Source organism: Pollicipes pollicipes, unplaced genomic scaffold (assembly GCF_011947565.3).
Source record: "Pollicipes pollicipes isolate AB1234 unplaced genomic scaffold, Ppol_2.1 Scaffold_3087;HRSCAF=3621_pilon_pilon_pilon, whole genome shotgun sequence".
NCBI classification, from domain to species: domain Eukaryota; kingdom Metazoa; phylum Arthropoda; class Thecostraca; order Pollicipedomorpha; family Pollicipedidae; genus Pollicipes; species Pollicipes pollicipes.
Genome location: NW_023596225.1, coordinates 9977091 through 10043785, shown reverse-complemented (window position 1 = coordinate 10043785; position 66695 = coordinate 9977091). Strand labels below are relative to the sequence as shown.

The 66695-nt window shown below is 49.9% G+C and overlaps 3 protein-coding genes across 5 annotated transcripts; 1 reads left to right on the top strand and 2 right to left on the bottom strand.

The window, feature by feature from the left end:
- Positions 1 to 6254: 6254 nt before the first annotated feature.
- On the bottom strand, positions 6255 to 14437 carry LOC119090689 (carbonic anhydrase 2-like). The gene is made up of 3 exons (XM_037213541.1): positions 14344 to 14437; positions 7639 to 7797; positions 6255 to 6538 (listed from the first exon to the last, which is right to left on the bottom strand). Exons 1-3 carry the CDS (start codon positions 14372 to 14374, stop codon positions 6270 to 6272), a joined length of 459 nt encoding a protein of 152 aa, XP_037069436.1. The 5' UTR covers positions 14375 to 14437; the 3' UTR covers positions 6255 to 6269.
- A 10306-nt stretch (positions 14438 to 24743) lies between these two features.
- On the bottom strand, positions 24744 to 28323 carry LOC119090624 (histone acetyltransferase type B catalytic subunit-like). 3 transcript variants are annotated; one of them, XM_037213464.1, is made up of 2 exons: positions 28202 to 28323; positions 24744 to 26185 (listed from the first exon to the last, which is right to left on the bottom strand). In XM_037213464.1, the coding sequence occupies exon 2, from the start codon at positions 26069 to 26071 to the stop codon at positions 24830 to 24832; it is 1242 nt and encodes a 413-aa protein (XP_037069359.1). In that variant the 5' UTR covers positions 26072 to 26185; positions 28202 to 28323; the 3' UTR covers positions 24744 to 24829. The 3 variants fall into 3 exon arrangements, with proteins under 3 accessions (XP_037069359.1, XP_037069358.1, XP_037069360.1); XM_037213463.1 differs by lacking the exon at positions 28202 to 28323 and adding an exon at positions 28116 to 28199; XM_037213465.1 differs by lacking the exon at positions 28202 to 28323 and adding an exon at positions 28123 to 28172.
- A 491-nt stretch (positions 28324 to 28814) lies between these two features.
- Positions 28815 to 39246, top strand: LOC119090501 (palmitoyl-protein thioesterase 1). Its single transcript, XM_037213319.1, has 8 exons — positions 28815 to 28924; positions 31867 to 32058; positions 32870 to 32979; positions 33417 to 33544; positions 34590 to 34745; positions 35394 to 35499; positions 36017 to 36190; positions 38078 to 39246. The coding sequence occupies exons 2-8, from the start codon at positions 31971 to 31973 to the stop codon at positions 38201 to 38203; spliced, it is 888 nt and encodes a 295-aa protein (XP_037069214.1). The 5' UTR covers positions 28815 to 28924; positions 31867 to 31970; the 3' UTR covers positions 38204 to 39246.
- Positions 39247 to 66695: the final 27449 nt, after the last annotated feature.

The following is a 66695-nucleotide window of genomic DNA, read 5'->3' as shown; positions in this document are numbered from 1 at the left end:
CCCCCCCCCCCCCCCCCCCCACCTACTTATCGATATTCCACTTTCCATTCTCTGCTGGCTGTGAGCCAATCACATGCTCTCCCGCAGCTGGGTCAATGAGCACTCCCCGCGGAGACCTCTGACGTCACCAGCGCAGCTCTGACGTCACTGGCGACCTCAGGCATCGCCAACCACGCGAAAGGTATGCTATCCGAACAGGCGGAGGAGCGGCGTCTATCAGATCCGGTCACTGAGATGATACAGATACATGCGATTTACATTTTTTAACAGCACATGTTCACAGACCAGACGTTGTGATAAATGAGATGTCCATCCACTGTGGCGTCCGAGAAGGGCGCCATGAGACGAGAAACCGGACAAATCTGAAGAGCAAGTGCGTTCTAATAGCGTTCCATAGAGCAGGGCATTATCGTGTGTCGTCTTATGCATTAAAATTTTAATGGACTTAAAATCAAGTCCATCTAGCATACAAAGTAACACTTATTCAAATACGGCACCACCCAGCGCGCGAGGGTCTTGTATCTGGATTCGTGTTCCCAACAGATAAGCATATTTTTCCTTTCTGAAGGTCATTTCTGCCTTTGCCGTAGTCAGGTCCTTCGAAACCGACGCGCACACGAAGAGAAATACTGCGCTTACTATCATATGATAATAGATTAGTCCTATATTTGTCCGGCAATATACCACTAGAGTACTATCTCGATCTCGCTAACGCTTTGTGTGATGGCCGACCTCACCCATGCCACAGATCTCACAGCGCTTTTCAGTGGTCTTCAGAAGCTGTATTTCGTCGACATTATCATGAGGCATGTCGATATTGCCGACGCGGGCATGAGACATGTCGATATTTTTGACATACCTCAAGTTCATATTTCCCTTCATCCGCCGGTAGTGTTCCTTTACAACTGCCGTGCCAGATGGTCATTGCGTATCTGCTTGGCAGCGCCTGCTGCTTGCTCTGCTTGCCTATGTGTTGCCTGTGGCTTCTCTTTGGATCGTCCTGCTTCGGAGGTGTGCGGGGGATCGGGCCGGGCAAGAGCGTTTGGTTGTAATGCCTCCGATGGACACGCGCGAGATCTCTGTTCGATACTTTGAACAAACTTGTACACAAATGTAAGCGTTTACTCTGAAGAGACCTCGAAAATATAACCCCGTCGCCAGTTTATTTACGGATCTCAAGATCCAAGGCGTGCAAAATGCAAGCCATGCGCGAAGCTGGTGCTGATTCGGCCAGCTCTAGAAACCTGAACGCCGCCACGTGGCGTGTCGCAACTCCACGCGAAGCGAGAGCCAGTCAGGATGCGTCCACAGCACCACCATATCTCCCCGTCAGGACGCGTCCACAGCACCACCGTATCTCCCCGTCAGGACGCGTCCAAAGCACCACCGTATCCCCCGTCAGGACGCGTCCCAAGCACCACCGTATCCCCCCTCAGGACGCGTCCACAGCATCACCATATTCCCTCGTAAGCGCAGTGCCTGCTTGATCGAAGCACTTAGTTTGGTCGTAGGTCAGGTGGGACCCAAGCGCACAACGGTCGGGAACGGTGCGTATTCGGGTGCGGTTGTGTTTCGGTGCCAGTTGTGCGGTCCAGCCCGATCAGAGTGCGGTGTGTTCCGGTGCCAGTTTGTACGGTCCATTCCGATCAGAGTGCGGTGTGTTCCAGTGCCAGCTGTGCGGTCCAGTCCGAGTAGGGTGTGGTGTGTTTCAGTGCCAGTTGTGCGGTCCGGTCCTGATCAGAGTGCGGTGTGTTCCGGTGCCAGTTGTGCAGGTCCATTCCGATCAGGTCGTAAGCAGCGCTTATCATGTTCTTTAACATAGTTGGCTAGGAGCTTGCATGTTGCGAGGGGATTGCCGGGCCTGCTAGCCAGCGCACTGGCATGGGCAGCTAACTTAGTCCATTTGAAATTATCGTACCGGGCATTCAACCCGAAATGTTTGCGCCCCTCATATGTCATTACGTAAAGCTTTTAGCATGTGTTATGCAATGCATCTGCTGCAAAATTGCAACAAATGACTTCATCAGTTAAGCTCTCCGACATATGGGATGATTCTGCCCAGCATACTATCAAATAACACGAGGAATTGAAGCACAGCTATGCCTGCCCTAGAAAATACCCTATACACGAAACTATGACTACCCTACGAAGACATCTTATGATGCATCTGAAGATCCCAACCAAAATAGCTAGTCATGCTATCAAGCACATTTCCCTCCCCAAACCACGATCTTAACAATCACTCGGTTACCTGACCTCCAACAGGAGAAACGAAGAGCTCATCCGTAAATAATGAAGCAGATCATGGTACGCTGACCAGACTTGTGTTCGACTCGAGCTGAATCCCTAATCGGTCGTTTTTAGATCAGAATCACGAGTCAACCGTTTTGGAGTGAGTCGTGAGCTGAGTCGACTCACCAGGAAAATGCTGCTTTGAGCAATAAGCTCAACCACATTATTCGTAAATTTCATGAGCTGAATCGTGAGCCGATCATTTCTAACAATGTCGCGTCAGTAAGTGGAATGGTTGAACTGAAAATGTCAACATGAGGAAGCACAGCAAGCCCCAGACAACTTAACATATTATTTTTTAGAGTATCAAAATGAACATCATGCAGTATTAATTATCGACCTTTTTTGCAATATCAGCACACATTTGGTTATTATAATTTCTGAACAGCAAGCGTAATACTGATGACTTTAACTAAAAATTATCAAGGCTCAGCCAGGAACCAGAAGAGAGAGAGAGAGAGAGAGAGAGAGAGAGAGAGAGAGAGATATATATATATATATATATATATATATATATATATATATATATATATATATATATGGCACAGCAAAAATCCTGCACTACTCTATGCTGTGCTAAAATCAGTGAAATAATTTCTGCTTTTTAGAAAATCCAAGAGCTGGTCATATTTGTATTTTCAGTTGTCACAGCAATGAATTAATCCATACCTGGCCGCTCATTTACTGCTACTTGAATGCCGTTAACATGTTATTGCTGAAGCTATATGAAATAAACAGCAGGAATGGGAAGCTCGTCTCGTCTCATGAGTGGATTGTATGTCACAGAATGTGACGTCCCAGGGATTACATCAATAACTATTTCCATTCAACACATAACCTGCAAGTGAGAATTCGGCTAAAAAATTAGAAGTCTTGGAATGCCGGTAAGGTGGCACACAGCACTCTAATCTCCGAGCAGCGTGGAACCTGTTTTAACTCATCTTAGAGTGACCTGATAAGATGAGTGTAAGGTATCCTGATGAAAAACGACATTACGCGCCTACGTTAGCCTATCTCCGATTCAGTTGTTCGGAATTCGGTTCATTATAAGTGATGCGAATTTTTGCTGGAATTATTTGTGAGAGATACAACCGTAATTTGTAATAATTGATAAGTCCAAGTAAGTAGGTAAGCTCATACTATGTCTGTAACTTATGCCAGCTGATTGCCATTGCAAGAACTGCAATCCGATGTTGAATTGTTAGCGTGCTATGGCCGACAATATGGCTATAACTGGCTAGTGGAAATGTGATTACCTGCGCGTGAATGCGCTTGGCGAGCACATGGCAGGTTCAGACTGCCAACTGTCAGCTTCACTGTTGTCTGCTCCACATTGCATGCCACATAAATAATGGGTCTGGGTCAAAGGCGCCAGGTCGAATACGCTAACCTAGAGCTGAGACTTAAGAGAGCTGATTGGCAACAAGTCACAGGACAGGTATTGTTTGCTGCACTGCATTTTCTAGGTTCGAACGATAAACATGCTACTAGGCTGTTTGTATCTAGCTCCATTCCCGTATATATATATATATATATATATATAGATATATATATATATATATACATATAAATATATATATATATATATATATATATATATATAAAAGAAACACCGTATTGCTGATCCTGAACTTAAGTTTGTTAAGTCTAGGAACCGGAGTATATGTGCATGAATCATAAATATAATATGCATATAAGAGCCAGGACTTTATCGGACCTATGATTTTGCAAGCTGTGTGAGTCATGAGTCAAATTGTTCAATGCAAGTAATGAGCATGAGGTGAGTCGAATAAAAAAATGAGATGGACATGACTCATAAGCTGAATCGGATCCCAAAAGCTGTGAGCCAGTCTCCAGCCGACTCAAAAAGTTGAGTCGATCACAAATTTGGTGTTGGTCCCTTACGGGTGTGGTCGCTGCTGACATGATGGTTTGCAGGCGACGGTGCGCTGGCTACTTTGGTTACTCGTTGCTTTGGTTACTTGTTATACATTGGCTACTCGGTGCTCTGTTTACCTGTTGCACTTTGGTGACTTATCTTGCAAACAGAGCTGCGCGGCCAGACGTTGAGTATACGGCCCGTGGCCCTGCCGTCATGGGGCAGCAGTGCCCGGCTCCGAACAGAGCCGCACGGCCGGACGTTGAGTATACGGCCCGTGGCCCTGCCGTCATGGGGCAGCAGTGCCCGGCTCCGAACAGAGCCGCACGGCCGGACGTTGAGTATACGGCCCGTGACTCTGCCGTCATGGGACAGCAGTGCCCGGCTCCGAACAGAGCCGCACGGCCGGACGTTGAGTATACGGCCCGTGACTCTGCCGTCATGGGACAGCAGTGCTCGGCTCCGAACAGAGCCGCACGGCCGGACGTTGAGTATACGGCCCGTGGCCCTGCCGTCATGGGGCAGCAGTGCTCGGCTCCGAACAGAGCCGCACGGCCGGACGTTGAGTATACGGCCCGTGACCCTGCCGTCATGGGACAGCAGTGCTCGGAGGAACTGACCCAGCTTACCGTGACTGTCTGCATTAATCAAGGGCTATGTCGCCTGCCCTGGAGTTAATATGCGCAGTCACCCTGAATTACATCGCTGAGTACAAAGTTTCCAAACGAGACCATCGCAGCAACGTTTGAAATGCGGTTGCTAATAAGGACGCAGCGGTGCGGTTTTCCGCTAAAATCAGGAATTTAGCAATAACAAAAGCATGACCTTTCCCTGTTTGTCAAGCTTGAATGGAACAAGGGCCGTAAGACTTCGATCCGTTGGTTAAAATCCGTGCTTGAATGTGGTTGCAAAGCCAAGTGTTGGCAAAAAAAGGAGCGAGTTGAATTTGAACGTCACTCAAGGTGCCACACTAATCCACCCGAACAGGCGCTATCTGCACAAATGCATCAGCGGTACCAGCCTAGCCTCCTGCGTTTATTAGCACCGCATGCACAGTAAAACAAGAACGACTCTTGTGAGGAGTTGAACGTCCAGAAGAGTCTTCCCACGAAAATTCCCGCAGGCCATTCGCGTTAAACCCCTAAGTCACCTGCGCGTTAGAGCCGTGTCGTAAACTGAGCGCATCATGGAAACCATCACTCCGGCAATGACCTAGAGATCCTCACCTAACGACGCACTGCTTCGGTAGTCCCCGTGGCCCTGAGCTATGTCGAAATCCTACACCAAGGTGACGCAGCGCGATGTCCAAGGTCAGCATGACCGATCATCCTGCCTGTTTTTGGCGCGGTACTCGGCCATTCGTCGGCCGCGCGGGCTCGGCCGCGGGCGCGGCGGGCGGCCATTAGAGGCGGCCTTGGCCTCGGCGCTGGCGCAGCTAGGCACCTCGTGGTGTTGCTGTGGGAGCAGTGCTCACCGCGCTGTCCCGTGCGGAGGTCCACACGCACTTCCCCCACAGAGTGGCCAATGGAAACCGGCTCAACGCTCCGGCACGCGCAGCGAACAAGATAAGACGTACGGTCACACTAAAACGGCTCAACACTGGCACGCACAGCGAACAAGATAAGACGCACGGTCGCACCATAACTGGCTCAACGCTCCAGCACGCACAGCGAACAAGATAAGACGCACGGTCGCACTATAACCGGCCCAACGCTCCAGCACGCACAGCGAACAAGATAAGACGCACGGTCGCACTATAACTGGCTCAACGCTCCAGCACGCACAGCGAACAAGATAAGACGCACGGTCGCACTATAACCGGCTCAACGCTCTGGGGCGCACAGCGAACAAGATAAGACTCACGATCACACTATTACCGGCCCACACCGGGCCGGATGACAGGGATCTCATCTCAGTGATTTGTACGTGACCAGGTGGGCAGTTGTCATCTCAGCTGTGACGTCGAAGACAGTTCTCAATTCCGCTGCTCCCCTGTGACTCGATTCAGTGGACAGTTCTCCCCTCAGTTTTTCCCCTGTATCTGGTAGACAGTTTCCACCTCAGCCCTTCCCCCTGTGACCCGGAGACAGTTGCCACCTCAGCTTTTCCCCTGTGCCTGGTGGACAGTTTCCATCTCAACCCCTCCCCTGTGACCAGGAGACAGTTGCCACCTCAGCTGTTCCGCCATGGCCCTGCAGCCAGCTCTTACCTCAGCGGCGTACTTGTGGCCGTCGACGGTATGCTCCGAGCCCCGCTCGTCCTCGCGGCCCCAGTGGCAGTGGTACTGAGCCAGCGCGTACGTGCCCTCCAGGGGGCCGCCGCGGATGGAGGACTGGCCGCCCATGTAGTCCACCTTCCAGCCGTGACCTGACAGCGGCGTGTACGGTCACGTCAGGTCAGGCCACAGCGGGTCACACCAGGTCAGGTCACAGCGGGCCACACCAGGTCAGGTTACAGCGGGCCACGCCAGGTCAGGTTACAGCGGGACACGTCAAGTCAGGCCCAGCGGGCCACGACAGGTCAGGTTACAGCAGGTCACGTCAGGTCAGGCCACAGCGGACCACACCAGGTCAGGTTACAGCGGGCCACGCCAGGTCAGGTTACAGCGGGCCAGGTCAGGTCAGGTTACAGCGGGCCACAACAGGTCAGGCCACAGCGGGTCACGCCAGGTCAGGTTACAGCGGGCCACGCCAGGTCAGGTCTACAGCGGGACACGTCAAGTCAGGCCCCAGCGGGCCACGAAAGGTCAGGTTACAGCAGGTCACGTCAGGTCAGGCCACAGTGGACCACACCAGGTCAGGTTACAGCGGGCCACGCCAGGTCAGGTTACAGCGGGCCAGGTCAGGTCAGGTTACAGCGGGCCACAACAGGTCACGCCACAGCAGGTCACGCCAGGTCAGGTTACAGCGGGCCACGACAGGTCAGGTTACAGCGGGCCACACCAGATCAGGTTGCAGTGAGGCTACTACATGTCAGCTTTGATCAGAGCAAGGTAAAACCAGGTCAGATCAGATTATGACAAGATCACTGCAGGTCATCTCAGGCCACAGCAGGATCACGTCAGGTCATGTCAGGTCAAAACTAGGTCACATCATGTCAGATCATGGCCTGGGTACGTCAGACCAGAGTGAGATCACGTCAGGTCAGATCAAAACGAGGTCGTTTCATATCAGTGACGTGCTCAGAATTAAGGCGTGTTATTTATGCTCATGTTTTTATATCACGACGCAGGAACGCTTGCGAACGCAGTTAGCAGGGCAGTGGCGCGTACGCCGAATGCTGGAGCGGCCACCAAAAGCTCGAAACCATCGCCTCGTCGTCTCCACCATAGTCGGCGTGAATCATGACGGTGCTCATGGCGACAGCCGCCGCATCAACAGTAAAAAAAGAAAAGCTATCTCCGTTGGTGTGCTGGCACTGGCAGACATAAAGCCGTTGGCGGGATGCCAGCTGCCGGCTGGACTGACCTGTGTTGCCGATGCTCTGCTGGTCGCTGGGGTCGTAGCTGATCTCCAGAGGGCTAGTCTCCAGCACCGGGTCAGGCCGCGTCTTCTCGGTGACAATGTCGATCGGAGACTGGCGCTTCCCCTCGCCCACAGGGAACTGTCTCGACCATGTCTGAGGACCTGAAACGGCGGGCCGCGCTCAAACACAGCGACTGCGACTCCTCTGTCGATCGGAGACTGGCACTTCCCTCGCCCACAGGGAACTGTCTCGACCATGTCTGAGGACCTGAAACGGTGGGCCGCGCTCAAACACAGCGGCTCCGCCTCCTGTGTCCAGGGGTGGCTGGGCCTCGCACCTCTGCTGAGGCGTACCAGGTCGTGCTCGATCGTGCCCCTCTCCCCCGGAAGCGTTCCCTGATCTTCTCAGACCGGATTCAGATGCCCTTGTCAGTCCAACGCCTCCACCCAGAGGGCTGTAGCAAAAGCTTGTTCTTCGTCGGCAAGACAACTTTTCCAGGTGCAGTTGTCTGCGACGTCCATGCAGCTACGTCACAAACCTGGCCCCGCACTTGGACTACAGTAGCTCGCGTATGGCCCAGCCACGTGCAGCGCCACCAGGGCCGTCCCGGAACGGTGTCTGTCAATGTCGGACAGGATTGCGGCTTGGCTTTCAGCGTGTACTTCAGCTCCCCGTCAACCTGGCATGAGCAGCAGGTCAGGTCACTCCCCTATCGTCCACCCCCTGGGTCGTTACTTCGACCGCCCCGGTTCAGCGAACACCGTGCCCCCGGGCGTCTGGCCGGTGGGCCGACCGCCACCCGCCGGAGAACAGGGCCACTAAATTCAGAGAAACCTCGGCTGGTGTTGGCGAAATGGGAACCGACATGCGACCGAAGTTGTTGGGCAGCGCTCGCTTCTGCTGATAAGTCTAACGGCTGCTTCGTGTGCACAGCATTGGGTCGGCACGTTTCCAACGGCAGACGGACGCATCCGTCACGCGTCACATTCCGTCTCCGCGTCACGCTGGCCACGTCCCAGCGGGATGGAATGCAGTGCGCTACACACAGAAGATCCAGCACCCCCAGAATGTGTGGGCGAATATCGTTCCAGCTATGCAAGGGCATAACGATGGCTGTGGGGTCTTTGACGCATTTGGGATACAGGCATCATTTTCATGGTTATACGGCACATTTCACCACGGCATGTACTGCCATTTGCAAAACCGACCTCGTTTCTTGTTTGCACATGTAAAACTTGCGAACTTGCAAATGCAACACTCATCAGTTAAGGTGCTGACTGCTTCAACTGGCAACTTCAAGATATTTGTGGGTATCGCCGACAGGCAGTTTTGAGCGGGGGGAGGGGGGGGGGCTGTATGTAAAGGCTGCCAAAAAACATGCATGCGATGCCATATGTGATGTCTGTGTTACGGCTGCGGCGTGCGCAGGCTGTACAAGAAGCTGGTTTTGCAAGTAAAGAGCCGGAGTCAATGCCCACAGCGCCTGACTGTGTCTGGCCAACGCTTCTCGATGATGGCTATCGGGCCCAGTTACCAGTAACACGTACAGTAACAACCCATATTCCCTGAACGCTGGCATCGTAACGGTTTCGTGCGATTTGCAATTCACCGAATGGCCAGTCCCATTGGCAGCCCGACAGCAGGCCCAGCAGCGCCAGCGTATGCGGCGTGATCGACACATAGCGGTCTCCATCGGAGAGTGACGATATCTCCAGCGCAGGCTCTGCGCAGGCCGTTCTGCGCAGACTCTGCGCAGGCCGCTCTGCGCAGAGTCTCACCGCACTGACGGGCCGACCAGTCGCGCCCAGCTTCCCGGCGACACCCGAGATCTGTATCAAAGGTCTCGCCATCCCTGCTGTGTCACCGATGTTCGGCGCTCGAGAGGCACGGCAAAGACGAGGATCCAGTGCGCCCCGGGCTATAGGCTTGTTAGAGGTCTGTCCAGTCTGCTGGAGCATCCAGTGTGCCCCGGGCTACAGGCTTGTTAGAGATCTGTTCAGTCTGCTGGAGGATCCAGCGCGCCTCGGGCTGTAGGCCTGTTAGAGGTCTGTTCAGTCTGCTGGTCACCATGAGCCTCGCCAATGGAATGTGCAGTTCGGTGACAATGCGGGCATCGTAACATACAGGGGCTTTTGTGAAATGCTGGCATCATACGCATTACACGACCAGATGCACTTATTTCAGCTCCACTTATACGCAAGGCCACGGTGAGTTCGAATGGCTAGGCAATTAGGGAGAATGTCCAAGAACAAACTCGTGGAATTCGACCTGACCTGTCGCGTCACAAATGACTGACAGATCAACAAATCGCATGTGCTGGGGTCGCATATTCCAGGGACATCTCCTATCGTTTGAACTAGCCGTTCGCTTAATTGGTTCCAAAGATATTGAGGATGGCGTTCAACGTGGTCTCAGCAATTGAAAGATGGTAAATGCCCCAGAAATACAAATAAATCCATATATTTGAGCATGAAGTCCACCGGTTGCCACGCCAACGCCAGTACAGTTGTCCGCACAGCTTCTAACTGCAGTAAAAGCGTTCTGTTTGAAGGGAAGTAATCAAACACTGGGTTTAATCTGCCCTGAGTGACGTCGAATTAACGACCGCTGTTTAAGCCCAAGCATTACTTTACGCTAATGGTGGCCGCACGGTCTAATTTCGGAGCACATGACAGTACAATCAGCTTGAATAGTGAGGGCACCGATCCGTGGGATGTACGCACCGATAGAGAGAATGAAACAGTCTGCTCCAAGCGCGAGATTGCGCCTTGCGTAAATGGGCAGTAGCACAGATTCTGCCCCCTCTCTCTCTTCCTGATGTATCGAGAATCACTGATTCGTTTTTCTTCTAGAAATCGGTCTGTCGCAAAGTGTGCTACAGTTCTGAACGGAAAAGTTTCAAGACTTTGCAAAGCAGCGGGTAAAAAACCAACTTTCGGATGCTTTTCATCCCTGACTGCTGATACGTAAATGGTCACATTTATATGCAACTAACGAGTTCACAGCCGAAAGGCCTACTCGTCTGCTATACAAAGGAGGCATTTTGACATGACATAATAATAATGGCATGATCGTCACATCCTTTCATAACATCATCTTCCGAAGACCTTATATTTTGTACACGCACTTGTTGGTATTTAGCTCACAACTGAACAGATTATAACACGCGACCAACTGGTCCAAACCGCTCCCGGACGATGAGGACGCTCGCGTTTTAGAGCGATCTACGCCGCTCTCTGGGATGGTCGGGTGGCCTGCGGGCGTCAGTGCCGCTGACGCTTGGGACTGTACTTTGGGGGGGGGGGGGGGTGGCGGGGCCCCAGGTATCTCAAGCGTCGGTGTCATGCACGACCAGTAACGGCTGTAAGCCCAGCTGGCTCAGACCCGACGTGGCTCATGCTTGTTGGCGCATGCGCCCAACTGGAGGCGCAAGCGCCGTGTCGTGGCTTAGAATGGGACCGCGAGGCCAGTTCCAAACGTTAAGCTGAGCGTGTTTGTAGTTTGCATGATTTTTGTGTAAAACCGTGAACAAGATCTTATGCCGCGTATGGTGTGCATGCAATTTCTAACAACTGGATGCCTGTTCGAAATTGCACAGCGTTTTGCAATCATTTATCAATCGCTTTTCCTTGCAAGTGCATATTAACCAACTGTTGTTCATTGCTACCCTAGATGAGAGAGAGAGAGAGAGAGAGAGAGAGAGAGAGAGAGAGAGAGGAGAGAGAGAGAGAGAGAGGAGAGAGAGAGAGAGAGAGAGAGAGAGAGAGAGAGAGAGAAGAGAGAGAGAGATAGGAGAGAGAGAGAGAGAAGAGAGAGATGAGTGAATGGGAGAGAGAGAGATAGAAAGAGGGAGGGAGGAAGAAAGCGAGACAGAGAGAGAGAGAAAGAGAGCAGGAGGAAGAAAGAGAAAGATGTTGAAGGGGTTGTTATTTCCGGCTATTGTACTGTCCTTTGCCTACGTATTGTCTTTGCCTATATGTTCGCCTATGTCCCGTTGTCACGTCCGACCACGACCGAGGGCCGTCTCAAGCGAGGCTTCCCACGTGACATGCGTGGTCGTCACGCGTGCCAGGCATTCGCGATTTCGTTACACTCCCTTGCGAATGCCGTTCGTGACGAGCGATGAGATAATGTAGTACGTGCCGTTTTTGGGAGCTGCTTGACAGGATCCGGATGTCTAATGTTTTAAATAATCCTCTTCGACTCCTAAAGACATAGGATCTGTGGGCTATTTTTTCAACTCGAATCCTTTTCATCGCATGGCTTGATTTGTTTGCTTTAATTTGTCAACCTTTGAAATTCAGCCATCTTCGGAATGGGCACCGAGATTTGGAGAGCCCTGCTCGTATGAATATTGAAACGCAATACCCGTGCGTTAAAAATGTGTCACTCTATTGCAGACTTCCGCTATCTCCTGTTGTATGATTTCATGCTTGCGGACTGTCATATGCTGTAAAACGATATATACCGAAACTATACCCGTGGTAAGGGATGCGCGGCAAAACTTTTTAGCTCGACTTGACACTAACATTTCAGAGTCCTTTTTTTAAAACACATGAGAAATACGCTATCTTTCTCCTCCGCAAAAGACTCGGCATTTCCCGATCTTTTGACTTAAATGTTCTGGTCTACCTAGACCGCTTAACCATGCACATCAAACCTAAGTTCTTATTATGCTAACAAAGCAGAGGAACTTTCGAGATTATTTGAGGCCCAAAGTGATCACCCTGCATGTCATTGCTTATCACCGATGGGGAAAACCATGCGCGCAAGCCGATTACCACAGCGCGAGCGTGAGTGGTCGCACCCACCTTCTGCCCGCGCGCCGACATTCCTCGCGCTTACGCGGGACCGGATTTGAGCGGCGTGGCTGGTCTTCCTCGGCACGCGAGCGCCTCCAAAGTCACGTGACATCATCACATGACTGGCGACGCTCTAGGTCAGGTGGCCGCATGGTTACGTAACGCTTGGGATCACGTGCAATTCGGGAGCAGCCTGACGGTATGCAGATCTGCGCATCATCGCAAACGGCCATGAACCGCTTTCCGTTGGGAGAAAGAGACCGGGGCGTAATATAACTATAGTGTCATATCCAACATATATCATTCTGGAATATGGCGGCTTCTCAATTTCCGCAGCAAAATATTTCTGTGTTTACTGACACGTGGCATTGCAGGATTCTGCAGCGCTGCTCCATCGCTAAGGGTCATCGTGCACCGCTAATGGGCAGTCCACAGACACGTTGACCTTCAACTCCCTTAAATTATGCTGCCTTGTGTCGTTCAGCACAGGTCTGCTAGACCAGCCGCGGGCCACAGCCCGGGTATTTCCACCCAACGGTCGTGGGAAGGTTGCACACGCCTACCGCTCGGACCCAGCGCCGCCTGTCCAGCCCTCTCCTGGCGCCGCCTGTCCAGCCCTCTCCTGGTGCCGTGCTGAGCGTTCTCGAGTGTGCGCGGATGTCGAGCCGCATTCACGGCCGGTCCCGGGACAGGCCGGCGGCTCGAGGGGCTTAATGTGCCCCGCATTAATGTATCATGTTTCAACTTGTGACGGCGTAAGAAATCAAGTGTAGAATGTATGGGCACATGCACTATCTCGTAAACTGACGCTGAACCCTTCAGTCATGCTTTATTTTCACTTTACTTGTACTAGCCAGTTGTTAAGTCCAATGTATTGACCGATGACCGATGCGAGGTTGTAGAACACTCAGTCTAATAATTTACCCAATGCGTGAAGAGCTCTCCCTCGAGCATCCTCCCACGGCTCAGCCGGCCGGACACCTGGGTGTTCATGCTCGCAGTTTAAGCTCAAACAACTTTGGCCAGACGAAGAGAGATCAGCCTGCAACTGTTGTTTCCTTCAAAGCATAGCTGCATGTGTCATGTGTCATAGGTTATAGTGTCATAGGCTTACAATTTGAGTTGAATCTGTTTCTGGATTGTATCATAGAAAAGGAAGTCTTGTCAGTCATGTCGCTGTTGTCATCTGTTGTGTTATCTTACTGTTACGCGATACCGCTGCATTTAAGTGATTCACGTCACTGCGAGGGCAGTCTGGGATCCCAGCAGCCGTTTATCACCGCTCCATTTCGACTGAGTCATTTGAGTCACTTGGGTGTTAGGTGTAAACGTCACTGGTATGAAAATCCCATAGACATACACGTTCCTGCTGCATTTAAGAATTTTACATTATGAGCCAAACCGGGCAATATAGCCCCGTGACCTGTGATGACCTTAGTTGACTTCACGTCCATGGTTAAATAAACGGCTTAATTGTGAATTGCATGCATTTACACTCCATACTTAACAGCTATCCAATTACCGAATTTTTGTCTAAAATGAATGTTGCCAGAACTAGTGGAAGGATTCTGCAGGACCTGATCCCAGTGTGATCGGTGATCGTAGATACAATGTTTTCACCATTACAAGTCTGGAGCACCGCTCCCAGCTTGAATTAATGCGATCTGGCGCGTGATTGTAAATATGGCGCCGTGGTCTAAAAAGACCGCAGGAGTGCCTCGTACGTGGAAAAAATGACCCAGCAATTATGGGGAAAAAGCTGCAGAGTTTGCTACAGCTTTGCTACAAGTTACAGCAGGCCGTCTCTGCAACGCCTGTGCCATCACGTTTGTCACAACTACGTGCCGGCACGCCTCGGGCGGAATGGCGTCCGCCTACGCGGCGCGCTCCGCCTGTGCCGCCTACCGTTCTTGGATCCGTATCCCCAGCCGGGCATGGCTGCGTGTCGTCCGTCGTCTGTCGGAAGCCCGTGCACTTCTCCGTCCGCCGCCGTCCGACCACTGCCGACGCGGCGGCGCGCGCCCACTTTAAAAGCGTGCCGCGGCGGCGCGCGCCGACGCCCACGTGACCCGCCGACCTGGCCGCGGCGCGCCGGCGGCGCGCGCGTGAGGCGAGGCAGATACGCCGGCGAGACGGTGGCCGGCGGGGTATCCGAACAAAATGTTGACACGTCAATGTCGGCAGACAAAAAATGGACCGTAAAAACTATGCTCAGAATAATCGACATTTAAAATATTGACAGTGCATAATACAGACATGCAAAATAATGAAACGCGAAACATGAGTTACGCAAAAATTGGCCCCATCGAAATTGACATGCTGAATATCCGCACGCTGGCTGTCGTCAGAAGCTGGTCTATAAGCTGCTGGACATACGGGTTTCCATACACGACACAAGGAAGGGTGACCTATGGATCTGAACAAATTGTGTGAGCTACCGACAACTTTGTACGACCCAAAGTCAAACATGTCTGCCTACTGCGGTGTAATTCGCTTCCCTGCTCGACAGTTGCCAGAAAGCACGATTTAAGCCAAAAATATCAGACTTTCGTAAACAAATTTTCCCCTGTCATGGCCTGGCACGTCACCAACGACATCAGAAAATGAAACTACACACCAGTGTATTCGTATCGAGACAAGCAGTCTGTTTTCGTATGTTTTACCCGAGTGCATTAGGGAACGAAATGCTTTAGAGAAGTGACGGCAGCTAGAGGGAAGTTTGGTGTCGTTCCATCTTGGTACAGGAAAACAATGATACGCTTCTGCACGCACAGGTCACGACCTTTTTCTAAAATTGTTGCGTTTTGCTAACTCAAATTGCTGTTTTATTGCCGCCCCAGAGCCCTAAACGCCGCCAACAGATACCTGGCGTGACACCCTTAGAGGCCCGGCGTTCTGTCCAGGGCTCTGGTATGCCGGATAATAGGTAGGTGACGCCCCTTTTCGGCGCATATTCGCAGCGCCAAACTTTGCCGGTGCCGCACCTAAAAGAAACAGCTACAGTTATTCTTAAACACGACTGCTGCAGTGCCAGATGCTGTCAGTTACCTTTGTTTCGTTTTTGCTCACTTCAGAGGCAAGAATCAAACTATGTTGATATAACCCGCGGTGCATTTCCCTGCTGCACAAAGCGATACACACAGTCCGGGACTAGTTGTTATTTTACATCTTGAATTCGGCATGCTAAATGTTGTTTATTTGGTTGACATCATCATGCTAAGAGAGGAACCACAATTATACTTTGTACCGTTTTAGTGACTGTATTTGTACATATTTTTTATGGTACAGATTTTGCACCGTTTTAGTGACTGTGTTGGGCCGATTTTTTGCAAGTGCATTCACGCTCATGCCCCAGCCAATTAAGATCAACGATTCGTCGTGTCGATGTGTTAACGCGGCCAATATTTTGAGTGTTGACATTCTGCGTTGTCAATTTTCCGCGGGCAAATTCTTGGTGTGTCGACATTTCCATGGTCAATGTTTTGCAGACTCTATATTTTCCGCGTAAATATTTTGTACATCGATATTCCGCATGTCTGTATTTTACGTCCGACATATTGTCTGAAAGTCTGTCGGTATCTAGCGTCTCGTCGCTTTGTTTTGTGACCTCCGGCGGGCCCGGGCCATGACGAGCGTGCCGAGCGCTCTCCTCGCTCTGCGGTGGCTTGGGAAATACCCGAATCGTTCACGAGTGACGTGGCGTTCGAAAGGTTCGTCGTGAAAGTCGCGAGAGGCCAGACTCGAGGCGGGCGGCTGGGTGGGGCCGGTGAAATGGTGGGAGGCGCCGGCGTCCAAGCGTCGTCTGTATACAGGTAGACGTATGGAATATGGATCCATGGTGCGACCCCAGACACGACATAACAAAACAGACAGTTTGATAGGTTTTTTTCTGATACGAGTGTCAGAGCACCTATTGACGTTTTAATAAACGTGATTGGGTGGCTGGTTGAGGAGGAAGTGCTGTGGGTTTTCCATATACGAATCAGAAGACCCCGACCGTTTGTCACACCTGAGCATGCATTGACTTTGCATTACTGCCGGAGCTCCATGCGCCGTGCCAACGGCCCGTTTCTCAACTATTTGCAGCACTGGCGGCTTCTAGAACGCAACAGTTGTGCATGTATTTGTAACTGTTCACATAAATTGGTAGCAAAAGAAAAGATTGTTCAAATGTGCTCTCCTGCCTATTCTGTCGGACTTGACATCGAATGTCCCTCTCTTCGAGTCAGGGACACGGCCTGTGTTTGAACTGTGGTTTAATGTGGTGGGGCTGTGAACAAGTCTGCCAAGATAAGTTTTTCCTCAAACAGGCAACATGTTCAAAGTTCGACACCCTTCTTAAACGCCCATAAAGCCTGAATGCTTGAAGCATTGCTACTTTTTTGTTTGTTTTTTGGCGTGATGCTAACTAAAACGCTGTAAAATGCGGTGGCACCTTCACCAAGTAATATTGCCTCTCTTTGGGCCCGTGTTAAGGTTAAAACGTTCCGAACGCGTGCAACATGAAAACAGCACACGTTGCCAAACAAAGATATTATGTTACCAGTCGTGTACGCAGCATTTCTTCACATATTTAACACAAAAACTATTTTTCTTGCTAGGCTCTATCGCCCTAGATGTGTTGGGATCATAACAGAGAAGCTATGTTCAACTCCGGTCCCGAAAACCAAACATTTCTCTTGCACGGCCTTCATCATGGCTTCAAAGCAAGGATCCTTGCAGCAAATGGTTTGGTAGATATTTTATCCAGCAATGGTGATTGAACATGGATGGAGGAACAGTGTGATTTTGAACGTCTGTCCCGGGATATCGGTAAGCTTTGGCTGTCAGGCTAAATAGACGCCCGTTCGTACCGTTAGCGCGGGTGCAACGATTTTCCGTGACATTGTAGATACTTATGCACGTGACGCTCGTGACTTTCCGCACAGGGACATCTATCGTCCGTGATTACACGTCACCCGCCTTCAGTCCACGGACGAATTCTGGGTACGCCACCACGTTAAAAAAGACCGTCGGAAAAGCGATGTCACGGCTTTTCCCCATGTCTTGTAGCAAGCGCATTGTAGAAAATGAGCCATATTTGCCTATCTGCCGGTTTGGAAATCGCCTGTGAGCCGGGGAAAATGGCTGCCATCAGTGGACATCGCTGCGGACAGGAAGACGGGACACGCTTCAAGGACACACGCACGCACGCGTGGCTCGATCTCTACCAGTCGCCGCGGCGCCCTGGCGTGGTGGCTTGCCACCGTCGCGTGCTCTGAACTGATGGCCAGCAGTCTGGCCGATGTCGGGAACACGCAAGTGATCTCATTTTTCCCAGTGACTAGCTTGGGGCATGACGGCAGTGCGAGGGTCTGCCTCAAGGGACGATGCGTGCAGCGCATCGGAACGGCTGGTGACCATTAACCAATCAGCATCGGTCTAGAAGTGGGATTGGTTTGGTAGTTGGTGGCTGACCAATCGCACGCGTCGGTGCTGCACGCGCGATTTCGGAAACTTGATTTATACGTATGATGCGATAAAGCGAGAAGAGTTGGAAAGGCAGTGGACTTCGAATCAACAGCGTAATCTTCGCGGTCTTAGGTTGGACAATTTCCTTTGGACAGGATCTAACTGGACTTCATTATTTTTGGGAGCAAAAAGACGAGTTCATATGGCAGCCCAAGGCCTCTATAGCGCGCCGCAAGGAAAGTGCGGGGAAATCCCGGCACTCAGCAAATTTCTCTCCCACCGACGAGATACCTTCCCCCACAGCACTCACACTCTCCCGCTAAGGGGATATCTTCCCCCACAGCACTCTCCCACCGACGAGATACCTTCCCCCACAGCACTCACACTCTCCCGCTGACGAGATATCTTCCCCCACAGCACTCTCCCACCGACGAGATACTTCCCCCACAGCACTCACACCTCCCGCTGACGAGATATCTTCCCCCACAGCACTCACACTCTCCCGCTGACGAGATATCTTCCCCCACAGCACTCTCCCACCGACGAGATACCTTCCCCCACAGCACTCACACTCTCCCGCTGACGAGATATCTTCCCCCACAGCACTCTCCCCACCGACGAGATATCTTCCCCCACAGTACTCACACTCTCCCGCTGACGAGATACCTTCCCCCACAGCACTCACACTCTCCCGCTGACGAGATATCTTCCCCCACAGTACTCACACTCTCCCGCTGACGAGATATCTTCCCCCACAGCACTCTCCCACCGACGAGATACCTTCCCCACAGCACTCACACTCTCCCGCTGACGAGATATCTTCCAATCCCGCTGACGAGATATCTTCCCCCCACAGCACTCACACTCTCACCGCTGACGAGATAATCGTCCCCCACAGTACTAAAGCTCTTCCGACCGGCCTAGTCCTCGTTATAACCCTATGACATATTGCGAACAATTCTCATACATCATTGTTTTTTTTTCCTGGCCGCAAGGATAAAGTGACCTAAATCCGTGGAATAATTAGAATTTAGGGTGGGCTAGTCCGATCCTTGGCCATTCGGCGTCATTCCAGGACATACTTACTCCAAACATGGCTATTCCATATTTGGGATCGGTCACATCGTCCGCGGTGTCCCCCCCTACTCAAAATTCCTTCAAACGGTCCCGACCAGAAGCTTTGCCGAAATACTGACGGTGATCATAAGATTGCGAAATATATATATAATATATATATATATATGTATATATATATATATATATGTATATACATATCACAAATATGCCGATGGGCAGTTGGTGCTGAAAGCTTAAAAAGCAAGTACAGGGCTCTCAAGGCCGTTGGCGGCGGGGATGAGATCGAAGGGGACAGCTCCATTCGAGGAAAAAATCTAATTTGCCTATGTATTTATACAAACGCGCCGAGATCGAAATCACGTGCTCCCCTGATCCATGCCCAAAGAGGATACACAATCAATGACAAGTGACCTTGAGTTTATTCTGTTCTCGTTATAGGCTTGCAATTGGAACTGTGATATATCCAACGAAAAATGCATCTCGATCCGATACTTACAGTCCATGTTTCCCAATTGGCAGAGTCAAGCATTTTAGAAAATGAAAGGTGCCTACCAAGAAAGAGGGAAAGGTGATGATTTTCTTTCATACGCCTTGATTCTCTGGTACCTACTTGGTGCCATGTTCGGAATTCGCCTCTCTCAAGCTTTGATAGAAGTGCCGCATTTTCGTGCAATTCATTAATACATTTGCTCGCATTTTCTGCGCCGCCGGAGTCACCGTATTTCATAGACCGAATTTTTACGATTCGGTGCGACCCAGCTTATCTTTGTTAAATCCGATCTACCACAAACCGAGATCTTTGACAATCCCTACATGTGATCCGGCCCAGTTCATAGCGGCAAAAATATTTTGTGGCACGTATGACACCCGTATCAAAACATTATCTTTCAGCCCAATTTGGCAAAGCTTGTCAAATTCATTAAAAGTGGGCAAATCTACAGTGTCTTCAATGGGCATTTGGTCCTGCAATTCGTTGCGATCCATATGCACCAACCAACTTTGCAATCTTATTTGATGATATCGGCGTCACCCGGCGCCCTCCCGACCGGCGCCAGTCTCGACCCCGACTCTGTCCACGGAGCAGGACGCCTGCGCGCTGATGCGTATGATGCAGTACCTTAAGAGACACTTGCCATCCGGAGATACCGAACTTGCTTCGGATGTGATTACAGCTACCAAAGAATAGCTTGCGCCCAAGTCCTCATTATCTAAGGAACAGGGCAGACCACGCATTAGCTGTTGTTAGTTTTCACAGTGGCATCATCAGATAGGAGCCTAATTTTCACCAAATCTGAAACGCACGAAAACTTAAAGCAAAGGGCCGCAAACGTTAAATGGTAAATCAGCACGCCATGACCAAACAAAAACGGCTACGGAGTAAAAGTTACTGGCTAGTTCATTATTTGTTGGATTCGACAACATCGATATTTAAGGGTTGCGAATCTGACCCAATTAGACTAATCGTAAAGCGGCGTGCAGTTAAAATACAAACAAATACTGAATTACGAAACAAAGTCGTTTACGGAGTGAAAGTTAAAGGTTTTTTCATCCAACGATGGGTCTCGCTCCCGCTAGTCCTAGTTTTCGTGCATTCCAGATTTGGTACCGAATAATGTTTTTGTCTAATGATTATATATATATATATATATATATATATATATATATATATATATATATATAGCCATTTTCACCCAATATATCATTATAGTGCGGAAATGACTGCTTTGTAGTTTCCCGTAGTGGCATACCACCGCATAACATAGCAAGATGTGACACAGTCGTGCGCAGTGAACCAGTGCACTGAATACCGGGCCAGTCGTGACCCGGTGCAGTGAATACCGGCATCGCATCCTGCCAGCAAATGTTAAGTTATTGAGTCCACAATACAGCTTCTTTTCAACTGAACATAAATCTTCTGGACTTCCTTTGACCACCAGGCTAGCAACCGCCTCACCAAGGAATAAATAACAACAAATGATGCCCGTCAGGCTTCAGACCACTTGTCTTGTGCGCTCCATTTATCTGGGACGAACTGGGCCAGCTGTAGTTGGTAGGCTGTCCAGCGGTGCGTCGGTTTTGGTGTGGTGCTGTGCCGAACATGACGCACATGCTCTCCGGCCTGGAGTTGGCCTAAGAGTGGGCAGCTTCAGAAAAGTGTTCGGTAAACCCACTTTTTATAGTGTACGCATCATCTACGATTCTATAAAAATGCACTGTTCTTCAGAAGATTGGGGGACACTTAAACACACGATCCGTGTGTGTGTGTGTGTGTGTGTGTGGGCCTTCAATTCTATTTGGCTCTCTGCACCAGCTCAGGGTCCCAGGCCATCTTGGCAGTCCGCCAACCATCTGGGAAATCTGTCCGACAGATCCGGTGGCCGTAAAGCACATTCGAGGGATGTTCGTTACGTCTCTTGTCTGATCGGACCCCACGGACTATCGATGGTGACCATCGTTTTGGTGATCTCTCGGCCCGCTCAGGGCATTGTAACCGTCACGGGGGCCCCAGTTCTTGTGGGGGCAACCAAAGACGGATTTTGTCGACACTTGTACTCCTCCTTGACGGTGTAAAAGGCTTTCTGATGAGTTATCTCTTATAAGACCTTCTTAAGCTTCCTAAGGAGACTTCCTTGAGCTCCCTGATGAGACTCCTTCAGTTCCTCAGGCCCTCTTCAGAGTTGTTTGATATGTATGCACTTCAAATGTAAACGAGGCTATCTGATTTTCATTAGCCAAAGTTCTCATGCAGCATCCATGACGTAGAAGCCCCAAGGTGATGTCGTCTTCTGCTGACAAGGGTAGTCGCTTACGCGGCCCTTTGGCTCTGCGGTATAGCAACTAAAAGTTTGTTTGGATCATCACATTGAAACAGGCATTGGTGTTAGCCGCTTGTCAGTCGCCATATTTGGCACCGACTACTCCCATTTATCTTTCAATTTACGCTTTTAGTTATGCATTACTAATCGTCCCGACTTACCTGGAAAATAGTAACTCTGCTGTCATGCCTTGTTTGTTTCGTGTCTGTCATATTTCTCAGGTGGGAGTGCTGCGATTTCGCAACATTGACTTCCCAGTTTGGTTGTTCCAGTACGTTTCTATGCGCCGCGGTAAAATGATGTGGACACTTTTGTCCTACTCACCTAGTGTTTATGAGTGATGGGCAGGGCAGACAAAGAGAAAGGTGGCATTACAGACCGCACAACAGGGAGCTATGAAAACGTATGGAGCCGTCCTGCGTGCGCCAACGTCATCAAATAAGCTAATCCTCGAAATAGGCAGCGGCACTTCACCGTACGTCTTCGAGTCTCTTTGCCTGTTCCAGTGTTTGATATCCCCCTCTTATCACTCAAGTACCGCCTGGTGGATGTCCTTTGATCGCTCCAGACTAACGACCATCAAAGCAGGTCTTTCTTTGATAGCTGTTCGGATTCTCTGGCCATTCTGGGCAATTTTTACATAAAAACTAAGTTACTTTTCAAGGGATATCGAGATTTCAGGTGACTCGATAATGTTTCAATGTGCTGACCAGCCCGAGGCTCCTTACTGTCTTGCAGTGTCTACAACCACCATGCTATAATTACCTGGGGCGCCCAGTTATTCCAAAGATATACATTGTCTTCTTCGGTAGCGTCTGGTTGCTCGGATTGTTTAGGGCGCCATCCGGGAACCTCTGTGATCATTGGCTAGTTTGATGCTGATGAGACGCTTATTTAAACCAGGTCACGGTCAATGGAAGCCCTCTCAATGTGGAAGTGCGATATTTTTCTATCTGTCCAGTCCACCTACATATAGGCCATCATCGGAGGGCCAATACTTCATTCTCAGAAACTTGGGGAGCTTATCCCATCGTGGCTCCTACTCCCACGCCGCTGAACTAAGCAATTTGGGTTGATAGCGTATCGAACAAAGCAGCCACCAGCTGATGTCATAATGCTTATTTAAATGATTCACCCTCGTTTTGAACGGTTTGCTGGCGACGGCACCTCACTCGCAGACGACGGCTCACCCGCAGACGGCGCCTCGGTCGCTCGCTGAATAGTTGAAAATTACAACGCCAGGGGGCAGTGGCCATTCGCCGCCAGGCCGCAGCACATGAAGGATTCATATACTTCATCGGGGCAGGGATGGCGCCACTGGACTCAGCGGACGCCCAGTGGCTCAGACAGGGCGGACGAACATGCATCTGTGCCCGCGCCAAAACTGTGGCCGCCCGAGAGCCGTGATAGGTGTTATGTACGCAGTCGGCTGCAATGGAGCGGCCATGGCCTCTGCAGCCGAGTGCGTTGCAAACCACCAACGGCGGGTCCGGTCCTGTCGACAACGTGACGTCACGGTCGAGAGAAGGCGCCATAGTGGGATTTGTTTCCATTTGTCTATGAAGTGATCGGGTATGACAGAGAGAAGTCGTGCTGCGGATGACCTTGCGATAGAAGAAGTCTTTAATAATGTAACGATCTTAGGTGGTTGAAGGCCAGTTATGCGTCACGTAGCCCGGATCATGACCAAGAAGAGACTGCTGACCCAACACAGTACACGGTCTGGCCCCATAGATCAGTTGGATAGCTCAACACCGATGTAAAACACCTCTTCCGACTACGAATAAGTATCACTGATTTACGGAGGGAGGCCCGTAATGACCGAGAAGAGGCCCCGATAACAAGAGGATTTTGTGTGGTGGAAGGTTCATCAGTGCTACAGATAAATGATGAGAAAATTAAATGAGTCTATGATGACTTTGATGACCTCGTAAGAGAACACGACTTGGGTCACCATCTTTGCCGTTGAAAGAACATTGATCTCTGCGTAATCAAGTATTGCCATCAAAACCAGCCGCGGGCATACTGGACTCGAACACACCGGGGCCTCTCTATCCTGCGGGCGCCGTTCACGTTTTAGCCCCCGTCTTGAATGCTGTTCTGTTCATATACTAAATAAAAGGGCACACTAGGTGCGGCGCCATACTTCAATTGGCATGACGCCTTCTGTACGATGCCGTCATAGGTTTTCCTGCGGGGGGCGGGGGCACACAAATTAGTGCCACTTGACACGGACAAAAGTTCGTTGTGCCGCCGCCAGCCCCGGCATAATTCATAGTTAGCTGCTTTCTATGTCGTGTTTGGAAGACTGGAAACATCTCTTCTAAGTGAACTCCTCCTCCTTCCCAGCCGCGAGGTCATTTCTACCGCACCTAGTGAAGGCATAACCCGGTGTGGAAAGCGGCACAGGTGCAGCTGCAATGTCAGGTGCTCCTGGTGAGTTATTCGCACACGGCAAAACCATCTTTTGTAACGAGAACTTCTCGTTTACCCCACTCATTTCATCTTGTGCCATTGCTATCACTCAAATACCGATCACCGCAAGCATGATCAGTTCTCCGCCATGGTTAACACAATTGCGGGCAACCAGCGGCGCCCAGCTACCTCCACATCCAATGTTTATAGATCGCCTCAGTTCAGAGCCCGCCTGACTGGGACGTGCTCTGCGGCGCCGGCCGCCGGCGTGGCCCTCAATAACGAGCCGATGGGGACGGCGCTGTGCTCAAGGTGGCTCCACGATGTTCACGAGGCTTTTGAGCTGCTGAGTTGATAGCAGGTACACGGCATACAAGTCGTAAAAGGGTGACCATGGCCAACAAGGGAGCGTTACAGATAGGCAAATAGACCACCACGGTTCGGAATGGCACCTCCCTGACGCGGCGCCCCAGCCGGATACGGACGCCTCCGTACCGCCGCGACCACTGGGGAGCCGGACCGCAGACGACCAGGACAGCACCGCGCCGATCAGATGCACGTTTTATTAACAAACGGAACCAGCATTCAGCGACAAAATACGCCGGACATTACCACCAAACGCACAGGCAAGATTAAAGAACAGCCAATCTTTCCAGGACGTGTTTGTATTCCTCCTCCAGCTGGTTATACATCCGGTCCAGGGTTTCGATCCTCTGCTCTCGCCCCGTGACCGAGACGGCCAACTCCTCCGGCCGCAGGACCTTCAGCAGCTTTTTCATGTCCGAGTCCTCCTTCTGATAGGGCATGTTCAGCCGTTTCTTGACGTCTAGACGGAAGTTCCTGTACTCCTCCTTGTCGGAGAGGTTGGTGGCACGGAGGCGTAGGATTTCGTACACCCTGCGGACCTGTTTGCTGCTCATCTTCAGCTCTTTCTTTGCGTCGTCTGCCATCGTGGGTGAAAACCCTTGTGCCAGCTTGAGCGGCTGGAAGCATGAGAGCTTGGCGCAGTTTCTGCAGTCGACAAAGTCCCGCAGTCGCGTGAAGTTCTCCGAGGGGTCCTCGACCGTGATGTCTACGACCTTCTCGTTGTTCTTGTAGTGTCTGTAGACGATGTCCAGCATCTCCGCACCGATGCCCAGCTTCTGGAAGGGCGGCAGCACGAGCATCTGGCTGATGCGTGGCCGCACGTGGCAAGGATAGGCGTAGTACTCATACACGGTGGTGTAGCCGGCCACTGCGTATCGCGTTTCGCCCTCCGCCGTCTTGTACCGCTCAAAGCAGACGAAGAAGCGCCAGCGGTCGTCGTCGATGTCGATGAAGCTGGCGGCGTCGATGTACCAGAGGAGGAAAGTCTGCAGTGCCTCGTGATGCTCCCGCAGACCGGGCGTCTCAGCCGTGGCTAGGTACACCTCGAAGGTGCGCGGGCTCGCCCCATCCCCGTCCGACGACAGGCTGGGACCGAAGGTGTGCAGGAGCTCGCCGTATGGACGAAACGACGCGTCCTTGTCCAGCGCCTTCACAAAGTCGTCCAGGTTGGTGAAGAACGCCTGTGGAAGCTTCTCGGCCACCGGCTTCAGGACTTCGTCTGGTTGGACGCCCTCGGCCTTCTTGGGGTCCACCTTGGATGTGTAGGACATGCCCAGGTATGGGGAGAGACGGGCGGCCGAGTAGTACAATTTCACACTGAGTTCCTTGTATCCGAAGATGGTTTCAGTCTCTCCAAATATTTGATGTGACATCTCCGGTTTAAAAGTCGTCTCGTCTCGTTCAAGATCTTCCTTGCACCTCACCAGCTTGAATTCGAGAGCTTCATTGCTGTCTGTGACAAACTCTTGTTGAGCTGATCCAGCAATGTCTAGGGAATCCATAGTCATGACTGATAAATGAGTGGCCCTGAACAGTGCTTCACTAGTGGGTGGGAATGACTAAGCAAATCCTCTAGGTCCACCTCAGACTTGAGTGTTGATACTTCTTATCAACAATCCTCCCTGCAAAAAGAATTTACACTTATTCAGCTAACTGGTTGGGTTCAACATACAGTTCAATTCAAACAATCTTATGACAGTGCTCATACATTATGTGAGGGGCTGCAGTAACCCCAGTCTTTCATTTGCAGATATAGAATATGTTTCTTAGGAGTTTTCACTATCCACTGTAGTGGGTAACTGCAAACAATAACTTCATATTGCTCAGGTAGGCAGATAGAGCAAAGTTCCAAAGACCAATGCAAGGTGGTTTGGCAGTGACAAGTAGTATGTATTTTTCTACTGTATGAACACAAGAGGTCCTTCCCCTGCTCATGGACACTCACAGGGACTAAAGCAAGTCACACAGGTGAACTGGCACTGAATAAATAAAAATCAGGCTTTCAAATAAAATGGCCATGGCCACTTATGTTGAACAAGAACAACTATGAGCGCATCTGGGTTGTACCTATTTTAAATGCAACAGCAGGCTGTTGGAATGCCCTATGAAGTTCTAATACCTCATCTACTGAAAACATTTCAGCATAGGGTGTGATGTCTTTCAATGCTAAATCACTGATGAGTATTTTCTGGAAGTGCCCTGTACATGCTCCATCCTATAAACATTTTAAGCCATTTGAATGTATCATATCTAGCATATTCAGCACGTCAAATCATGTTTCAAACCAAAGTAACTGACCCAACATGGATATTATGTAACAAAATATGAAGCAAACCTACCTAGGCCTCTCAGAGTGGTATGGTAATAAGCCCTTGTTTTCTGGCCAGACATGAATATCAGTCTTCACTGTAAATACATAATTGGTGAGCAGGTAGTTGGCAATGCTAGTTTGTAACACCTTCATGCTGAACAACCAGATTAAGCCACTATATGCTAACTATATGGAAAGGCCAGTTACATAAGTACTGCTATTTCAAATTTTTGTGGCAGCTTAACCTTAATGCATGGCCTGATATTCAGCATTCTATTAAGCAGGCCCAGGCCACAGCACCACAAATCACAAAAAATATCCAGTTTTCCAAACACAAATCCAGAGCACAAAACCACTCTCCCAATGTCAAGGCACACTCCATCTTTGCTAACTAGATGCTGTATGTGTCAGGCCAGCATGAACAAGCAATGCATACAGAGCTATTTTCTTTCCTGACAACAAATTTGTGTAGTATGGATGTTGGGCACTCACAAGGCAGGTAGGTTAGCCACATCTTGTCAAAAACACAACAGGCAACACTGTATATGCAAACATGACTATTTTCTAGTTGAACTTAACATGGAGAATCCATTTACAGTGAACACCACAAATCCTTGGTCACATGAAGTGAAAAAGTGAAAAGCTCCCATCACAGCTTAGGAGCAGATGTGGTACTCAAACAGGGCTCCATTTGCACCCACAAAATACTCAATTTTTATTCTGTTGTTAAGAAAACACCCCCTGCTAATATAAACTCCACTATGCATGTTAAGTCAGTAACCTGTTGAGCCCAGCTATTAACATACTGCCCAAAACTCATCTGGCAGGCACAAAACAACCAACAAAGCAACTAGCATCTCCATACCACTGAAGTGCTCACACCCTTCAGTATCACTGAGCATGGGAACATGAAAGGCAGGCAACAATATATAGCTTCAGCAGCTGAGTGTGTTATACAGCCCTGGTGACCATAGGCATGGGAACAGGATTGGGGGTGAGGGGGGGACATTGGCTCCCAATTTTTTCATAATTCATTAACATCAACCCTAAAGAAATGCATAGAGAGATTTCATATCAATGTTGTCACTGACACTCTACCTCCTGACACTTCTGTGCCCGTTTGAACATAGCGATGTTTCAAATTCCATCATAACACTACCCATCCCAAATATCCTGAACGATATTAGAAATGACGCCGTATTGGACCACGGAGATGAACATTATAAATGGCATCGGCTCACCATCAACCTTCGTTTGACCCGCATAGGCCGTCAGTCATCCCAATTCCGTTCACCGCAATTCTGATCGAATGCCACGGCCCCAATACCTCGCTAGCTCCTGTCTTCGGCTGTCGTAGCGCGGCCAGGGCCTCCCGCGGCTCATTCCGCGCCAAAATCGGGCCTGTTTCCAAACATCTACCGTGGGCCAGCACGCATGCACTCGAGGGGTGAGCGAGGCTCAGCCCGACATACAGGGGAAAACCCAGAAGACCCACGTCCAGGAGACTTATGTGAAAGTAGGCCCCCTATCCCTAGGTCTTGGGAGCATAGATTTCCGAACGCATCGCCCCCATCGGCTGACCAACTTTGAAGGGTTATGGGTCCACGGACAGCTGCGCCGCCGTATTTTGGCGGTATACTAGCATGCGGTAGGCACTTAGAAAAAGTTGTGTTCTTGAAAAATAGAAGTGGAACAAGAAATTGTCGTTTCCAACATTCCTCGAAGTTAAAAAATTCCAGCAAAAGCTGGTTTGAACTGTACTGTTATTCACAAGCAAGAAATAGAAGAAGCTTCATAATTTGGCATGTAAGTTATTGTTCAACAGGTTTACGTCTAAGTTCTTGACATGCCTTGTTTGTGAGACTCCATATCATGAGCTATTGCTGCGCATTAGTTGCATAAACAACGCATTATTGCTGCTGTGCGGGGTAGTGTGACATCTTATACTTTTCGGACAATAGTAGTTGGAGCCGGGCGCAGTGTTATTGAAGTGCTCGAGCAGTGTTGTCAAACAATTGAGAAAAGAGCTGTGTCGTGCGAAAGGTTGCAGGTAATTGTTGACCGGCCTCAGCACGATGAGAACCGGTTGGGATAAGTTTCTGGGATCAGAGCTCAGGTTAAGCAAGACCTATTGTATGAGGTCTGACCTCTACCATCAGATTGTAAGACTCGAGGACCACAACATAATGATGATTGCAAGAGCTGCGAGAGGAAAGGTTTTGGAATATAATGCGCATGGCAGGTGGGAGGTGATTTTAGACTGCATACTTGCATGCTCAGGTGTGGCTGCAAATCATCCTAAGCTCTTAGAAAATAGAAGTCTCAAAGTCATGTGACTAGCAATTGACATCTTCCTTTGGCAAGCAAAATTTCCTGTTTTTTAACATCTCATCCCAATTAGATGCCTAATGGAGATTACATTTTTTAGCATTCTACTCAACATAGTGTATCCAGGGGAATAGGGTTTTTTACCCAATGGGACCAAAGGAAGAAGTGTTAAAACTGATGAAATGCATGATATGGCTGATGGATGCTGATACTGCATAGTAAGCAAAATTGCAAGGCCTGCAGATTATTGCTGAAGTGAAACATGGTTTTCAGACTGATGACTGACAGTAGGCTACTTGTCACTTTTGAACACCTTACATTGTATTAAGCATATCATGGTCTGTCTGGAAAAGATATGGATTGCACTGGACACCTACCATACTTTGGTGCCATAAACCTCACACTTGTGTGCTAAAACTAGTCCAGGCCAAGTTGCAGTGAGTTTTGATATTATTTATGTGTGAAAAATTGATTTGTAACTAAGTTGACCAGATGTTGATTTGCAAGTTGCAGCATCAGTATTCCTAGATTCCAGTTCCATACAATGAATTGAGTGGTGACTGCCAAGCTCTGAGCCTCAGATTAATGGCACACATGCACCAAAAGTTTGGTTCTATTGTTGCTGCTTCCCTGGATGCCTCAGATATTTTGAACTGTTGTTTGATTTGTCAGCTGATGGATGTTTAGAATAAAGTAATTTCAGTGATGGCATTGTGTATTACTTCCTAATTAAATATTAATGACATTGTGATGCATTAATGGTTACAAACATTAGGATTATGATAATCTCTCACTCAGATCATTAGAGTAGAACAGTTAGATTGATCATTACCATGCTCCAGAGCTTTTCAGTTTTAGCTACTCAAACTGTTGTTTATTTCATGGCCCTAGGTGTGTAAAGTTTATTGCATTGCTTATCTGCTCACAGGTTTCAATTTTTATTTGGCAGTGAAAGTTAACACAACTGTTTGTTAGGAGATGGAGTTCTAGTGATGGTGGGAGCACTCTCCATGCAACAGACATGTATACATATATATATGTATATTGTGTCATGGGGCAGCAAATATCTGTCCACATTAATATAACCAGTTATGGGGTTTTGGGATAAACCATTTATTCAAATCTGATGGTCTACTCTAATTTATTTTTCTGGTTTGAATGTAGGGCACAGCATCCCCATGTAAAACACCAATGCTGGATTTATGTCACAGTTTTTGCATGACAAGCAAGCAGCTGGGTCTGAGTTGGGTATGTTACAACATTTTACATTTCAGCTATGTCATGACATCAACAATTGTAATAAACAACATTCCCCTAAAATTGCTCCCAAAAAGCATAAAGAATGGTAAACGCAATGCCACTGTTCTAACTAATGGTGTCATGCATTTATCCCATTTTAACTATGTATGACCATTTTCAATGTGACAGGTGATATCGTAGGTACAGGTGATACAACAGTTAGTAAAGGGACAGTTGACAGACATCACCTTTCACCAAACCCATTGACTGCAATGTGTAAAATGCTCACAACAAAGAGCATCTTGCCACGTAGACGCACTAATCGTCGTAGCGGGACCCAACTGTGGAAGAGCGCTATAGTTATGCTGATGGCATTGGTGGTGTGGCAAATGTGGGGTGGTAGGTTCGCCCTCCAGTGCCTAAGTGTTCGCACTTGGCTTGTCAAAGAGGGCCGTTCGGCGGTTGTTCTGGTAGCGTCAGCCTGGTTAGAGCGCGGCCGACCGCGGTCTAGTCGCATCACATGGTAAACGTCCATTCGTGTTATTTGGTAAAGCGGCCGAAGCAAAATGGATCCGTTGAACACGCTGTGCGATAAGTGGGTGGCGAGTTCGTTGTGCTAGCAATCAATTATGTCTTTCCTGGAAACGGATTGAAAATCTCTCCCACCAAAATTTTTATTTTCCATATTGTCTCATTTTGTTGCTGAACTGGACCTACAATCTGTACTAACGATGCCTGCCCTCCCTCCACCTTCCCCCCCCCCCCCCCCATGTTACCCGATGTTTCCCGTGGGACCTTACAGCAAGGTGATTCAGGTTTCGACTTCAAATATCACAATGATAAATTCATGGCCCACCATGGGTGGAGGACCAAATGATGCTCTACATATAAGAGTCTACGAGATCGGTGGATCAGTGAAGTCAACATCATGCTTGGGCTGTGGTGGAAAAGCGTGTGGGTTTGTGTTTCACGGGAAAAAAATCCATTATGAAATGGTTTGCCTCTCGTTGTCTAAAGTTAACCCTCATTTGTGGGAATGATCTGTGAGGTTGCTGGGTCAAGTTAACCCGCTGCACGCTCCATGCCGGCGCCACTACGAGCGAGGATCAAATGAGGTAGTTTTTGTCTAATTGTTAAGTTTTCCCATGCTTTTGTAATACTACAGCCAAAAATGTGGGGGAGCAAGCCGACATTGGGCTGGGCGAACGTAACATTGTGGGACAGGGTCCTCACAAAAGAATTAAAAGAAAACAGACAGATACAGAAAGGAATGCCGCGATCGCCACCACGTCACACCCGTCCTTGAACCTGCTCCGGCGGCAGCGCCTCTAGCTAACACGCGTCGTACGGCGGCCACCTCGTGCGCGCGCGCCTGTCGTGCGACCGACCGCCCAACCCCAGCCGCCGGCTGCGTGTCTCCCACAGGACCCCGCCAGCCGGTCCGCGCGCGTCGCCCCGGGCGTGGCTATAAAGCGGGCCCGCGAGACTGCCGCGCCCCCCACCGAGCGCCGCTGCCGACCCCGCAGATCATGGCGCCCCTCTGGCTGCTGGTGTTGGGCGTGGCGGCCGGTGCCGCCGCCCAGGACCCCACGCCCGTTGTCATCTGGCACGGCATGGGTGAGTCGACCGGCCGGGCAGGTGGGCGGGCAAGCTGTGTGTCAGTAGGTCGGGGCTGGGGTGGGCCCGCTGTAGGTAGGTCGGGGCTGGTGGGTAGGCTCGCTGTATGTCAGTAGGTCGGGGCTGGTGGGTGGGCTTGCTGTATTTCAGTAGGCCGGGGGAGGTGGGCGGGCTCCCTGTGTGTCAGTAGGTCGGGGCTGGTGGGTGGGCCCGCTGTATGTCAGTAGGTCGGGGCTGGTGGGTGGGCCCGCTGTATGTCAGTAGGCCGGGGCTGGTGGGCGGGCTCGCTGTTTGTCAGTAGGTCGAGGCTGGTGGGTGGGCTTGCTGTATGTCAGTAGGCCGGGGGAGGTGGGCGGGCTCGCTGTGTGTCAGTAGGCCGGGGCAGGTCGGCGGTCCGCTGGAGTAGCGGCCGGTGAAAAGGTGGTGCTGCGGTGAAGTGGGTTTTCCCAACCGGGACGTCACTGTTGCGCGCGATGTGTGTGAATTGAGGAGTGTTGATGCAGGGCTGAGCTGGGATGGGCTGAACTGAGCTGAGCTGAACTGAACTGAACTGAACTGAGCTGAACTGACTGAACTGAACTGAACTGAACTGAACTGAACTGAGCTGAGCTGAGCTGAGCTGAGCTGAGCTGAGCTGACTGAACTGAGCTGAACTGAACTGAACTGAACTGAACTGAACTGAACTGAGCTGAGCTGAGCTGAGCTGAGCTGAGCTGGGCTGAACTGAACTGAGCTAGTCCCTGCCCTCCACCCCCCACCCCCACCCCCTCTCCGCCCCGCGGCCGCCGTCACCGCTGACTGAGTCCGACAGGCGACTCCTGCTGCTTGCCCACCAGCATGGGCATGATCAAGAGGACCGTGGAGGACAACGTGCCGGGCGTGTACGTCCGCTCGCTCATGATCGGGCCCAACATCATCGATGTGAGTGCCGGCGAATGGACGCCGTACGATCCTGCTGTTCCATGACCCCCATGGCATTTGACCGTGCAGCCGCCTCTCCAGAAAACGCGAGTGGTCGATTGAGCTCGGGTGCCGCCGCACGAGTCGATCATTGAGGACGGGCGAGCGTCCCCCCCCCCCCCCCACGCGTGTAGTCAGGCCTCAGACTCCCAGCGGGCGGGGCCGTGCCTGTAGTCGCACTTGTCGCGTGCAGCCTGGCCTCAGACTCCCAGCGAGTGGGGCCGTGCCTGTAGTCGTGCCTGTCGCGTGTAGTCAGGCCTCAGACTCCTAGCGAGTGGGGTCGTGCCTGTAGTCGCGCCTGTCGCGTGCAGCCTGGCCTCAGACTTCCAGCGAGTGGCGGCCGCGGCGCTCCGTGTGGACTGCCCGCGCTGAGGGCCTTGCGTCCGTCCGACCCTCAGGACACGCTGAACGGCTTCTTCAGGCCGGTCGACTCCCAGATCGAGGAGGTGTGCCAGAAGCTGGCCGCCGACGAGAAGCTGCAGGGCGGATACAACGCCATGGGCTTCTCCCAGGGCGGCCAGTTCCTGTGAGTGGCCCCTCCGCTCCTACCCGAGGCCATCAGCCGCGCGGCTGGACGCCGGCGGACGGGGTGTGGTCCCATCAGAGGCGGCGCAGCTCCAGCTGGGTGCGGCTGGACGCCGGCGGACGGGTGTGGCTCCATCAGAGGCGGCGCAGCCACAACCGCATGCGGCTGTCCACGCCGTGTGTTGGGATGCTCATGGAGAGACGCGCTGGGTCCTCAACTGCGGGACTGGTGTCTGCTCAGGGTGTGGAGGCATGCGCACAAGTTACAAGTTACGAGTCAGTTGCAAGCTCATAGGCTTTCCATGAAGCTCTCCCTCACCTCGCGGCTTTGGTAGCGTGCGTCCGATCGGAGCTGTCGTATGGTAAATCCCCGTCTGCCTCACCCTACCTTGTCCGGGTCTGTAACCGTCGCACCATGGTGGGCCCCTGATCATTCGCTCTGCCTTATTCATGGCTTGCGTTAGTCCCTTCCTTTGCCATTATTCTCTTTGGCCGTGCTTTTGTCGTCTTATCGGTGCAATGTCATTGGTGTTTCACGTGGTCTCGGTAACGTCTCATTGGTGTACCGTCTCATCGCCGTTGTATGTGGTCAGCTGTTAACATTGTCAGTGTGGTCCATTATCATTCGTCTGCCCTGACCCAGTGCCCGCTTCCTCCCTCTACAGTGACCCGACCCTGGCACCTCTTACTCAGTCGATCCAGTACCTCCCTCTGACTCAGCCCTTGTGCTTTGTCAGCGGTGAAATGCGCGTCGGCTGCTGTGAACTGCGCGTCATAAAAATAGGCGATACTGGCTTCAATTCCCCGCGATGCCCGTCTGTCCTGCCGGGGTGACAGAAAGGCAATGACATGTAGTCTCAGCTGCTGAGTGTGTGGCAAAAGTCCAATGACATGACAGTATTTTGGAGCTGATCCCAGCACCTTCCTCCGACCTGACCCCGATATCTCCCTTCTGAACGGGTCCCAGCGCCTTCCTCTGATGCTGATGGCAGCGCCTTCCCTCCGACCTGACCTCGGTGACCTGACGCCGCCCCGCCCTCCTCCAGCCGGGCGGTAGCTCAGCGCTGCCCCAGCCCACCCATGAAGAACCTGATCACGTTCGGCGGCCAGCACCAGGGCGTGTTCGGCCTACCTCACTGCCTCGGCACCACCGGCGTCTGCGAAATCGTCCGTGAGATGCTCGACCTGGGCGCTTACAACAGGTGGGCGCGCTGCCGGGGACCTGAAGCCTGGGGTCGGAGTCATGTGGAGGCGGTGCCGACGGTGTTTGACTGAGGGGAGGTCGTGTATGTCGAGTGTTGAAGTTGTGCTATGAGCGTCTGAAATCCGGTGGCGATGAAGGTGCTGAGCGGCACGTGGTGTTGCATAGCCGAGCGAGCACCTGCGCGCCATATGTGGTGTGGGGCTCAGGTGCCGCAGCTTAAACGGACGCGGCGCCACGGGAGGGCTGGCGCAAACACGCTGCAGACTGTGATATACAATAACCCTGCTCGACTACCGAGTATCTGTGGGACTGAAGACGAACGTGACCTGACCTGATCTGTTATGATCATATTCGACCTGTCCCGGCCTCATCTAACCTGACCTAACCCTGCATGTGCTGACCTGACTTGACCGAACCCGATCTACCGGGCCCTGCCCCGTCCTGTCTTGCCCTGACCTGGCATGTTCTGCACTGCTCTGCTCTCCTCTACCTCGGGCTGTTCTGACCTGACCTGTCCTGACCTGATGTGGCATGACCTGACCTGCCCTGACCTGACCTGACCTGACCTGACCTGACCTGACCTGACCTGTCCTGCCCTGACCTGGCTAGAGTGGCCTGACTGAGGGTTGTTGCGCCTCCTCCGCAGTTACGTGCAGTCGCACCTGGTGCAGGCCCAGTACTGGCACGACCCGACCAAGCGCGAGGAGTACCTGGAGGTCTCGCAGTTCCTGGCCGATATCAACAACGAACGGGTGAGCCGCACCCGCCGTGACGCGCCCGCGAGCCCCCGCGCTCCGTCCGCGACGGCGCTCGCTCTCTTTCGTTGACGGCCTGTTTCTCCTCGTCTCAAGAGCAGCTTGTTTTGGTGCCTCCTTTTATAATTCAGGCAGTTAGCTATTTCAACAGTTTTACGACTGGTTTTGCTGGTTTCCATATGACATAAGTGTTACGTTGAATGATGGCTGGTGGGGGGAGTATTCGTATGCTGTAAATATCCGCTGCGCACGCCACTGTAAGACGCATTGCCTCGGTCTTTGCATGGCTGTCTTCATCATTTTCCTGTAGTCGTGCGTGCCTTCCCAGCGGCGCGAGAATGACCGCGATTCTCTAGCTGCAGCTGAAGCCTGGGTTGACCAAGCCGTGATTCGCCAGCAGTTCTTGCTATCCAGCACTTGCAGCTTTCGAAGCCAGGCACCCGGCTGTATGTGGCTCCACCTATAGGAGGCAATGGGAAGCTTTAATGGTATCAGCCCCCGCTGTCTGCCTCAGGTGGTCAAGAACGAAACTTACAAGGAGAATCTGAAGAAGCTGGAGAACCTGGTGTTGGTGATGTTCGGCAGCGACACGATGGTTGTGCCGCGTGAGTCATCTCACTTCGGCTTCTACGCCGCGGGCCAGGACAAGACGGTGGTGCCGCTGCAGCAGACCAAGCTCTACACAGACGTGAGTACTGAGAAGTCACCGGCGCTGAGCGGCGCGGTCACCGCGCTCAAAGACCAAGTCATCAATCGACCAATCACACAAGCAGTGTCATCAGCACCGCTGGCGACCGGCGGTCTTTTGTGTTCCATTCTACGATCAGTGCTAGGCGTTGTGATCCTTGTAACCGTTCAGGTCAGAAAAACGGTTGACAGGTTATGGCAGTGTTTCACTCATGACCGCCAGGGGGCGAGATGTGACGCGTGACATCTTACGTTCGCCCTGATTCGCTGTCTTTCATAACGCGGACGGAAAGGGAGGGAGGGGGTCATGTGGCTGACCCCCGCGGCATTTCCAAGCTGATAAAGATATAGCTCAGCGGAAAGCACCGCGGGATTGGTTTCGGCGAGATCTTACGATCAGTGCCAGTTTTTGTGTTGTTATTTCAACAGTTGAACGATTGCAACAGGTGAAAGATCAAATTCTTCAGAAAAGGTCCTTTTTGTCTTATATTATGCCTGCCAGATCATGCCTTGTGGCGACACGAGACTTAAACAGGCGTGTCCCTTGTTTGATTCTGAATATAATAGTGTATATTAGATGCGTTTTGGGCATACATTTATGATGTATGGCCCTGTTAATGTAGCAGTTTCGGCCCGCCGCGCGCGTTCCGCGGAATCGTCGGCTGTCGCCCGCCGCCCGCGCCGGTCGCAGATCGCCGTGCGGTGTCCCTCGAAAACCTCCGCTGCTCCGGAACCAAAATAGATAGGAAGCGTTTGGTGTCAAAGCACGCGCAAGGGATGTCCCATTGGCCGCTGAAAATTTGGGCGCGATTGCATAACATGTTGAAGAGGTATCCTCAAAAAACATCACGGGGGGGTTTGTATCCTCCACGACTAGGGCGATGGTTAAAAAAGGACTCCAATGAACCCACTTTTCACATGCTCGTCGCGACGCCTTGGACCGACTCTGTGGCATTCGCCTTGTGAAGTATTGCATTTTGATCCTGCTCCAGCTTCCGATGGTAGTGAGACGTTTCATAAAGGCATTGATACCCATGGGATTTCGTACAAAATCTGCTTTCTACCTATTCATGCCATTCAATGATGGCATGTTGGTTCAATTACATCTGTGTTGAACTGATACCAGGTGAGGTGTTTCCTCGCACTTTCCAAAACCCTTGTCTTCCGTCATTTTAACAACTCAGGACATCGTCTGACGGAGATCATATAGGAAGTTGGTGAGGGGCGTTGGCAAAGTACCGCCGCGGTTGTGACCTGTAGCGTACGGCGTAGGGCTAGCAGTAGCCATCAGTGCGTGGCGTGCCGGTTGAACCCGCAGCCTTCAGCCACTGCTCGCCCGCTGCGTTTTTGCCCCAGTGCGACCTCTCGTCATGCTGCGCTGCAGACCTGTGCTTGACTCCGGACAGATCGGGACCTGTTCCGGAAGCAACCAAATTGTCGCTGCGATTAGGTCGTGTCGATTATTCTCACAAAGTCTGGCGTGTCAGTATCGGAGTTACACTGAGTGTTTTAGCAGCAATCATTAGTGAATCGACTTAAATGCAACTACTGTTTGCAACCAGTATTGTTATGCGTGTGGTTGATATGAGCATCACATGGAGCACTCATGCATTGCAAAATCGATACGGAATCGATCGGGATTGGGATGCGAATAGTTCCCGGAGGTGAGCCTTACACTGGAGGCAGTGTCGGAATTATCTCCATGCTCTGCAAGTCGCCGTCGCATTGGCTCCGAGAAAGCGGAGTCCGTTGTCAGAACGTCTCTCCGAACCAATCCATCGTCAACTCAAATCGAAATGCAGCGCGTCCTCTTTTGCGTCGAGCACTCCTGGCAGGTCATGCGCCGTGACACGTCAGCCTCCGACCTCTGACTGACGCATCTCCGCAGGACTACCTGGGTCTGAAGGAGCTGGACGAGGACGGCCGCCTGGCCATGCTGGTCGCCGACGGAGACCACCTGCAGTTCAGCATCACCTGGCTGGTGGAGAACGTCATCAACGTGTACCTGAAGTAGCCGACCGTTGCAACGGGGCCGCGTTCCGCTCTCTTTTCCGGGCGGGCGTTGCGGGAGGTGCTGCCATCTCTGAGCGGTGGGCTGTAGCAGTGTTATCGGTGGCCAACACTTGGCGTGAGTGCCAATGCGTGGCGCGAGTGATAAGCCGAACGTTTTGTATATTCTTGTCATCAGCATTACCCTGAGATTAAGGCGAGATGGCTGGCGCCAGTGGCCACCGCGGTGGCCCGTTGTGGGTGTATGTTTCGTTAAATGGGGTGTAGCTATGTTAGCCATGATCTTTGCAGGGAAAAAGGGCCGTTTTATAATTAGTATCTGACGTGATGAGAGCTTCGTCTCGCAAGTACTCCAATCATATCGGTAACAAGGGAAGCCGGCTATCATCGGCCAGTACGTTCTCAGCTGGGATGGCTCGCGCGCCGCTGTCTGGAAGCTACGGGCGTGCCACGTTAACCGAGCATAGCAGACCACGTAGACTACTGTATGCAACCTTTGGTGTTAGACATGGATGGGGCTTCATAGTATCCGTTCGGAAAGGGAGGGGTAAGTGGGGAGGGGCAGATTCTCCAAGCGCAGGTGTGGCGGTGTTTTGAGTGCCTCTCATTGCGTTTTGGGGTAGCTCCAGCCTTGCAGTGCTGGGGATGCTTTGACAAACGGTTAGAACGAGACTCTCCCAAAGATATCAGGTTACAGCCATGTACTCCGATAGACTAATAACTGCTGCCATGAAGTATGGCCAGTCGGTAATGCAAAATTTCGTGTGCTCTGGATTGTGCCGCGCACATTGTTTTTGTATGCGGTATGAACATAGGTAGGTATTGTGCTCTACTTGGGGACGATTGAAAGGTATTTTTGTCCGCCTATATGCATCTGGACATGGCTTCAAATATCTAGTCTTACTAGCAGTCTCTATTCGCGCAAGCGTACTAGCAGAACTTTTGCGACGTTAAGCTGTCATAGCCTTGAGATTGCCTTCTGAACTATGAGATATGCTGCTGAGCTTTGCAAATATGTGATATGAAGCAATACATGCTTTGTTCGAACCACAGCTTATTTACCGTGGCTGGGGGGATGGTGCATTTCGCTTGGCGAAGGACCGCCTCCGTGAACTTGGTTTTGCGTGACCTTTGGTCTGTATAGTAGCTGCTGTACTCTGTGTGAAAATGTGATCAGTGTGCTTTTTATTATGGTCGGCTTTTAAACACATCGTTTAAGATCGGTTATCGTGCAGCCAGTTCGGTTTTTTTGTGCATAAGAGTACCCTTGGTAAGCTGACTCTCTAGATTAAAAGCCTGACTGGGCGTACAACGCGGGTGAGACAGTCAGGACCGTAAAAAGGTTCGGCACTGCCTGCTGTTAGGTATGACCTGCAGTCATTGCGCGAGCTATCGCTGAGGTAAGTCTCGGGCCTGCCTGCTGTTAAGCATGATCTGCAGTGATTGCGCGAGCTATCGCTGAGGCAAGTCTCTGGCCTGCCTGCTCTTAGGTATGACCCGTAGTGATTGCGCGAGCCATCAGGCAAGGTGTGGCTTTTATTTTAAAGCTACTGGCACTAGACTTACCACTGGAGCTCGTTCGGGGACTGACTCAAGACACGGTGTTATAGATGTCTGTTCCGTGTATATGTGGCGATATTCTGACGCCATGATGTAGTTAGATCGGTGGTCCGGCCGTGAAGCGTCTGAAGGAGACACGATGAAAGTCAGGATGCATCTATCCGAGTTAAAATGCCAGACGTGCTCGTAGTTTTAATGCGGCCATACACCCATCTAAGGCAGAGCTCACAACATGCAGTTTGATGCAGTGTGATGTCCTTCGTGCTCTTGGTCACGAAGGACAAGTCTGATTCGTAAGGCAGTTTTTTGTTCACATCTATGCGTGCCTGTCGACTGCCGGCGACCCCAAAATCAGTTCCTTTGTGCCCCGCCGAAGGCGCGGACAGGTGGGGAAGGGAGGTTAACAGTTACTCGCGAAATGCGTGCTGCACGGGCATGGCCAGTGGTCTCAGCTGGCGGGCCCATGCCGAAGCCCCGCACCCGCCCGGCCGTTCTTGAGCACACCAGCCCCGCCACAAGATCCTCGACAGAGCCCTTCACGTGAAGTCGGGAGTCGCCGAGTGTCTTGTCAGGACTACGACGGAAGACAGAGAGACACGAAAACAAGGCGTGGTGCTCGTAAAGAGTAAAGAGATGCCCGTCCGGATCGGATGGTAGCTCTGAATAGCCTGAGGCTCATCCCCCGGGCATACCACATGCGGCAATCCGCTGTGATGACACGACGCCGAGGAATTTCTTTCGCACAAAGGAGTTCTTTCAAGCCATGTCCTGCGCGGTTTTTAATAGAGGCCCTGCTTTAAATGTGTAACAGCTCTCCTTTGACACCCACCTGAGCGTAACCGCATCGGTTGTGCTCCTGCGACAGCGATGGCACCAATGAATGTCTCTCAGGCGGGTCCGATGTGCGCGGCGTTGCAGGTGGTCGGCCGCGACAGTTGCCGTCCCATTAGGCTGATCGCCTCCAAAGGATGCTCCCATCGCCTCCTCGAGCCTCCCAGCGCCTGCACTGTCGGCAGACATCCGTGCAAATCCACGCCTCGACTGCCGCCGCTGAATATGCGGCCGGCGCCCGCGAGCCCAACACGTCCTCAGTCATGATAATGGCGCGAGACCGCCGCTCGCGCGCTCTCCCGCGCTTTATCTCCGCCTGTCGAACCGTGATGGCGCGCATCACGCGGGCGCGCTAAAAAGCGCGCGCCACAATACGCGGGCGCATCTGCATAGGCGGCGACCCCGGCGGCGCGCCCGCTGTGTGGCGCTTTTGGCCGCCTCACGGCTGAGCGCGCCCAGTGTGCGCCGCGAAACCGGAGTCTGCGCGACGGCCGCTGAATGGCGCGACACAGAATCGCCGCTGCTAAATACGTGTAAGAATTAGTGTTTCCAAGTGAATGACTGTGAAGACGGTCGGTGCTCGATGCTCTTTTCTCATCAAAGAAGACGTCTTCCAGCTTTGACGACGGCTTGAGGCAGGATAAGGTTTCTTCTCTGTCAATGAAAGATCCTGGGAACTTTCGAACGAAATGCGGTTTACAGAGTGGCATTCAAGGTGTCTAGAACCGTACGTTATCTACTTGGCTTATTCAGAAGGGCCATGACCGCGTCTTTCCCCATTTTTAGCAGAACTGCATAGAGCGGTGCGCAGGGGCGCAGCCAGAGACTTGGCAAGGGGGGCACAGGGTTGCCAAGCGGCCCCCTGCCGGTGGAAGGGCCCCCAAAGAAATCGCCAGATGTGATCCTTTTGTTATTAAGGGCATGATTTCTATATATATATATATATATATATATATATATATATATATATATATATATATATATATATATATATATTACACATCTTTACCTTCTATAACTGAAATATAGGCACGACGCTACTGCAAGATTATTCTGTCCTAAGATTACAGTAAATAAACTGACAAAGTCACTCGTTAGATGACTGCATGAAGCAAATTGTCAGCGCTCTTCACTTCATAATGGTCGAGTGAACTCTTTTTTGAATGATAGAACTCAGAAACTTTGTCAGAATTCTTATCCTGGTTGTGCAGCAATAGCAAGGAATCCGCGAATGTAGGTTGAAAATCAAAATGGCTCAACTGTTTGCGTTTACATGGCCAGGCCATGTTTGTCTGGATATCTTCATCATGTAATCAGAATTAATTCTTGGTACAAATTAGGTGCAGTAGTCTCGAGCATGCGCTCGCATATCTTCATAACAGGCCAAAAAAAACTCGACGTCAGGCTTTGCAGTCTCCTTGGGTCGCCCAGTTTCGTTTAGTCAAACGCGCAGTGTTAACGCAGGCGCGAGAACCACTAAACTACCGGCACACGGCGCGCGGGCTCAAACGTTTTGATGGCATTTGTTTCACGAGTTGATTCTACAATATAATGAACGTCCTCAGGCAAACACGGGATGGCCTTGTGCGTTTAAACTCATTTCGACCTACTCCACTCAGCACTAATGAGACCCCTTATTTCTTTTCCGCAAAGGGGTCCCTTGAGTACAACACTACGGAACATTTTGTTGTTCCCGGCCAAGAGCTGCAAGACCATTCTGTCCCACTGCGGTGTGCTCTCCGGCCGTCATTCTGGCGACACGGGCCGTATTCCCTGGCCGATCCTGAGGCCCTTAGAAGGATACATCATATTACATTGGTCCGTTCCTTGAGGCGGAAGGCGTTCTGACCCGCGCAGTTGATCCCGGATCGACGCATGAACCGTCGTTAACGCAGCAACATCCCTGCTCACCGCAGGTGGTCAAATAATTGGCACCTAGACTCCAGTTGGGCTGAAGGGGACCATACTAGAAAAGGGTCGGAGGGCCCACCGTGACTGACACAGGACTCTTCCCTTACCCCAGCGTGAACACTCATCAAAAGTTCTTGTCTCGTTCAGTTGTCAGAGGGCTCCGACCAGAGCCAGAGACCCTCTGACATTCAGGCCCCTGTCCCCGCCCCTCTTGAACAAAAATCCTCTGGTTGATTCGAGGCCTCTTGTTGACACAGAATGGCCTGTTGAGCACTGTGGGCCCCCGAACGATATAGGAGCACGGCCGATGTAAACCGCGGGTCTGACCCTGTCCCTGCCTTGGAAACCGGCCCCCAGAGCTCAGACCAACACGGAGCTGTTCGTGATCTCTGACCGACGTGGAGGAACGCTCTGTCTGAGGGGCCCTTATCGGTGCAAGAGATCACCTTACTGACAATTGAGATCACTGTCCTATGGGCAGGGTCCTAAATGTGACATACAGCCAGCCCTTCGGACCCTTCAGCAATCCTATCGGGTCCTTGATCTTTGGCCTCGAGAGGCCCTTTGGTCCCTCTCTGGGCCCCGCAAACACTGCTCCGACGCGGGGCCACTTGCTGCCACAGGACCCCTGCTCGGCACTGTGGCCCCTAACCGACACAGGAGTCCCCCCATCATGTTAGGATTCCTGAACATTGCGAATGCGGACCCCGGCCTTGTTTCTGCTTGGGAAAAGGGTCTCAACAGCTCAGACGGACATGAAGCCGACTGTTTTGGTGTTCGTGATCTCTGACCGACTTAGACACCCGCATTGTCTCAGAGATTCCTAAACGGTGTAGGAGGACCTCTGACTGATGTTTCACATCACAACGCCACGGACTGCGACTCCTTATGCGACCTACAGGCAGTCCTTGGGGTCCTTTTGACCTCCAACCGCGCCTTGGATAGTCGGTTCCGGTGGGCCACTCGGCCCATCTTCGGGCCTCATCAAGCACCTCCCTTGGTCGGCTTGGGACCCTTGCCAGCACAGGGCCCTCTGTTGGGCGCTGTGGGCTCCTGACAAGGCCCCCGAACAATGAAAACCACTGGCCCCGGCTTTATAGCTGATTGGGAAGTGGGTCCTCAGGCCCATACTAACACGGAGCCGACCATGCGGTATGGTGGTACCTGGCCGACATATGGGCCCTTATCGAATCAGGGGTCCCCGATTGGCGCAAAGGGCCCTCTGATCGTTATTTGAGGGTCCGTCTTTGCAGGTCTGAGCCCCTGAATAAGACTCCGACCAGCCCTTTATGCCCTTAGGCCCTTCAACCGGGCCCTAGACCGTCGGACCGGGTGGGCCCTCTAGGCTCTTCGGGCATCCTCGAACACTGCCTCTGGTCAACTCGGAGCCTCTTGACAGCACAGGGCACCTGTTAGGCGCTGTGGGCCCCAAGCAATGTAAATGGCTGGCTCCAAATTTGTCCCTGCTTGGGAAATGGGCCCTTAGGCTCCTGCCGCCACAAAGCCGACTGTGCGCTACTGGTGGCGTCTGACCGAAATATATGCCCGTATCGGCTCAGTGGGCCCTTGATCAGCGCGCAGGGCTCTCTGGCTGGTATTTGAGTGCCCGGACCCGCGGGCCGGGGCCTCTGAACAAGACCCCTGGGTGACTTTTCAGGACTTTAATCGTAGGTTTCGTGGGGTCCGAAGGGCCCCTCGGAACCTAAGGGGACGAGGGGGGATCACGAGCCCCTTGTACCCCCTGCCTGCGCTACTGACCGTGCAAATATCGAATGATGGCCTTCCCAGAACGTTCTTGTCGTGGATGTGTATTGACCCTGGAGAGTCATGCGTATATTGTCATGAAATAAGCGTTATGGTGGGGCCCGGCAAGGTCTCACGGTGGTCAACGCCGGAACACTATGTGAATAAATCGGTGGTCAGTGGCCATTTGGGCCCAGCTGGGCCCAAGAAAGGAACCAGGTTGTATACTCCCTCACCATTATATCGCTCGCCACGCAGTGCTGCAGCGAGAGACGTGTGAGATGCTCCTAACGCGAACACTCCTTGCGTTATTGCGTTGCGCTCATATATATATATATATATATATATATATATATATATATATATATATATATATATATGAGCCGCAGACATCGCCGTTCCACTGGGGTGATCCGTTTTTTCGTGGCGATCAGAGTATTACATTTTGCACTCTAATGTCTAACGAAATGAAATATCAATAAGTAATTCCAGTACAGACCAAGTCAGAAGTAGGCTATTTAGGCGCCATTTCTGGATGCATGGAATATTTTGCAGTTGCATTTTGCACACAACAGAAGTGAATAATAGCAGAAGTGAAAATTCACTTCTGCTATTTTTCGATAAAGACATGTTCGTCAAAATAGATTATCCACGCTAGAATCTTGCATTGCATTGCTGCTTTGCCCTCTTGGACTGTATACGTTTGATTGTGTACGAGTGTGCCTGAATGAACGCTGGGACAGAAATCCGACACTTTTCACAAATGGAACTATTTTTGGACGGCTTTGACACAAATAGCAACAGTCGCATAATGCCGTTAGTATTTGCCTGTTAATGCCCAATGCAATTTGCGCGCCACAGCGCGGTGTATCTAATTTCCTTTCGTGGCTGTGACACTCAACTGTTTAAGCATGCCTAACGTCATGCCGGCAACATAAGTCAAATAATTTTAGTAAATTCCATACTCCTTCAAAACAGTCAAAACACGCGGCCCAGTACTTTCTTACTGCTGAGATGCTGAATGACTGAGACGAGATATTGGTGTTACCAACAGCACCAGTGTCCGGACCGTTGCCGTTGTCTGCTGTGTGAGTGCGTGTACAATGTGTCACAATGTTCTGCTTGGTCAGCTCAATGGTGGAAAGCTGGGCTCGTCACCAGAAGTCCTCGGCTCGAGTCCCAGGAGTTTCGAAGAGAAAAATTTTGTTGTGACGCGTGACGGCTGAAAGCCGGGAATTGCCCATCCCTTCTCAGGGCTCACTTACACTTGAACACGGACGGAGAATTAACTGGCCAAAACGTTGAGTTAATGCTGAAATACCAGACTAGGACGAGAGTGCAAAAGTTTTGCCATTGGTACTTGTTTATAACCGCTAAAACCACACACAAATCAAACCTTGCGGTGCATTCCAGGGAGTTGTTCCAATGTCTCCTGTCTTACAGTACCTGCCATCAAGTCTCAATATGTAGCTGCCTTCGCGGCTTCCAATTACCATCACCTACGTATCAATCAATATTAGTGTTACTCAATGTCACTTGAGCTGTCACGATTTAAGATTTGTGTAATAGTCATCGCCTTTAGTTTAAACCATTCACTGCGGGTATGCTTAGTGCTGTAAAGATTGTTCTGTCCGAGAATGATCGTGTCTGAATTTAGAATGAATGTGTAATCCAGAATTATCGCGCCTAATTTCTACGACACCTAACAACCAGATTTAATTTATTTTATGGCGCATCCTTAGAATCACTTGTCAAATTGGGACAATCCACTTGTGCATGGAAAGTAAAGAACGTGTTTCATGTACTTACGTTTCAGGTCTAGCCGTCTAGTATGCGGCCTGGTAAGACAGTTTACGCGTGTAAAGATAACCATAAAACTGAAAACTGAATGGCCGAGTTTTGGGGGTGCACCAAATTCCAGGTGATATTACCATGTCAAGAGCTTTCGTCAAGTTATCCAACATATTTAGATTCATAGTCAGATCAATATTTGTGAGGCAGCGGACTTTCGACTGACCTGAAAATCTGTTCACAGATGCAATGTAGCCCGATCGCTACAAAAACTGAGGCCGGCACGCAGCTTGCAAGTCCTTTTCGTATGTGAAGCTTAAGGTCATAGCATTTAAAACGAACTTCTTCGATTTTCGTGAGAACTTATGTAAAAGACAGATACTGATCTCCAACCACAACGAGCGCCAAAGTTGGACCGCCAACACCTATAACGGGGCCCACAGCAGGTCAACGTCGCAATGTCAGTTGTATCTGAATCTGAATCGCAAAATGTGCCAACTTGACGAACCCAAATAGCGAGGTCGTCTCTTGACGAAATGCTGCATCCGCTCTCGGGTCAGTCGCTGTGGCAAATGCCTTTACATACTGGTTCCTCTGACGGTGGTTACGTAACATACTTGCTGTGAGTGGCGATGAAAAATGATAAGTTGAAAATATACATGAAAACACTCATGTCATTCATCGACGTGAAGGCGCCACTTCGTCGAGGCACTCAAAGCAGCCAGCTACCAGCAGCTTGAAAAGTTGCTTCCATCCCACCAAAAAGTGGCCGCAAGTGAATAGAAAAAAGAAGAAAAACAAAAGCATGAGAAAGTGGTTTTGAATCTTATCAAAAGGTCACTTTACTTCCTTTTTAACTTTTTGTGAGAAAATTGTCTCCATTTTGCATCCGAAAAGTTTCAAGTTAGCCAGATCAAAGTTGGAGGGGCGGGGGCGCCCTCTCAACCAGTAAGTGAAGGTGGCAGCCATCCCTCCTGCACCCCCCCCCCCCCCTCCGCCCTTATCCTGTTCCCGCGCCTGCGAGCGACGCCTTGAAGCCTCATCAGCTGAATGCGTCTTAAAGCCCAATGACACACATGGAAACAGTGTCGTGGCACGTCCGTGGATAGGAGTTTTACCGTAGCGCCGATGCCGTCGATCGGTCACCGCCGGTCCCCAGTCGTCTGACTCTCCCCCCCCCCCCCCCCCGTCGCCGCGGGCCGGCTGCGGAACGCTGAGTCAGCGTCTGCGGCGGTTGTGGGGGGGGGGGGGGGGGAGCGCCGCGGCTCGGCCGACCACCTCACTAATGGACCCCAGGGAGACCGGACGCCATCTACTGATTACTTTATAAATCTGCCCGGGCGGAGGCCGGCTGCCCAGACGCTGCTGCCATCTGTTGGGCTGGCACGGAACCAGACACCGGCAGATGGGCGAACTTGTCTTCCGCCTCGAAAGCAATGGTCATATATTCCACCAGCCTTGTGTCGGCACCGAGTGGAGTCAGATCGACTCGAAGAACAACCAGCTTCCTGTTGAGTCAAGGCGATATCGGCTGCCTCGAAAAATGTGAGGCAGAGTCGGAGTTTTGCCATCCGCACCTGATGACTTGGGCTACCGAGCCAAATCAACTAGAAGTGTAAGGCACAGCACGTAGCTTTCCTCTGACTGTTCTCATGTATGCGTTAATTATAACGCAATGCAAGTCACTGTTTTATCATCGAAATACATCCCTGTTTTTTCCAAACCAATACACAGGCAGGGAAACGCCCCCCCCCCCCCCCCCCCACCTTAAGTCCACCATCGGTGTCCTTTGCCGAAGGAGCCTGGTTCCAAAACATTCGTTTTTATTACCAAGATTGCGTGATAGTATTGACAACTCCCACATGGGCTATTGCCCCGCTTTCCCCCGCTGCACAAGGCAGGGTATTACTTCACAATAAAGGTATCGGACCTTATGGTCGCACGCGGAAAGCTTCAGCTCTACGGGAGTGGGTAATGGGTAGAATGCAAGCGAAAGCCGATAAAGGGCGACAGCCTATTCCGAGTTACCTGCTAATATGTGGGTGGTGTCATGTTTTCATTCACAGGCGGTGTTGTCATACTGCAATTCGTTACGTATGCATGGCAACTGAGCATAAACTGTGCTCAGCACCTGTTTTGGTCTCTTCCAACCGACCAGCCGGTCAGGACGCTTGCTTGCCGATTCACCCGCCCGTGGCAGGGTGGGTTCGAGCCGCTTTAGGCGCTCGTTATTTGCCCCTGACTGCGATAGTGTGCGCCCAATGGCAGACGGCAGAGGGCAGGACAGGTCGTGCCAGGCACTGCGGCATGTGAAAATGGCATAAACAGCTTAAAAATCGGACTGATAGGGGGGAGGGTGGTCAGTGCAGCTCCTCAAGTTTTTTTCTGAGGATGCCTCTCCAGCATGCCATGTAATCGCGACCAAGTTTTCAGCGACGTATGAGACATTCATTGCGCATGTTTTTATTTTAAAACGTGCTCCTAGAATTCCTGGTTATTTTTCTGATTTGCATCGCCTACCCTATCAGTCTGCGTTATGAAAAAACGACGAATCAGTGCGAGGGCTGAAGCGCTCGCTAAAGTTCTAAAAACATAAAACGAGTCCTCAAAGCATCAAAATGGGGTCTCGAACCTGCAAAGGTCCGTGCGCAAATACAAAAGCAGGGCCTCTATAGTGTGGCCCCTTGGGTTAAAGAGCCCTTGAGCCCCGATTTGACCTCGTCCTGAGTGAAGTCATGGCTACACTACTGAGTGAGGGAATTCCTGCGATATGATCCACACCAATTATGACTTCACAAATTACACAGCAAGCTCTGATTTCTTCCCGAATCCAGGTCACCTGACTCTTGCGCAAAGATAGAAGCCGACAGGTACAAAAAGCAAGAACGTGGACGCGATATGTCTGCTCCCGGACAAGAACGGGGCTAGAGCGAGCTGAAACAGCTGTGAGCGAGGAAAATATCTGGTCAGCGAGGGGGGGGGGAGAATTTGGCCGAGTGCAGGCTTCAGCCTCCCCCCCCCCCCCCGCCACCTGTTGTCAACATACTAATGGCCGTGTCCTGCTACACTTGCCACCTCTGCCCTACATCCCCTGACTAACCATCGGCCCGCCGCTCAGCCCGGGGAAGACCCTTTATAAAACCATCATTAACACACGCTCGGGTGCGGGGGGGGGGGTCAAATTTATTCCTCCCCCGAAGGTTTTTCCAGAATGGTTTCCGAATGGCGAGCCATAGCCGCGCCAAATTTTGCATAGCTGTAGACAATTGAAAAGCGAATAGTTCGGTGAAAAATAGATGTACCTTGTAAGGTCACTGACCTATGCTAAGTCAAATTCGGGCCATGGTTTCAGCGAAGTCAATTGCTAGGGAATCGTTCAATTTGATGCAACAACGGTGTGTTAGACGAAGCCATACATCTCTGAAATGCTTTCTTAGACAACACAACAACTGAATGAGCAAATTGCATTTACCTTAGGTCAGGTATGAAGGTCAGACCAAGGTCAAAAACAACCTGTTTATTACTCTAGGGATTGCTGTATGACATTGTTTCTGGTGCTCATTTCGAATTTATTGATAGCAGGAGCCGCATTATACATCTTCCATGGACTTCTTAGAGGTAAGAATAGGTCATTGACCTAAGACGACCCGGGTCGAACGTTTTGTTTTAGGAACATATTGTCTAGCGTTATCTTTGTCGCTTATTCAAATGCAAAATTCAGAGCGCTCTTCTATGATTTTGGTTACCATGACTTTCAAAAGTTCAAACAAGGAACCTCAAACTTTGACCTAAGTGAGTTCACATACAGGTCAATATACTCGGTGAATTTGGTATCTCTAGCTCTCATGGTTCTTGAGATCTCAGTGGAGTCAAATTGATCCCCCACCCGAGCGAAGGGTATCCAGCCGGTCATCCGGGCGCGTGTTAACGGAACAGAACGCCTGGACGGAAAAATAATTTGTTATGGCAGGTTAAGCTTGCATTGCATCTGATTTCCATTGAAATAATCGCATAAAACCCAAATAAAAAAGGGAGAACTTGCTCTCATCTTGAATCTGCGTAGTGTACACGTTGGTAGTTCAGTGCATTAGCAAGGAACATAAGTATGAGGTATATAGTGGAATAAGGCTAATACTACTGTCTTATATAGTATACACGTTGCAATAGGGGTAAATTTCTGGGACGGGAAAGCGGCCCTGCGGAGTTGATCCTGAGAGCGGAGCAGCGCGTGCTCCCAGTGACAGCGGAGATCCTGAGCGGAGCAGCGCGTGCTCCCGGTGACAGCGGAGATCCTGAGCGGAGCAGCACGTGCTCCCGATGACAGCGGAGCTCTTGGGCGGAGCAAGCGCGTGCTCCCGGTGGCAGCGGAGATCCTGAGCGGAACAGCACGTGCTCCCGGTGACAACGGAGATCCTGAGCGGAGCAGCGCGTGCTCCCGGTGACAGCGGAGATCCCGAGCGGAGCAGCTCGTGCTCCCGGTGACAGCAGAGCCGCCGAGTCGGAAGACGCCCCGCGGCGAGTCCGAGTCGCTAGGCCAGATGTGGAGCTGCCTCGCCGCGACTCGCTTGTTCACGCGCCGTCGACCTCCGTCGGGCCCGCCGCCCCGGTCGCCATGGTAACCGGGGCGCGTTCGCCCCCAAACACCGTCCACTTTTAATGGCTTTCGGTCCCCCGGGCGCCTCGCAGCGGCACGTGCAAGACGGCGGCCAGCGGCGGCCACCGTTCTAATCGCGTCCGAATAAATGCGTAAACACGCGGGGGAACGGCCGGCAGCGGTCGGTCTGGCCGTGCCCCCCGGCCGTGCATTATGGTCGACACGTGCAGGATTGCATTGATCGGCGCCGTCGGAGGAGGGGACCGAACGCAATCAGTCGGCAGGAAGTGCGCGCGGATGGGGCTCTCAGTCGGCGGCCGGGTGGGAAGATGGCCCGAAATGGCGGCCCTGTGGGAGGTGGCGGCGGGAGCGGGCCAAAGCCGCCTTCGCAACGTTCTCCTTGATGGCCCGCCGTCCGTCATGGCTCGGAAGTTTGCTTACAACTCAGTGGGAATTACTTTGGCAATACAAGTTGTTTGTGACGTTGGGATGTGTTGCAGAAGCCCTTCAGTTTTCGATAGTAGACCCTCGCTGAGACTGTGCACCTTTATGAGTATATTTTTGTACACTCTTGACTGGAGTCTGAAACTCGAAGAAATATAACAATTATGCCACAAAGTAAATAAAAAATAGCAAGTTCATTGTAACTCGGCAGACATGCCGTCTTCAGGTGAGCTGTGAAATGCATTTGTTATGATGAAACAGAGCGCAGAATTAAAAGCTTAATGCAAATCCGGAGGCGTTTGGGGCGTTTATCGGGACATTTTATGCAAGCGATTTTTTTATGCATTGACACATTACATTAGTTATGTCGACAAACGACCAATCCATTTCAAGCTTGAATCACGTCATCCGATTTCGAAAGGCTTTGTTGAATAATAGCATACGCAGCATGCGCGGTCATTTGGCGTTCCTCACCAGACATGCTCGTGGAACTTCAAATGGCCTGCTATCAGTTTTATCCTTACATCATGGTTGGTTCCTGAAGCCATGTGCTGACACATGCAGAGAATAATCGTGCAATTCCTATCGTTGCCTACACCAGAAGCTGCGTTAACTGCATATGAGTCCCAAGCAGAGACATTTGAGCCCAGCGCTCCAAGACGCCATCTATGAGCACACATACACCAAGCTTCGCCATCGACAGATGCGCACCCAACTCCAGCAGCCCAGCAGCATCTGCCGCTCCACCGGCCCTGGCGACTGTCTCCACCCAGCTTTACAGGTCCCAGCTCTGCATGCTCAGATGTCATCGTCACCGGACTCATCCCGTTCAAGAACTGTACCGGAAGAGCTCCTCTTCAACTTCGCGGACACTCTAGAATGTCAGCTTCCCCGTGCTGATGCAGCCACCGAAGATAAGCGGAGGACACTCGGACATGATCATCTGTCTGCAGTCAAGAAGAAGGCACGAACTGAACGAATACAACGAAGGCACGAATATCTCATCAGATGAGATTCAGTCTTTGAAGGCAATGAATGAGTCTAAAGATGTCTCCATCAAGACCTCTGATAAATGCCAGAGATTTGTCATCGTGAAATACGTCGGTATATAACACAAAACGTTTGCATGAAGTGTCCACATGAACGCCTCACGCTCTGGATTCTCATGAAGGTTTAAATCATATTTTATGGTTCACCACAAAATACTCATTTCAAAACTCACCTGAAGTGGATACGCCTGCCAAAATGCAGTGAGCTTTGCGACTTATGTATTGTAGCTCTCTGAGTTTCGGGCAGCAGCCAGGAGTGTACGATATAGGAAGCATTTTTTTCAGTTCCTTACTGCGTTTCACAGTTTGTAGCACGATTTCTTGGTCCTCAACACAGGCAAAATGATGGCTCTGCATCGTGTTCCATATCTGTCCGCCGTGAGTTTCACCGGCGGCTGATGAGCGGCTTCTGACCTGTGTTCTGGGTTGTAACGAGGTTTCGTTACTTAGGTTGTAACGAAACATAAATCATCACACAGTGCCATGTTTTACTCTGGAAACACTTGTAATTATACAACTGCAAACACAAATGCACATAATGCAAATATACATATGCAAATTAGCAAATGCAATTAAAAAACAATTCGAAGAGGAATGTGCTCGTCACGTTCAAAGCTATTTGGAGGGTGGGGTTGAGGGGAAGTGCACCAAACTGTTTCCCCCTAATCATTTGGCGCCATTGGGGAGCTCGTGTGCTGTGTACTCTAGGTCAGTTAGACCACCTCTTATTAGGCACCAGTCATGTGAGCGGGGTCCGCTGCCGCCTGAGCGGTACCCCGGCCGGGCGCCGGGTCGGTCAGACCACCTCTTATTAGGCACCAGTCATGTGAGCGGGGTCCGCTGCCGCCTGAGCGGTACCCCGGCCGGGCGCCGGGTCGGTCAGACCACCTCTTACTAAGCATCATACATGTGAGCGGGGTGCGGTGCCGCCTGAGCGGTACCCCGGCCGGGCGTCACGCACGCGCCGGCCCGGTGCCCCCGCCGCTTTTTCTTGGCTCACCTTTCACAGGTAGTCGGGGGCTGCTGTGGAAATAAATGTGATTCAGACTCTCTTAACCGGCGTTTCGAACCACACCTCGGGGGCTGATTCTCCACTACGGCACTCGGCAAGAGGCGTTAGGCATTAAAGGAAATGTTCCTTTTTAAGATGCTGAAGCAGTCATTAGATATGATGAAATAAGCTCATTTATAACTATTGGTATTCTATTGGTATCCTGTTAAGAAGAAAAGACTGCTCCAGACAACACAATTTCTCTATTTAGTAAATACGTTTCTCAATTCGTCATCATCGTCATGGATGCCTGGGTGACCTTGATATAGTCCGCACATCTTCGCTGGCGTGTGCCTTGCATTGGAAGCTGTCTATTTTTGGCGGTATGGTTTTATCTTAGTCCATCGCCCCACCACCACCCTACCCCGTATACGCTTTCTCACTCTCACCGCACAACCCCAGCCGTTTGTCTCATCCTCACCGTCTCGCCCTTCCACGTTTGGTCCTCTATTCGTTCTCACTCCGGCAATATGGTGCTGGCTCCGTCACCGCACAACCCCAGCCGTGTCTCACCCTCACCGTCTCGCCGTTCCACGTTTGGTCCTCTTCTCGTCCTCACTCCGCCAACATGGTGCTGGCTCCGTCACCGCACAATCTCGACCCTCTTCCTCACCCTGACACCCCGCCACCTCGAGCCTCCGGGTCACCCTCACATCACCCCCACCGTCCCTCACTCCGCTGGGTAGACAAATTAAATGACACCCGCGTGTGCTGTACCGGCGGCCCCTGACAGGCCCTCTCCGATAATTGCATTGGCTTCGGCGCAAGTGATTGATGAAATGGAGCAGCCGCCACTGCACTCTTACACTGTATGTGACAGGGTCTTGGCCATCGGTTGGTGACCGGACTGGGGCCGGCCTTATGGACGTGGGTGAGGGATGCGATGCAAGATACCTTTCGAAAACGAAAAGACGTTTCCAACATTTCACAGACGCTACATCCCTCGGTCTTTAAAACAATGTTCTTTTTGACTTAAAGGGATTAGACTAAGTGGACAAGATGTACTTCTTCATTAACAAAATTGTCCTAGTTTAATTAGTTTTTTGTCCGGCCAACAAAAAGCCACAGGGGCCCATCGAGGTTGGCCGACATCGGGTTTCGTACACATCCCCAAACCTAATCACCCGATCTACGTAAATTTAACTGTAAATAGGATCTTTAGATCGATAGAAACTGTGGAAACGGTTTTTTGAATGTTGCTAGAGAGGGACTTCCTACAACTTCGTTTGTCAGCCCATTCCAATGGTTCACTACTCTTTGACTAAATGACACATGTATTTTCATAGTTCTACTCCTATCTTTTGCTAAATGAACCTGGTTTCCTCTATGTCTCCGCCTAAATTTCAATACTTTATGTAAATCTACCTTGTCAATCCCCTTCATAACTTTGCATTCCTCTATCAAATCTCTTCCAAGTCTGCGATATTTCATTGGATAGAAATGCAAGAACCTAAGCCTATCATTACATTCGAAGTCGCTAATACCATTAACCGTCCTCGTTGCTTTTCGGTGCACTCTGTATGTTTTTGGAAACATGGGGACTAAGCCTGTACACGATACTCTAGGTGTGGTCCAACATAAGCTAAGTACAACTTTTTGACAACTTCCTACTCTTGTAATGAACGTTCCTGTTTATAAGTCCCAGCGTTCAAAGTGCCTTGGTTCTAGCAGCCCCACATTGCTTTTCATCATTTAAATCTCTGAAAATGACAGCCCTTAAGTCCCCTTCTTCCTTGGTCTGGTCTAACTCCAGGCCTCCCATTTTATCGTAAATGCCCTCACTCGTAAGACTGCCCAAACGCATCACCTGATGTTTATCATAACTGAATGACATCTGCCACAGAGAAGCCAGTTCCCTAGTTTATTCCAGTCAAGTTGAATGTGGTTCGTCCGCTTAGAATTTTTCGACAGCCGTACCAACTTAATATCACCAGAAAATTTTAGCGTCTTACTCCCTAATCCTATCTCAATATCATTCACAAAAGTGATAAAGAGCAAAGGGCCCAACACCGACCCCTGTGAAACCCCACTCTCTGCTAGCTCCCACTGAGATTTTGTACCATTGAGCATTACTCTTTGCTTCCTGTCTAGTAACCAACCCCTTACCCAGCCAAAAATTTTCCCCTCAGTGCCATACCATTTTGACTGATATAGAAACCATTGGTGTGACATCGTATCAGATGCCTTACTAGCATCTACATAAACATCTTAACTCTTGCCTTCATTTGCCTGACTAGTAACATGCTCCATGTACTCTAGAAGATTTGGTAGACAGGACCTACTGGAAAAAAACATGCTGACTACTATTTGTCAACTGATGCTTTTCGAAGTATGACTGAGTGCTAGCCTTAATAAATTTTTCTAAGATCTTACAAACTAGTGAGGTTAGACACACAGACCAGGCCACAGACCTGTGGTTGCTGACGCTTTTTTTGGTCCCCTTCCTAAAAAAAAATCGGTACTACATCGGCATTGCGCCAGCTCTCGGGCACTTCTGGGAAGTTCAATTATCTATTGAATATCAACATAAGTGGATAAACCAATGCACTAGCGCACTCATTCAACATTACCATATGTCTGGTCAGGTCCGGCCACCCTATTAACCTTGATTCCCCTTAAGCTATCCCTTACCACACCCTCGGTCACCGTCAAATCTACAAGACTGTCCTCCAGTCAGATTTTGCCTGTTTTCGGGGAGATCATCCATAGTCTCCTTTGTAAAAAAAAAAACTGAAGAAAACTGCCTACTGAGAGCATCTGCAATGTCCCTGTCCTCCACCAAAGACTTTCCACCCTCCTGGAGAGGGCTGACTGAGGACTTCTTATATTTGAATTTGTAATAATTTAAAAACTTCCTAACGTCACCAGAGCCAGTGTGTGCTAGCCGCATTTTTGATGATCTTTTGGCTGCCCTGATTTCATGCTTAAGCTTTTTTTGTTGCGATCCTGTATACAATCTTGTTGCTTTCTGTGTCCTGCACTTTTGCCTGTGATACGCCTCCATCATACCCGCCATCCAACCGCGTGCTGTCTGTGTCAGCCATGGGGGCTTCCTGGCGCCATTTTGTCGCATTTTCCCAAAGGGAGTGAACGTTTTGTTGTCCTTCTGAATTTTCCTTGAGCACTTTCCACGTCTGATGTCCAGTAAGACCAGTTAGAATATCCCCCCCCCCCCACACACACACTGGATTCTAGCAAAGGTCGTAAGTGCTTCAAATGTACCCCTAGAAAAATTCGGAATTAGAGCATAATTAGCCTTAACTGAATAGCCTAGACACGTTGAAAACCTTACAATATTATGGTCAGTACTTTCTATTGAATCACCAGTTGTCAAAGTATCTAAAAACCCTGCTCATTAGTCACAACAAGATCCCAAACCTCATCTCCTCTTCTGGGTTCGCACATCATCTGCTGAAAAATGTTCTTTAAAACAAGCAAAGATGTTTTTGTGGCTATTTGGCAACTGCTCAAAATCTACACTCCAGCCTGGGATGTTGAAATCCCCAGCACTACACATTTACCTGTTAAACCTGTGCCAATTTCTTCACATATTTATGCGCCCAGATCCTGACAACTATTTGGAGGCCTATAGAGGGTTCCAATGCGTAACTTGTTGCCCTTTGACGCAACCAAATCTAGTCATGAGGATTCCATACTATCGCCAGTCTTAACACTTTGCATACACTAATACCCCTCTTCCTTTTCTGGCTTTTCTTTGAAAAGTAAATGCATTGTAACAAGATACTTCAAATTCCTGTAAGTTATCCCAAAAAGCTGCTCACTGATCCAAGATTCAGTAATAGCAACCACGTCTAATTTTTCTTCAGGCATATGTGCATGGAGCTCGACAAACTTGTTTCTGATACTTCTTGCACTTGTGTAGGGGCACCAAAGTTTTCCGACACTTTTTTTTCGCTCACTGTTCAGAAATTTTGAATTTTCATTGCCGAAGTGTTCTCTGTTCACCCTTCCATCCCCAGAAGCTAGTTGTCCTAAGGGATACGGTAGTACACCCTACTTAGGATCTGTACACCCCTCGAAAAAATGGAGGCTATCCCTCTGATACAAGTCTCCACAATTTAAAAACCTGTTCCACTCGTCTACAAAGGTGAGGTCTAGCTTTCCGCAGTTTCCCTACTCTAGCATCGGCTGCCAGTGCCCTGGAGCTTCACTCAGGAGGTGCTCCAGTCTTGGGAGGAATGCCTGTTACTATCTTCCTACCTTCGCTGTGCTGCGGCGTGGCCGGAAGGGTCCTATAATCCTTAATCACCTCCTCACTTATTTCCCGCCCTATGTTATTGACTCCTACCTGCAAATTCGTTGTACTGGCCAGGTTTTACCAGCGACCTGCGCTACCACTAGCACTAGGCCCTTGATCTTGGCTACAGGCTTATCAAGACATCTCCTTCCTTTCCTTCCCTTACAGAAAACCCTATTCAAATGTCTAACTCGAGAGTTCTCTACACCACATCCACTCCTTCACCATCACTGCCACTTGGACCTAACTCACAACTGGGATCATCCTGTAGTGCCCCAAAACTATTCCTAGTAGTCACAGCTACACTTGCCACATTTGCATGTAATGGCCTTGATCTTTTATTCTATACTACCTCCCATATACCATCCTTGTGAGCGAAGTGCTACTTCTTGCTACTATCCTGGCCTACATCTGGTATTCTCTTTAAGCCTGTCCTGCCTGTCCCGCACCATGCGACTTGTATTTGGTCTACCCCCCCCCCCCCCCCCGCCCCTCACCCCTGTCCTGCCTAGCCTTAATGTTCTTGAGCTCCTCGAGTATAGCTAAAATCTCACTCTTTAGCTCCCCGCACTCAAGGGACACCTTTGGCAACTCCTGGGCCTTACCAAAATCGATACAATCATGCCCATCCTTGAAAATCTGTAGTTTGTAGCTCAGACCTACATTTTCATCCCTGGGCTCTCTATGCACACTCTGCACCTTCCCTAGCTTTTAAACTCACAACCTCCTGACTAATCAGTTCACACCTGCATTCGTTCTTTATCGCCGTAACACTCATTTCTTTGTTTTGTGTTGTTTTTCAGCTTCTTATGTTTTTCATCTCCTTGCAAACTAGCACCTATACTACTCAGAGCCCCATGTAACAAGCTGATTTCAATTCAAGCTTAAAATAGCCTAATCCTAACTTCTGTTAGTTCCGAAAACACTACTTCAGTCTTTCCGCTGAAGGGCTGCACACACAGCTACATACGCACACCCCAACCAGTACTCACTTAGGCCTTAAAAATACATGAACCTAAAATTCAGACAAAAAATTATTACACCATGAAAATATCCCAATAACTTGAACATCCTGGCGGCAACTGATAATGCCCTGTAGCCTGTCACACGATCTGTTATCCAGAGCCATATTTATCACTAAGCTGTTGCCTACCACACTATAAACCTGACAAGAAAATAACCAGAGGTCTTCCTTCTCAACAGTAAAGGGTCCAAAAATTACAGCAACTACTCTCAAAAGTCAAGATACACCTATCTATTGCCAAACACAACCTAGGTTTGATCAAATACAAGGGTGGCGCAGAAGTGGCGTGGGAAGCCCGAGGAGTTTTATCTATTTATCCTGAAGACAGTAACGACGCACCTTAATAATAACACAAAAAAGAAAGAATATGACACAAAGAACCTTAAGACACAGACGCTTAGGCTGTACTACTCCCTGAACCGCACACAGCACGGCCAACACTGCTCGGAGTTTAAGGGCTCCCACTCGTCACAAACTCTCACAACGTTTAGCTCGCGCAAATAATCGTAAATCGTGAGGTTTAATGCAAACTCGGTATAGGTGTGGTCAAAATTTAGCAGGGGATCACCGGTTCTCAGACTTTTACAATGTAGATCGGCCTTTTGGATGCTGCTGCTGAGTCACCAAGACCAGGTTTGACATTAAGAACTGTCCCTGCGTGGACTGCTAACTGTCGCCCTTAACAACACCCGGCTACTCCGCCGGGCTGCAGCTATCCCGGCGCAGCGCAGCTTCCAGCATGGCCGCCGTCTAAGTATCGATTTCGGCGCGGACCACGCCCCCCCCCCCCCCCATTTCCCGTCCCTCCTCGCTCGGCGAGGACGCGGGTTTTGGTTTCGGCGCGGCGCCGCTGTCAACTCTGCAGAGCTAGCACCCTACTCTCGCTCTGCCCCGCCTCTTCCGCACGTCGTTCCTGTCATGGATCTGATCGCAATCACGAGGGTGTTGCTGGTATACTGCCTGCGTTCATTAAGACCGACCAGGTTATCATGTTTTGTGTCTGTCGAGGGAAGATCTTATTGCGGCCATATTTATGCTACACACTCTTCAAAACGTGCGCTATGATAAGCCGGCGCGTTCCAGTGCTGACCAGAGTCACAATGCAGGAGTGTTGTCGAAACGCTACGGGCAGTGGGCCGAGCCCCCACGACGCAAGTATAGCACAACCCCAGATGCCCATGCGCCCGAAAACTCCGAAGATCAGTCAACCAAGATGGTGCTGCCCTTCTTCTGCAGTGGTTGGGGTTGAAAGCAAGGGCGTCACTTTACATACTTTTGAGGAGACCTGAGCCTCTCCCTCAATACTGACTTAAGCTCCCCAATGCTCCTCTGAGCCCCGCAATGCATAATGCAAATGTGAAGAGCCCTTCAACCCCTGAATGTAGAAAAATTATCTGAACTATTGGTTTACTAGTAAGTAGACACGTAGATGCATCACTATTATCATCATATCAATTTTATACCAAATAGTGTCCTGAAGGTAGCTTAAGCTTTCGTCATGCTAACTCCTTCATGTGTTGAGCTAGTCGGCAAATGTTTGATGCAAATGCTTGACTGCATCGGGATGAAGAAGAATTAAATGTTATATGCGGCAGCTTTCAAAGTACAAAGTGGCCTAGATAACGCATGTTTGAGCCAATGCATGCCTTCCCCAACAGTGGCAAACACATTTGCCACATAATCGTGGCTGCGGTGGTTATGCAACATGTTCAGCGGCAAGGGAGGTCATCAATTATCCCTTGCTATACTTACCAAAAAATGTTGTCTGGGAATGACACCCCATTCCAAGCTTTTCACAAAAATAACTCACAGAAATGATGTTTAATCTACGAAATGCTTAAAGTTTGTTTTCTATTTTAACATCGAGGACACAAATTTAAGTGGACGAAAGCCGGGATAAATGAGGTTTTTGGGGGTAGGCTAGGTCGATCTCTTTGGCTGACCTTCCCAACCGATTTTAGAAAGTAACACTCCTGGTTAAAAGGCTGATTTTAAGAATAGTAATGCTCGCCGTAATTCATTTGGACATTACGTTGAGGTCAAAGCATCAGTGCTGATAGTTCTTATATCAATCTATGGTATTTGACGCAGTGTTCCCAAATTCATTTTTGGTGGGGTGCGCAAATGTAAAAAAGTTTGAGAGGATGTCGATATCTGACACCAAAACGAGCCTATAATCAATTCACCGTTGAAATGTCAGCATGTAAACAGAACACATAGGGATGTCCGTATCTTTTCTTAAGCTTCTTGTAAAGATGCATATATTATCATATCATCATCCGCCCAGACACACACACATATATGTATATATATATATATATATATATATATATATATATATATATATATATATATATATATATATATATATATATATATATATATATATATATATGTGCATGTATGCATATTAAGTCCAGTATTCAATATGTTCTAAAAGCGTCCTTCCCGACGCACCAGCATTTGTTGCTAATATTGGATCCTTTTCCTTTCCAGACTGTCACCAAAGCACGGTCACATCAGATCCTTCCTCTGAAAGCGACTGGCGGAATCCTGACCCTGAGTCCTGATCATCTTTGGAGAAGTGCTTATGATGCGCCATTTACATAAATAATATCATGAAACCGTTGTTCTGTGTTTCTGCTGGACGATCACATCCCTTTTCTATTCGCTAATGGCCTCCATAACTTGGGTTTAGGTGAAAAAGGGGATGCAATTTATAAAAGCTGTGACTCATTTGTCGGGCACCAAATACCTTACGGTACAACACGCTTCAATGCCTAGCTTAAGCTGGTAAACACTGATTTCTCGGCATGCGGCCAACGTAACGTCCTTTCTTTGAAAATGCTTTACGGGAATTAAAGAGGCACTGAATAATCGGCATTGATACGGAGACATAGCTTTGTAAATGTCCTACAAACAGCTCTCTCATGCTAATAGGAAAATCAGCACCTTTGATTGAGTTGTATTACAACAGTGCCCGTATCACCAATAGCAAATTTTTCCAACCTACTGGGAACTATAGCAACCTGGTCCCTTTAGTTCCTACACCCTGAATAAAAACGTGTTGGATTATTTCAAAATGATGTGAAGTTGGGCTGATATTTCGGCAAGATGCCGAAACAATAGCCGAAGTGCCATTGTTTCGATAAAGGCATGTTGCCAAAATATCAACCTATCTATATCTCCATTCTCCTGGTTTTTCTCCGAGAAATAAGGCTATTGCTACTGTATTACCTATGTGAATGATGTTCCTCGCTTACGCACTGAACAACTTACTATACCCCTCGCCGATCCAGCACTCCACACAAATTTGTACGTCCGTTCAATGCGCGCCCAGCGTTTTTCCAGGTCGCATCCCGTGCTGCTAAAACAAAATTTTGTCCCGGAATTGGCATCCTCAGTTTACATCTTTTTGACATCACAACCCTTAAGTCAATGTGGTGTTCCAGAAGTCGCATAGAGCAACTTGATATTTCTAAGACTTGTAAAAACAATAACGCGCTTTGTTTGATCACTAGTTTTTTTTTTTACAAATGACGGCCAGATAGCCGAACAAACCTAGAGTGGAGAGTTGGGTGGGATTTGAACGCAGCAGTGACCAACGGAAAATAGATACATTCTCCAATTACATGGAAAATTTTGGACATAAACACAACTTGAACGGTTTTTATGCAACGCCATTTATTATTTTGATAAAATTTGGGTGTTTCAGTTGAAGTTGGCTTCAGTTTAGCCATCTGAGCCGCAAATGGCAGCTTTAAAACGGGCCCCTACTCATCTGAAAAATCAACGCCGGAAACTACCGAAAATGCATGGTGTAACGAGAAAGGAAAATGTGCATATAAAACACGATCATATTGACTCAAATTTTCTGGACTACATGACCAAACTCCAAGGTATCGTTTCATGGGCCCATGAACTTTATCCGTTGTTGCAGATAGACGAAAGCGAGTCCCTGGGGTGGCAGTTGACATCTCGCTGCCGGAGAAGATGAAGCTATCAGGGGCTAATCTGGCGCTCGTGCTACGATCCCGATTTGTTTATTTTTGTATATCATCTTGGTTTAAGGGTGGGTGGAGATCGGTGGGTTGTTGACGAATCAAGGCACGTTAGAATTAGACTGGTATGTCTGATCGGAGTGGCATTTGAGTTTATATTGCATTTGGATTGGTTGCAATTATCTCCAGATAATTAACACTTCTGCCATCAACTTGTGGTGTGATGATGTCCCCATGACCCATGGCCGTGTGGTGTAATAGAACATTTCAATGATGTTGGATATGCTATTAGCATGTATTCTGCAGCTTGCAGGGTTGATGTGATCTGCAGCTATCCCGTGTTGACGGAATCCGTCAATGCCTGGTGCATTATTGTCACCAAACATTGTTCAATTTTACTGTGTTTTGTATGTGAGCCTCTAATACATATTCTGTATGCATGTAACTCATTTCGGTTAACCATGAACTAAACAACAATGCATTTGGGCCTCAGGATTGTATTATGATGCACAAACCAGGTCAGGTTAAATACAGACAGAATGCGACATGCAGGATGTACAGTATGGCAGTTTCAGAGAGTAGGCATCATCTTCTCCATTTCTTATAAATGACATTTTACAGGATGCAGGATATGACGGAGGATGGGCCCTGGTTCTTCTGTGGGGTCACCTGAAATATAAAGTCAGATTGTTGCCACTGAATGCATCACATCATGCAAGCATTGCTCATATCAAAGGAGGGAAATATAACCCATGGGCAAAATGCTTTGTTAAGTTCCGAATGGCAGCTATGGTGCGCTCAGGAATTTTGCATTGATCTGACTGGGTTTGTGGTGGAGAGTTTGATAAAAATGATAGTGTGAAGATGCATAAAAACAATGAAAATGCGTTATTTTCCACGCAGATGTCAGAAGAATTTAACGCTGATTTGACATCTAATCTACTAGCGGCGCTTTTCGTAATTTTTGACATTTTGAGAAACCTTGTGTTGCTGCAAAGCTATTTTTGTCCTTCAGTTCTAAAAAGGCTTACAATCATCGTTGAAGCCAATTTCGTGGCTTGATGTACCACTCGTGCGCCGTGTGTGGCCGCAGTCGTCCCGTTTGATGGGCAGGGAATGTCATGATTATTACTCTACATTTCAGGTGTCAGTACGGGCTCATTCCTTAAGAAGACGATGTTCTGTGGAATTAATGTTGAAAATGTTGTTGAAAGAATTAAATTGAAAATGTTGTTGAAAGAATTAAATTGAAAATGTTGTTGAAAGAATTAAATTGAAAATGTTGTTGAAAGAATGAAGTTGAAAATGTTCTGTGAGACATGTATTTATTTCTTCGTCTCCAGTTCCCCATCGTCAAGCATGTGACAATGAACACCTTGTCCTGAATTGTATTGCACTGTTGTATCATAAGACCACAATGCGGGTGCGTCGAAATACACAGCTTTTGTGTCGGCCTATTTGGTCGACTTGCATAGCAGAGTTTTTTGCGAGTGTATGCGGAGGCCGATTTAGCCTCTGAGCTGTTGGGAGCTATAAAGGCAATATTAACAGGCGAAGCATCGAACAAAAACTTGTCTAAGCCAACTTTGCTAGTAGAAAAATCACTAAAGGTCGGTAGCACATTTAGGTGTGGAAAACATGGGGATAGAATTCTACCTTTGTGTTCAACAACTTACATGCTAATTTCTTGTATTCAATTCGATGCTATAACTGCAGCTGCTCCAAGGGGGTATATGTAAGTTCTGTTTTAATCGGTGGTGGGTGCGGAAATTCACCACGTGCCACTGAAAGTTTCAGAGTTTTCCCTAAATTACCGAAACCATTTTAGGATCACACAAGACATGTTGTTGATTTGTTCAATGCTAAATTTCGACATTTTGAAACCTCTTTTAAAAGCTTTGATCACCGAACACTGCATATGTCGACATTACTGAGCTGTCTGTGCAATTTGTAAAGAAAATTTTGATTAAGTAACGCCTGTAACCATATCCCACTTCCCAATAGTTGTATCCACCTCTGGCAATGCTCCAGATCGGTGATGATTAATGCAGGATATACGATATTGCTGCGGCCTCTGATCGCTTCACTCCACATAGCATGGTGTAGAGCGGCTCCACAGTTCACCCCACATGGTGGCATCACTCCGCTCCGAAAAAAGCATGAGTTGGGTGGCATCTGAAATCGTCTATCTGTTGACTGGTGGTCGTGGTGCCAAAGGTCCGAGTGATCGCCGGGCATCAGGTCGCGAGCCAGCCATCGTGTTTTCGTTCCGTCTCTTGTCGTGCGCGGTCGCCGTCCCGCACACGTTTGACGCGGCCCAGGCCGGCGTCGAGACCGGGATGCTGCCATCAATCGGCCATCACGCCAGATAACACGATCGAATCTCGTCAGCGCTGCTCGCTTCGCTGACCAAACAAAGCTGGCGCCCACCGGCTGCTTTGTGCGCCGCTCATTACGTGCGCCCAAGCCCACGTCCCCCGGGCGCGGCCACGTGGCGGCGAGCCGGCACGTGCACGTGGCACGTGGCGGCGCTGCGTGACACGAGGCCAGCCAGGGGTCGTATTGACCCGGCCAGCGTCCCCCGGCCGGGGGAGCGGCTGGCGCGCGCCGGGAATCCACACCCGTTCGGCCCCGGCGGCGACGCCAGCTCCCGTCACCAGAACGGCCACTCGCACGTCGGGCTGACGGCGATGGTAAGCTTCGGCTGATGTTGCGCTGTGTTCGGCTGATATAAGTTCGCCTGATGTTGCAGTGGCACTGGCGTCAGGCTGGCCAGCCTTAACGTAACGCTGAAACTCGGTTGATGGTGTTACGTCGCTGACGTGAGGATTATGCGCCCATATAAGGCCATTTCGGAACTCAATTGATGCTATAGTGTTGTTGATGTCCGGTTGGTAGAGGACTACACAGGTTCAGTAAACTCACGGGTATCCTTCTAGAATAAATGACAGGGTGGATAAGATCTCGGCTAGATGCTCCGAGAAAGCTACAAAATGCTACTGCTTGAATCTTTAAGCATTGTTAGCTCTACCCAAAATTAGTTTGCAGCTTCCAACAGAAAAAAAAAATTGAGTGTAAGACTTCCTGAAACTCTTCCAAATCATAGAAATAAAACGTGGAAAACTCCAACACTTGGGTAATGGGGGAGAGGCTTAACTCATTAGGAATGAATATTGGGCGTTTATGTGCACAGCCCCATGAGTAGCGGATGGATTTGTGTGAAGGACATGCTACCGTTGAAGGCCTCCACACCGCATGGTCACGGCATGATAACATGACGAAGTGACAAGATCTCGCAGTTTGGGTGATGTCATGTTAGTGCCATCAGGTTAACAAATCAATTTGTCAGAGTTTGGTTAACATCACGACACGACTGTCGTCATGGCAACATGTCAAAGCTCCGCTGACGTGTCAATATCAGTAACTTCGGAACGGTAATGCATAACAGTATGTCTCAGCTGATGCTGCGGCATTCTTTTGGATAAGGCTGATCGACGTCACGGGCTGGTGACGAACTGCGTAATGACGATTATTCTGTGGCCAGTGGTCGATTATTGTGATTGTTTTCTTTTTTGTGCCGCACTTAAAGATAGTGCCGGGCCCCTTCATTGCGTTATTCTGGTAAAAAATCTAGGATAGGCTGTGCATACGTTTTATGGTGCGTGGAAACTCGTCACACACTTCTAGGCGAATTTCCTTTATGTTCCACTTAAAATAAACTTAAAACATTAATATAGTACCAGTTATCATGCATTCAGGCATTGCGCACCCTCTAAACATACAGCAAGCTCATTTAAAGTGCTAACTAAACGTGGAGACCTGATAGTTCATATGACGGTCATTCATAAATGGTTCATTACGAACTCAGTTAATTGTACGGACACCATAATACTGATGATCCGTTTTTTGATAAGGGGTCGTTCACATCCCTCTAATATCTATAATTTTGATCGGTATTACAAGCAAATGTTATGCTTAAGGTTTCCGGTAAATCAGTGGTGTATGCTCGCAACTTAACCTTGACTGACCTCATCGCCTCACCCATGAACGACATGTGAGCGTGTTTGGCCACTGCACCTTTGCACAGTATCCCGTCTGCGTGCTAAGTCCCACAAGACGCCTGTTTGGATTCACACCCCTCTTGTTGTTGCACCTTTGCACAGTATTCCGTCTGCGTACCAACTCACACAAGACGCCTGTTTGGATTCACATCCCTCTTATTGTTGCACTTTTGCACAG

Excerpts from the sequence above, each read along its gene's own strand:
- LOC119090689 (XM_037213541.1), bottom strand. The coding sequence starts at position 14,374 with ATGCCCGGCTGGGGATACGGATCCAAGAACG. Across the intron at positions 7,798-14,343 it reads GGGATACGGATCCAAGAACG|GTCCTCAGACATGGTCGAGA; the intron begins GTAGGCGGCACA and ends CCGCCGTTTCAG. Across the intron at positions 6,539-7,638 it reads GCAGAGCATCGGCAACACAG|GTCACGGCTGGAAGGTGGAC; the intron begins GTCAGTCCAGCC and ends CGCCGCTGTCAG.
- LOC119090624 (XM_037213464.1), bottom strand. The coding sequence starts at position 26,071 with ATGACTATGGATTCCCTAGACATTGCTGGATCAGCTCAACAAGAGTTT.
- LOC119090501 (XM_037213319.1), top strand. The coding sequence starts at position 31,971 with ATGGCGCCCCTCTGGCTGCTGGTGTTGGGCGTGGCGGCCGGTGCCGCC. Across the intron at positions 32,059-32,869 it reads TGTCATCTGGCACGGCATGG|GCGACTCCTGCTGCTTGCCC; the intron begins GTGAGTCGACCG and ends TGAGTCCGACAG. Across the intron at positions 35,500-36,016 it reads CCGATATCAACAACGAACGG|GTGGTCAAGAACGAAACTTA; the intron begins GTGAGCCGCACC and ends TGTCTGCCTCAG.